Raw genomic sequence first — 72,089 nt, forward strand, 5'->3', positions numbered from 1 at the left:
GGTCCGAACTTATATACGTAGAATTTCGATGTCCAAAGTAAAAGAAGCTTTAAGGAGGATGAAACTCGGCAAGACACAAGGTCCTGATGAAATCCCAATTGATGTATGGAAGAGCTTAGTAACCCATGGACTAGTTTGGTTGACTAAGTTGTTTAATAAGATTATGAGCACAGGAAAAATGCCAGATGATTGGAGGAGAAGTGTTGTGGTTCCAATTTACAAAAATAAAGGAGATATTCAAAGTTGTAATAACTATAGGGGCATTAAATTGATGAGCCATACGATGAAATTATGGGAGAGAATAATTGAAACCCGTTTGAGACACTTAACTACAGTTACGGAGAACCAATTTGGGTTTATGCCAGGAAGATCTACAACGGAGGCTATTTACTTAATTAGGAGACTTATGGAAAGGTATAGAGAATGTAGGAAAGATCTTCATATGGTATTTATTGACCTAGAAAAAGCTTATGATAGAGTCCCTAGAGCGTTAATTTGGCAAGTACTAGAGAAAAGAAGTGTTGCAAGTAAATATATAGATATAGTTAAGGATATGTATGATGGTTTGGTGACTAGTGTTAGAACAGTAGGGGGACAAAGTAATGAATTCCCGATAACAGTTGGGCTACATCAAGGGTCAACTTTAAGCCCATATCTATTTGCACTGGTAATGGATGAATTAACCAAAGACATTCAAGATGAGGTCCCCTGGGGTATGCTTTTTGCGGATGATATTGTGTTGATTGATGAGACCCAAGTGGGGATTAATACCAAATTAGAATCATGGAGATTAGCTTTGGAATCAAAAGTCTTTAAACTTAGCAGATCGAAGACAGAATATTTAGTTTGTAACTTTAGTCATGATCGGCCAGATGATGAGGTGGTGATACTTGATGATAAAGAGATTTCTCAGAGTGATTGTTTTAGGTACCTAGGTTCAATCATAAGTAAAAGAGGTGATTTGCAAGATGAGGTTTCCCAAAGAATTAAAATAGGGTGGATGAAGTGGAGAGGTGCGTTCGGGGTCTTATGTGATCGGCGTATTCCATTAAAGCTTAAAGGAAAATTTTATAGGACCGTTGTTCGACCAGCTATGATGTACAGTGCAGAGTGTTGGGCTGTTAAAAAGAATCATATAGATAAACTCAATGTAGCAGAAATGAGGATGCTAAGATGGATGAGTGGCAAAACTAGGATGGATAAGATAAGAAACGATCATATTAGAGTTGGGCTGGGAGTTGCTCCCATAAGTGAGAAGCTTAGAGAAAGTCGTTTGAGGTGGCACGGCCACGTTCAACGGAGACCTATAAATGCTCCTGTACGGAGAAGTGATATAATCCATATTGAAGGAACTAGAAGAGCTAGGGGTAGACCTAAGATAACCTTAGGAGAAGTGGTGAGAAAGGATATGTATAGCTTAGGCCTTGTATCTAGCATGGCCTCGAACAGAACTGATTGGAGGGCAAGAATCCATGTAGCCGACCCCATTTAGTTGGGACAAGGCTTATTGTTGTTGTTGTTGTTGTTTTCAATCTTTATGAACTTTTCCAGAAGTTCATTCTTCTCTTTCTCAATATCTTTTGACCAGACAAAAGCTCTGGTTAACTTTTCCTTGAAATCCTCTCTCTCAGCAGTGGCAATCCTGGTCCTTTCAAGGGCATTATCCTTTAACATCTCGAGCTGGAGAAGCTCGTCCTTATGATTCAAAACAGCATCCCTTAACATGGAAACCTCTTCTTGCAAATCAGCACAATGATCAGAGCAGAGTTGATAATCAGTTTGCAAATCATCTAGATCATTCATCAAATCTATTTCTCTGAATTCAGCGGCTGTTAATTTTCTCTCTGAAGAGTTCAAATTCCTTCGAAGTTCTTGTACCTCATTAACCAGCTCAAAATTCCTCTTAATCAAGTGGTCATTTTCCTGAGATAAAGTTTTTTCCCTCTCCAACACTTCAGAAAATGCATTAAAAGCAACTCCAAAACACCTGTGGATTAATCAATAAAAACCAAACGGAATGAATATATATATAAATCAATAATAAATTAGTTTAAATAAAAAAGAGAATAAAAATATGTTTCTTACCCCCATCCATGATAGTAAAGCTCAGAGTCGGACATTCGAGCTGTTTCTCTCTTGTCGCGAGGAATCCTGCCTTTGGTTCCCCATTCTCTGGCAACCTCCCAATTGCGGCTGGCTGTATGATTTTCTTTCAAAATCCATTCAGGGTTTCCTGAGTCGGCAACACTCAAGGTATCATCAGGTTGACTAGGAATTGGTTGGAGATCAGCAACTTCAATCACATTTTGAAGATCTACATTTATGGCAGCATCATTTGAATTGGCTTGCATAACAATATTTTCTTGGTCTCCAAGACCAATCTGGGGATCAACTGCCATAGGGGCTTCAAGAAGAGCAGCATTATTTTTGGAGTGGTAACTTCAGGGATTTCTTCTGAAGGAGGAACATTCTGGTTATTTTCTTCAATAATAGGAGGTATATTGATGTCTGGAATGACATCATCCAACACAGGGTTTGACAAAGGCAAAACAAAAGTAGAGGGCTCATTCACATTTTCTTCAGCAACAGTTTCCAGGGGAGGATTGGACACATCAACATTCATATCACATAATTGATCAGCAATTTCCTCAATAATATTACTGCAGCATGAATTAATATATCTTCAGTGATTTTCTTCAGATGATCTAGAGGGTAGTCAAAAATTTCCTTACCTTGACCTTCATCATCAACCATCTTTTCTGGGAAGATTGAAGCGTCATGGGATAACTTAGCTGATATGTCTGGCAGTGTGTGTTCTCTGTTTTCTTCAACATAAGTTTCAATAATAGCAGGGATTTCTTCGGGAGGATTGTTTTCCTCATTGGGGGCTTCAATAGGAACAGAATTGGATTCTTTTCTTTTCTTTTTCTTGGAGCCAGATAGCCCCTGGCCAGAAGCTGGACCTGTAGACCGAAGTCTGCATCTCAGGGTGTTGGAAGTTCTGGAGGTCCTCATCTTGGGACCAGGTGTTTTACTGGCAACAGTCTTCACGATTTGAACATCAGGGTTTTCTTTGACGGAACCTTCTGGCATCTGGTCAACTTTCTTCTGACCAGGGGAAGTTTCCTTCTCAGTAGATTTCTTTTTGAGGAACGGAGGGCAATGTGCTTTCTTTTCTTGGAGGGCTTGAAAACCTTCGAATCAGATTTTTCTTCTTCTAAGACAACTCTTTGGAGATCAACGACACTATGAATTGGACGAGCAATAGTTTCTGTAGATGCATAAAATGAAGACAAGATTTAAAGGAAAAATAGTGGTAAAGAGAGGAAAGGTATATCATTATTATTATCCTTACCTGGGAAGAGACCGTGTTTGATTAGGCTTGCATCTGTTTTTAAGTCGGCCGCGTCAATCGAAGTTCCAGTAGGAATCAAACCCCAAGTTTCCCGGTCATATTCACTAAGTTCTGAACGCACTTTTAAAGGAGACAGGGAGTTCAGAGAGTGTAAGCACCATCGGGAGCGGAAATTTGGATTTGGAATGGCGCAGAAAAAATACTTTTCTCGCCACTATTTGTTATCATGGGGAATAGAAGAGTCAATGAAAATCTGGGATTCTTTACCTAGTTCATTTGAAATGCATGTTCTTCTGGCAAAGTGAAGGTATCCGCGTTCGCGGGATACTTTCAGAGTGTAATAGTTCCTGAAAAGATCGACAGAGGGGGTGCGTTTCATTCTGAGAATGAAGGCAAAAAAGCAGTAAATCAATCTCCAACTATTTGGAGTGAGTTGAGAGGGACAGACACAATAGTAATCTAACAAAGACTGAACTATTGGGATCAAAGAAATTCTGAAACCTGAATCGAGATGGTCAAGGTAAATGGTGATGACTCCTGAATCAACTGAATAAGGACGGTCAGAAGGTTCGGGAACCCATATTCTGGCGTCAGAAGGGAAATGGTAACTTTCCAAATAAGAAGCCAGGTGAGACTTCTTTATTTTGGTGGGATACCACTCAGGGCCTGCATATTTTGGGTCCATCTTCTCCTTGGACATGTCTATAGGAGTATAAACAGCGATGGTTTCATCGTGAGCATACGGAATGGGTTTCCAGTCTGAGGGATTCTGATGAGAAGAGGAGGCACCAGACATATCTTGCAGTCGATCGATGCTTAAAGGAATAATGGACTGAGTGGAGGTATTGGGTGCTAAAGGGTTGGAAGCAGGATCCATGGCGGAAGCAGGAAAGGAAGAAGAAGAAAACTTGAAGGATGAAATTTGAAGAAAAGTGATAGGAAGAAATGGCGGATAAGTGTATTTGATATTCTCGAAAGAGGAGGACAGAGTATGGAGGAGAGCAGGTGACAGATGACAGATAAATATATAAAGAATGAAGAGGGGCAAAAGGAGATTTCTTGAAAAATGGGGGGAATTACACGATGTTTCAAGATCAATGGTCATTACTTTTCATAACCGACGCGTGGATTCAATCGGTGAATTTAGGGAAATTGCGGTTGAGAATACGAGGATGATATATGAAAGGTAAGGGAGAACATGATGATTGTACATGGGGAAGAGACAAAATTCATGATCAAACGGCAATAACGTTAAGGAAGAAGAAAAGTTACATTTAAGAATTTGTGAAAAGTCTGACAAAAAAGAGATTTAAGCCGGTTTGCAGGATGATTTGGGGGCTGAGTACAGAAATGTAATAATCACGCAAGATGGTTCAACGATTACGAAAGTTATGATTTTATATGTGGGAGAGCTATAAGTCAATTTTCAAGTTAATGATGATATGATGGTTTGGCGTCATAGTTTTTTGGGAAACAAAAAGTACCTTGGGAAAAGACATAAGAGCTGAACAGGGTATGATGGATGATTTTGATGGACAGGTTCAAACTTGCTGGTCAGAGTCTCATGTAAGTTCAACCTGATCAGCAAGCTTGGGGGCTTGTGTTGCGGCTAAAATATCCACTTCCGGTTTATACCGGTCTAATTGGACTTAACCGAATTCGATTGATGAGACGAAAGAATTTATGGGTCCGTCCGAGAGAATAAAGAAGGGATGATCAACACCATTCAATGAGGAGCAATGATCCGATGGTCATGGTTGAAAGTATTATGAGCGGGAAAGTTTATATAAAAGGGAAAGGAGGATTCATAGGGAGGTAAGTCTCTGAGATCAACCAAAACACTGATTTACTCTTATTTTACTCCATTAGAACACCTTGGAAGCTCTTTGGAGCTCTGAAGCATCGTCTTCACCATTCTGACTAGGCCATCGGAGACGCGATGCTGATCAAGACGATCGGCTCCGTTTCTCACTGGTGTTCTATTTTTCAGGAATGGAAGGTTGATTGATTGAAGAGCAAACCAAATCGATCCAGATCTGAGGAGTTCGGTGCGAAGGTGACGGTTCAAGGCGATCGGCAATTTTAGCACCAACAACTGGTCTTGAGCACCCATGAGCCCAAGTCTACTATTTGCAACCCTACCAATAAATGGCCCCCACAATGTGATTCATGTCCTCTCACGGGTTGGTTACCGGTCTTGAGCACCCATGAATCCCCATTGCTGCCATGGGTCATTCAGTCTGAATACCCTTCCGAATCGGGTCTGATATAATAGAGATATTCCTAGCCAAACACTGCTAGACCAATCCTAGGTATGTCAACCAATAGTTAGGGAAAGAGTCAAGAGGCACCATAGGAAAGCGTCCCATACCACTTCCACTGATGTCCAAAGATAGAAACGCCAATAGCGAATTCCCCATTCCAATACTACAACCTAGGCATCCACATCACACCATGATTCCATACAAGTCATATTCACACTCATATCCACATCATAGTCCATATCACATTCTCATAATCAATAATCAATTTTAATATGTAATTAGGGTTTCATAAGAAGAAATTAGATCCATAAGAAGAATTAGGGTTTCAAAAGGGTCTTACAAGGATTAGGGTTGAGATCCCTATGCTGATCATAAACCCTTAAGAAAAGAATGAGATCATGGAAGAGATGGTTGCAAGGATGCAGCATCTTCTTCTCAATCTCGACCAAGAACAAGATCGAAAGATAATTCATGGCGCTGAAGAGATTACTAACCTTGAATTGGCAGATCGGAGATGAGAGACTTCAGATCTTGCGGAGAATTCTTCGAAATCACCAAAGAGAGTTTCGAACAAGTCTTCCCAAGTTCTCTGAGTGTTTTGGAGGTAGAGAATACTAAGAAACACAAAGTGTGCTTAAATAGAAAGTGAAAAACCCTAAAATTTGATTTTTCTCAGATTTAACACATTGTTGGTCGACTACTTGGTCGACTGGCCCAGTCGACCAATCAATCGACCAATCAGGTCAACAAGGCGCAAACAGGGAATTGGAGGATCAAATGAACACCAAAACTAAAGAGCTTTTACACACACATCAAGTGACATACCTAGGGTGTAGAAATGCCTTCGAACCAAGTCACATAATACTCCAAGTCCTTCAACTAATCTCATCTTCAGTCAGGTGCAGTTTCCTTTCTAGTTCAGAGCAAGTTTCCATAATTGGAACACCAACATCAACATCCATGGGTTCAGAGTCAAACTTCATATCTTCCACTAAGATGGCCCACAGTTGACTTCTTCCTTTGCTCCAGGTCATCGGACCTACAAAAAATAGGGTTTCCGAGTCAAGGTTAGGCTGGGTTTCACACTGTGGGTTGATTGGCTGGGCAGCCTTGCCCAGTCGACCCAAGCAGTCTACCCATTGAACAATGTTTGACAGCAATCACCAATTAGTCATAAATTCTTCGTTTGAAGTTCGATTGATCCCAAATTCAAAGGGGAACCTCACACAAACATACTAAGACTATCTAGCATAGATTAAACACCATCTATGATAATAATAATAAATAAATAAATCATACCTACAACAATACTTACTAATTTGGAAACATGACTTTCTAATTTGGAAACAACACGGTTTTCATTGCAAACACACCATGGATTCAAAGGAGGGATTAGAGTGAACAAGGTTTCACTGTAATGGAAAATTAGCAATAGATTAGAGATAAATACTAACATGAAAATGGATCTAACATGCTAGAGAATTAAGATTAAACATGCATGCATGAAGATATCAATGATCTCTTTTAGAAATTCAAATATGGAGATCATAGCATCATTGGAATGAATGGAGATTCATTCAAAGAGGAATATGTACAGTAGATCATGCTTAGAAATTGATAAGAAACAAGTCTACAATAGGTTAGGACAGCAACTTACAAGGATGATGAATCATGTTAACAAAACCAATAAAAAACATGGAGAATTGCCATATGGCTTCAAGGAATGCATAGAGTGATTGGGGATTCACTCTAAGACACAAGGAGATCAGAGAATAGGTAGTTACAATGGTGTAACACCTTCTCCAAAATCAAAACATTAAGCTAGACAGTAGAAGAGAAGAGATTAGAGAAGAAAGTGGTAGAATACCAACCTTGTTGAAGAAGAATCAAAATAGAAACTTGAGGCAAAGCTTGGGGATCTTCCTTGGCTTGAGGAAGAGGCTCTAGGGTGCTTCCCACGTTCTCCAAAGGCTTAGGAACATAATGGGGCTGATTACACGAAGTTCCAATATATAGAGCACCAAAAACCCAAAAAAAGACAAAGTTTTACGCATAAGCCCCTCTCTAGGTAGCCTGGCTGAGTTGATTGGCCCAATCGACCTAGGCTGACTGCAAGCCCAAAAATAGGGATTTCAAGCTCTAAACCTCAATATTTTTTATGGGGCTTCTCCCAACTCAACAAGCAACTTACGTAGCATTGAGGAATGCCTTCAAACTATGTCCAACTAGGCTTTAGGTTCATCAACTAAGCTCTTCAACATCAAGGTGCATTTCATCTCCAAATCAGACAAGGTTTTCAAATAGAGAAATCCATCATCAATTTTCTATGGGTTGGGGTTCAAACACCATGTCTTCAATTGAGATGGCCCACAAGCCTTCTTCCTTCACTTCGGGTCTTCAGATCTACACTAAGGTAGAGGTCCGACTTGACTTCCTAGGACCTTCCAAGGATATCAACACTGCACTCAAGGTCCAACTTCAAGGTCAAACATCAAACAAACTCTTCTTCATCCAAAACAAATAGGGTGTCCAAGCTAGGTTTTGGGCTGGATTTCACACCAATGGTGATGTGAGAGAGCGGTGACCTAAACCTCAGCCAAGGAATGTCCGAGAGGGATGCAGGACTCAATTACCACTGAAGAACCCAAGATACCGGAATGATTGAGGGAAGAGTGATTTGAGACCTACCCAAAGAAGTATGGTGCTATGACTTAAAGCTTGTCTGCCAATAGAGACCAGCATACGTAGAGTTAGATTCATACATGCATTGTCTATTTCATATCATCTTGCATCATGTTATGTTGTGCTATCATGTTTTACTAAGTTGCTATGGGATAACTTGCCTTGCTGAGTTCTTTTGAACTCAGTCCTTTTTTTGCAATTATCTTTGTTAGACTATCCTGCAGGTTCTGACTAGTAAGAAGGCCAGTACTATGAAGCGCAAGCCGATGATGCATACTACTCTCAAGGTGCTAGCTGTTATGAAGATAACGGTGAAGATTCCTTGTGTGATCATGCTGCATATCAAGATTAACCCTATCTTGGAGTGGAAGCGGCCGTGTTTGGTTTCTAAAGTTTATGTTTATGAAGATATTCTTTATAAGTCAAAAGAGACCTTAGCTTAGTTTGATTATTTCTTTCTTTCCTTCCTTTTGGGAATCAGTTGTAATCTTTTCTTTTTAGTTCGAGCTACATTCCGATGTGTTATGTGGAGTGATTTTCCGCACACTCTACATTTTGATTATTATATTGGTATCATTCTTTCTGCACTTTGATTATATTGTCATCCTCTGTATCTTATCTTGATCTTTTTGTTTATATAATGTTACATTAATTGTCTTGTTCGTGATTATGTTATTGTGAATGTGAGAGGATGATTTCCTCGAATACTGGATCTTCATGGCAGTGGATCACACACTCAAGTATGCTAGGTAGGGTACTAGCTGGGTGGATGTGACAAAAGTTATGACCATTTAGTGTAGTCTATCCATATAGTGTGTACTTGGTCGATCCCATCAACCAAGGCCCATCGACCAAAGGGTTGCTGACAACATATTTTCCCTGTTTTGTCTCCGTTTCGACTCCTATCTTTTGGATTTATTTCTTATGGTCTATACATGTTTCCCAAGCTTGTTTAGGTGATTTTGGAATTGTTCTCTGATCTCTTACTTGAAGATTATAATTTTGGAATACGAGGTGTGTATTCCACTCACAATTTGCATATTTAAATACCTTGTTATGATATGATTCGAATGCGTGAGTTAGCTACTGTTGTTTTACTTTCTTTACATTATATTACTTCTGTAACTACAATAGCATGTTCATATTGAGAATTACATATTAGAATTGATTATTGAGAAATGTGAATATGACTTGGACTATGAAGTGATGTGAATGTGAATGTGAATGTGATAAGTATGGAATCATGATATGATGTGAATGCCTAGGTTGTAGTTGTGGAATGGGGAATGCCCTTTTGGCATTTCTATCTTTGGACACCAGTGGAGGTGGTATGGGACGCTTTCCTGTGGTGCCCTTTGGCGCTTTCCCTGACTACTAATTGATATACCTAGGGCATGTCAAGAAGTGTTTGGCTAGGAAACCCTTGTCATATCTGACCCTATAGGAAGGGGAATTGAGACCGAGTGTCCCATGGCAGCAATGGGGATTTGTGGGCACACAAGACCGGTAACCAACCCGTGAGAGGACATAAATCACATTGTGGGTGTAACAACCCCCGTATTTCTAACCCGAGATCCGTATTGCAGGTCCGAGAACCCGAAGGTCTAGTCGGGTAAATTTGTGGAGTGTTTGGATAGAAGTCCATGATCCATACCCTGAACCCATGGATCTGGATCCTTTGTCTGAAGAGCCTGCCTTGCTTGGTAGTTGGTCTTCTAGAAGGCAAGTGATGTCTGAAGATGTCCGGAATGAAGGTAAGATCTCCCCCATCTCTTCTTTAGGGCTAGGTTGTACTTGGATATCAACCCCTAGCAAAAGCACCCTTGTATGGCAAATTACATGGGGGCGGTTGCTAGTGGCGGTCAATTAAACCAAGCGACCGCCCGGTCTGTTTTCGGGGTTTTGCCCTATTTTGCCCCCTAACTTCTATAAAAGGTAACCTTCGTCCAACTTACGAATATTTTATTCGTGGTTACCATTTTTGGAGGTCAGATAGCTGCGGAGAAGTGCCGAAAGTGGATCTGAAGTGCTAGCAGTGATCTGGAGATCAATCCTTCCCTTTATGGTGTTCTGAAGTAAGGTAATGGATTCACCCTTCATCCTTTATCTCCTTTGTCTTTAAATTTCGTGGTAACCCATCCCCTCATCATGGTGATTACCCTTTCGATCAATTGTAACTCTCTTTCCAATCTACTTGAGGTGATTCATTCTAAAACGAAACCCTGCTTTCGTGAAAAGGATAATCCAGTCAAGGGGAGAATTCTGGGTAATCCAATGATGGTAATTGTTAGGATTCCTTTACCCTTTGGCTATAGGAGTGTAAGATTCGAGACTTAGGCCATGATCACTCAAAATCCGGATTGAAAACGGGTGATCAAAAGCCTGAGTTTCGGATTGAAACTCTCTGTTTTTGGGGCGGTCGCTCAACCTAAGCGACCGGCCCAAGCGACCTGCTGGTAAACAGTGACCAAATGACTTTTGGTTTTGATCCACCTTGATTCAATTAACTTATACATTATTGTAACCCTGTGTTTAGGTATACTCTGTTTGAAAAGAAAGTCTTGTAATAGTTTACGGATCTCTTTTTACGGACAGTTTACTTATATGCAGGTAAGGACATTCAATCCTATCTTTATGAATAGACTTAAACATGCTAGTCCAGTGTCTGTTAGCATTAGTCTTTCTTTATATATGCTGCTCTATGTCTTATATATTAATCTTGTTATATTACTGTTGTTTGTCTTGTTTATATATATACTTTGTTGGTTATGAATGTGATATACTGATGATGCATAGTATAAGGTTCTGATGGATGAGGTATTCCTTTGGGATATCTTAGCTTGAGATATCAGAAGGCTATGGAATGGGACACATGCCTGCTGATGTCTCCAGCACTGTCATGACTGTCGGATGACATTCTTCGGTAGAGTCTAGAATTTGCATGGCTAGGTACCCCACATGCTACTACCCTTTCGGTAGGGGGATTGAAACCGAATGACCCGTGATGACAGTGATGTGATGTTGGTCCATTGTTAGTCATATAAATGGTAGGGTTGCATATGTTAGGGTTGGGCTCATGGACGTCCAAGGAACGGACCGGGTGTCGTGAGGAGTCATGAGAGCTTCCGCCCCAATAATACGTGGATGACCATAGGGTAAAGGAGTGGAGTCCAACAGCGGTAGTCAATCCGTGAGGATTCTCATTCCTAGTGTGAAATCCAACCCAAAACTAGCCAGGAGCACCCTATCTGTTTTGGGTAAAGAAGGGTTAGTTTAAGTGTTACACCTTAAAGTTGGACCTTGATTTGATCTTAGCTTGTTGCTTGTAGATCCTTTTGGTTGATGATTTAGTGTCGGAGCCCAAGCCAATGGACATTGTCGATGATGCCCCTCACTTGAGAGCATTGTCAGTGTTAGTTTTGAATCTGCGCACCGAAGAGGGGTGAATTAGTTGAAATACCTAGTGAACTCCTGTGCCCAATCTGAATATATTTCCCGAAACTAGACTTCTTGATGGACTTGTAGAAGAAAACCCCACTCAATTTGACCCCATATAACCTTCCAAATCCCTGTCCAAAGTTGTTGAACTATGTCTGGCAAATCCTGCTTGCGCATCAAAGAAGGTGAGCCTATTTGGTGGACCTAATGAACTCCAATTCTTGATTTGACTCGTAGAAGAAAACCTCACTCAATTTGACCCTGTATAGCCCTCCGAATCCCTATTTGAACCTTGCTGTCTTGATTGGTCAACTCATTGGTCGATTGGACCAGTAGACCAATCAATCAACCAATGAGTTCTGTTTTTGCTAATTAGGTCGTGGCTGCTCTATTTAAGCCCAAATCTCGGGATTACTTCACCTCCTATGCCTCCTAAGCCTCTGGAACGAGTTAGAACCCTAATCTAATCAATTCCCTTGCATTCCTTGGTAATCTCTCACAAGACTTGAAGTAATCTTCTTCCTCTCGCATCAAAGGTATGTCTACTCTCTTTTCTTTCTTCTCCATCTCTGATTTTCTTTCTTTAATTTGTTCTTGGCTGAGATCAGGAAGAAGATGATGCACTCTTGCAACCATCCACTCCATATCTCATTCCATCCTTTGAGATCTATGATCATCGTCATGATCTCAAACCTAGCCAAAAGGGAGAGATTTTGAGGGGAAATTCTTGGGTAACCCTCATGAGAGGTTAACCAATTTGGGAACCCTTTTATTTCTGTTAATTCATTGGATCCTCCCCAAAACCATTCTTGATTGTAAATTCTTTTCCCTAGAGTGAATCTTTATTCTCCCTAGTCTTTCCGTGGGATACACGGATCCTTGTTAGTAAATCCCTAATCGTATTATTAGAATTTGTTTCCTTTCACTTTAATTGAGAACCTTATTTTCTCTCATTGGTAGACCCTTCCTAATTCCATTCTTGATTTTGAAATACTAATGAGATGTTCCTTTATCTATCTTGGGTTGTTTTTGTGAGAGTTAATTATGGGTAACTCTCATGGGAAGTAACCAACTCTTATGAGAAGTAACCATATCTGAGACCCTAATGTTCTTTTATCTATTGGAAACTTCCCAACACATTTTTAGATTGTGCATTCTTTGTTTCTCTTGCCCTAGGGTGAATCTTGATTCTCCCTAACCTTTTCATGGGAGCCATAAAGGTTGAAACCCTAATTTCTTGGGTCAAATCAAGAACCCATATTTTTACCATGACTTGATGATTTTATCTTCCCATATGATTCTAATACATCCTAGGAAGTTCCCCTTCGAATTTCGGATCAATCTGACTTCAAACGAAGAAGTTATGGCCAAAACAGTTTTCACTATCCCGTACTGACTCGATTGGTCGACTGATTGGTTGACTGGGTCAGTAGACCAATCAATCGACCAATGAAGTCAGTAGCTTCAATTTTCACTCTGTTTGATTTGTTTGCTCTCTGATCTTTTAGGTATCTTTCCTAATGTTGTATTTATGTTTGTTAGGGGTTTATTTGCCATGTTTGGTGTCTCTCTCTTTGATCTTTGGATTATCTTCGGCGATAATCAAGGTAAGGACAGTTAATTCCTTAACTACATAGATTGCTTGTTCTCTGGTTTCTACTTTATGAAACTATGAGATTACCTACTGTTGTTGTACTTTAATTCTGATCTCCTACTGTGGGAACAGTAGCACTTGTTTATATTGTCTTTTTATTATTCATGATATATGAATTACTTATTATTGCCTAATCTGATTTTTGCTTTTACATTCTCTTGTATATGATGAACTGCTGGTTGTGTATGTCATGACTGTTCTGAGAATGTGTTTGCTTAAGTTTGGTTTGGGATTGGGGAGTATCCTTTTGATGCTTCTGTCCTTGGACATCGGAGGGAATAGTATGGGATGTTCTCCGAAGATGCCCATCGACGCTTTCCCGAATCAATGGTTGTCATACCTAGGGATGTCTAGCAGTATTTGGCTAGGATATACCCCTGTTATATCAGACCCGATTCAGAAGGGCATTGAGACCGAACGACCCATGGTAGCAATGGGGATTCGTGGGCGCTCAAGACCGGTAACCAACTCGTGAGAGGACGGGAATCACATTGTGGGGGCCATTTATTGGAGGGTTGCATATGGCTAGACTTGGGCTCATGGGTGCACAAGACCGGTGAAATGATCCGTAGGGGACATGAGAGCTTCCCGTTTACCATATGTGGATAACCAATAGGGTTGATGAGTCCGTAGTCCGGGACTATTAGGACTCTAGTGGAAAGGATACCGGAAAGGATCGCCCGGGGCGAGGAATGGAAGTATCTGGACCTGAGTTGATGTAACTGACTAGATGACTTGCATTGGGCTAGGCTTTTCCCTGACATGCGCCGGTACTTATGCCAAATGGTTGTGAGAGAGTGTGTTGACTTAACCCCTTGCCATGGTTTGTCCTGAGGGATGCAGGACCCATTACCAACCGGCTGCCCAAGATATCTTAAATGGTTGAGGGAACCTAAGATATCTTATATGGTTGAGGGTGTGAGCGGACCTTCCCAAAGAAGTACGGTGCTATGACTTAAAGCATGTCTGCCATAGAGACCAGCATACATAGAGTTTAGATGCATACATACATTATTTGTTTCATATTGCATTGCATCTTGTTATGGTTTGCTTCCATGATTGTTTATGTTGTTATGGATTAACTTGCCTTACTGAGTTTCTTTCGAAACTCATTCCTTTTTTTGTACAATCTGTTGTTAGACTTCTCTATAGGTTCGGATTTCTTTGACGATACGTATGAGGACGCACAAGGTGAAGAAGATGAAGACTGAAGAGCAAGAAGAGCTGACTGAAGATGTGGATTAGATTTCTTTTGTTTCTTCTAGACTTATCTTTTACTTTACTTGTATTAGCTTAGAGCTTTACTTGGATTTCGATCTACCTTCCGCATGTGTTTGTGGGGTATATTTCTGCTATACTCTACAGTTGTCTTTTGATTTGGTATCTTGTTATTCCGCACTCTGATATTCTATAGTGATCCTTCTGAGATCCTTTCTTGACTTTTATCATAAATTACTTGAACATTATGATTTGTTCTTGCTTTTGATTATGTTATTGTGTGAAATGGATATGATCGTTCCTAAACTTGATCCTTTGGGCTGTGGATCACTCCCTCGGGTATGCCAGTTAGGGTACCGGCTGGGGGGATGTGACACCTAGGTTGCGAAGGATACTGAACCGAGTTGGTTGGTGCCATAGGGGATGTATCTGGACTTCATGTAGACATGTTACCTGTATGACCTTGCATTGGATTAGAAACCCTGACATGCGCCAGTACTCATTACCAATGGTCGTGGTGAGAGAGTGTTGACTTAACCCCAGCCATGGTTTGAGAGCCAGGTGTGAACCTTCCATTTTTTCCAGGATCCCTATAGAGGTATCCAGTCCTTGCCTGATCAGAGTGACTAGACCTACCTAGAGGAGGGTTGGTGTATATCTTAAAGCATGTCAGCTGTTAGAGACTTGCATAGTTAGAAATCATAGTATCATTCATACTTTGCACTCATTCATATCATTTATGCATTTCTGATTTGTTGGATAATTGGTGGGAATTGTAATTGTTCTTACTGAGTTCTCTAGAACTCACTCCTTTATTTTGTATATGTTTATTAGCCTGCACAGATGGAGGAAATATGCCGGAAGATGGACTGGTTTCCTATGAAGGAACCTTCCCTTATGAAGAGGATGTGGTACCGGCAGTGGGAAATGGAGATAGCTTGTGCGGGAGCTCCTGCGAGTGCATGGAGTGCACTTATCGCACCTATTGATGGACAGAGACAGAAAGTGGTTAGACAGTTCACTCAGCGAATGGAGAAGAACTGGAGGACGCCCTTTTTAGAGATTCATGAAAAACACTATTTAGCCTTAGAAAAGGAAACTGGAAAGAAACTGATATAATTCTTTTGATTGCTTCCGCTGAACTCGTATTCGTTTTATTCATTATTCTTTCATTTATTACTGTTATTGGAGTATTTGGACTCCTGTAATTCTTTAATTCATTTATTGAACATTTATTGCTCTTGATTGTCTATATTTGTATTTATTATTGTTGATAGACTAAAACCATGGATCCTGTGACAGATCACTCCCACGGGTTGTCAGGCGAGTAACTGAGAATGGCGGGTGGGGTGTGACAGTGGGGGCCATTCATTGGTAGGGTTGCAGTAGTAGACTTGGGCTTATGGGCGCTCAAGACCGGTATCCAACCCGTGAGAGGACATGAGAGCATCCCGTTTACTATTTGTGGATGACCAATAGGATTAAGAGTCTATGTAGATGGGAAGGAGACGATGACTCTAGTGAAAAAGGTACCTAAAAGGATTGTGGGAAGTGAGGACTGGACATATCTAACCCTAAGTAGATGTGATTCAGTAGATGACTTGCATTGGGCTAAGATTAACCCTGTACATGCTCCAATACTCAGACCAATGGTGATTTGAGAGAGTGGTGACTTCAACCCCAGCCACGGAATGTCCGGGAAGGATGCATGTGACATCCAACCCAAACCTAACCAGGACACCCTATTTGTTTTGGGTGAAGAAAGACTTGTTTGATATTAGACCTTAAATTTGGACCTTGATTTCAGTGTTATTATCTTTGAAAGCCTTAAGAAGTCATGCCAGACCTTTCCTTTAGGGTAGACCTGTAATATTTGGCCTTATCTTAACCTTGGCCCGGTCCGGAATCTGTTATGTTTATAGGTCCAAAGACCCAAAGTGGGGGAAAAGAGACTTGTGGACCCTTTTGGTTGATGATTTGGTGTCGGAACCCAAGCCCTTGGACATTAACAATGATGCCCCTCACTTGAGAGCATTGTCAGTGTTAGTTTTGAATCTACGCACCAAAGAGGGGTGAATTAGTTGAAATACCTAATGAACTCCCATACTCAATCCGAATATATTTCCTGAAACTAGACTTCTTGATGGACTTGTAGGAGAAAATCCCACTCAATTTGACCCCATATAGCCCTCCAAATCCCTGTCCGAAGTTGCTAAACTATGTCTGGCAAATCCTGGTTGCGCATCAAAGAAGGTGAGCTTATTTGGTGGACCTAATGAACTCCCATGCTTGATCCAAAGGTATTTCTGGAAACTATACTTCTTGATTGACTTGTAGGAGAAAACCTCACTCAATTTGACCCCGTATAGCCCTCCGAATCCCTGTTCGAAGTTCCTGAACTATTTCTGGATTTTCTGCTGAAACCCTGTTACTGATTTGGTCGATCCTTTTGGTCGATGCAATCAACCAAGACCATCGACCAAAGTTACCCAGAATCAAGAAAAAGATGCTTTTTGGATATTCCTTCATCTATTTAAGTGAAACCTTGAACCTACAAACATATTTCACTCATTTCAACACCTGAGAACGTGGGAAGGCTCCTCTTAGGCTCCTCCTTGGCTTGGGTGATGATCTTCTATAAGAATCATTGTCTCTCTTCTCTAATCTCTTCTCCAAGGTATGTAATCTCTCACTCTCTGTCTAATCTACTTCTACCTCATCTTGTTCTTGCTACTGAGTTCGTGAAGAAGGTGCTGCAACCTTGCAACCACCTCTTCTACAAGCTCTTTTGCTTTGATTAAACTTCTCTTCACCCTTTCCATGCTATGATTCTCATACATGATGTTCTTGCTTTCTTATTTGGATTTTTCTCTTCTTTACAACATGAATTCATCTCTTAATCTGATTTTCTCTTTCAATTAGGTCTAATTATATGTTAGTATGTATCTCTAATCTACTGCCCATCATTCCCTTAATTGAATTCCTAAGTTCTCTTGCAATTGCAATTGATTCCATTGAAGAACATGATTCTTGCAAGTTTGAACCTAAGGCTTCAAATTGGGGGTTTGTCAATTTGACCATTGGATCATGTCAATTATTGCTACATAGTCTCCTGCTACTGTTCCTAACCTATTCCCCAACTAATTCTCTAGCTTCCCTTTCAATTACATCAATTTCTCATGAATGCTAGGATTCTTGTCTTTAGAACATAGGACCTCAATTTGGGGATTTTCATTTGGACCATTGGATTGTGATAATACTTGCTAGGTAGTGTTCTTACATTGTTATGAATCATCCCTCCAAGTTTCAGATCGATCCGAGCCCCGGAAGACCTATTTCGGACCACCTTCTTTATCGTATTTCCTACAGTATATGACTGTTATAAGTACTTCAAGTATAGTAGTGCCATGTTTACATATTCTTTTGTTATTATGATTATGTATTCTTAATAAATTCATATGTAACTGATCATGTTATGGTATGTATCTTTCTATATGATGAAATGTCATTTATGTATGATATGATGGAATTGAGAATATGATTGAATAGGTATGATTTGGGATTGGGGAATGTCCTATTGACATTTCTGTCCTTGGACATCGGAGAGAATAGTATGGGATGTTCTCCAAAGATGCCCATCGACGCTTTTCCGAAGTATTGGATGACATATATAGGACTTGTCTAGATGTATGGCTAGGATGTCCCTGTCGTATCAGACCCGAATCGGAAGGGCATTGAGACCGAACGACCCGTGGTAGTGTATGGTTTGATGGGCGCTCTAGGCCGGTAACCAATCCGGTAGGGGACATAAACCATGCTACGGATATCCGAAAGGGGCCATTTATTGGTAGGGTTGCAAATGGCTAGACTTGGGCTCACGGGCTCTCAAGATCGGTAACCAACCCGTGAGAGGACGTGAGAGCTTCCCGTTTACTATTTGTGGATGACCAATAGGGTTGATGAGTCCGTAATCTGGGATTACACTGACTCTAGTGTGAAGGATACCGGAAAGGATCCCGGGATGGGAGGAATGGACCTATCTGGATCTGAGTTGATACGACTGAGTAGATGACTTGCATTGGGCTAGGCTTTACTGTGACATGCGCCAGTACTTATACCAAACGATGATGTGAGAGAGCGATGACCGATTCCCCTACCATGGTTTTTGAGATGACTTTACCGAACTTCCCTGGCAGACCCAAGATATCTTGTATGATTGAGGGGGAGTGACTGACCACCCAAAGAAGTATGGTGCTATGACTTAAAGCATGTCTACCATAGAGACTAGCATACATAGAGTTAGAATCATAATTGCATCATGTGTTTCATATCATATTGCATCATGCTATGTTTTCTATCATGTATCTATGTTATTGTGGAATAACCTGCCTTGCTGAGTTCTTTTGAACTCACTCCCTTTTGCAACATTTTATTAGACTCTACTGTAGGTACCACCACTGTTGACTATGATGGTCAACACTCTGAAGACCAAGTTGATGACCCGTACCCCACTAGTCACTGTGTACAAGTTGATAAAGACCAGTAGTCCGAGATTGGGACTTATCTGAAGCAGTTCGGCCTTTGCACTTGTGTGCTAGTGTTGGGATATCGTCCCATTTTCTTTTTAACATTTTAGTTAATTTGTTGAGACCGTAGTTTAGTCTGTTCCCTTGTCATGTTGGGAGCCGGTTGTAACCCTTAATTTTAGTCGATCTACCTTCCGCTATTATTATAGGACAGGTTTTCCCCTCCTTTTCACACTTTGACTATTTGTCCTATTTGTATCATTTCCGCACTCTGATATTATTTGTGAAACCTTCTGAGATCTTTTCTAGACTTTTATTATTAAATTATTTGAATACAAGGAATTGTTCTTGCTTTTGATTATATTATTGTGCTAAGTGGCTATGATCGCTCCTAAACATGATCGGCGGGACCGTGATTCACTCCCCGAGTAATCTAGATAGGGTACCCCCCTTGGTGGATTTAGGGCGGGATGTGACAATGCATGACCCAATTACCAACGAAGAACCCAAAAGACTGGGAATGTTGAGGGAGAGTGATTTGCGACCTACCCATAAGAGTATGGTGCTATGACTTAAAGCATGTTTGCCAATAGAGACCAGCATAGATATATAGAGTTAGAAGCATACTTGAATTTATTGTTTCATATCATTGCATTTATGTTTGCCTTGCATTGTGTGTGAAGATGTTTATTGTGATTGAACTACTTGCTAAGTTCTTTTTGAGCTTAGCCTTCAGGGGATATGTTTTTAGATGCTTTTGTAGGATCGGAAGAGAACTCGTGCTACGGTACGGAAGACCCGAATTACATGGTTCAACTTTAGAAGTCATTGGAGAAGGTCATGACCAATGGTGTGACCAGTACTCAGGTTTGGACTATGCTGACAGCTCCTATTAATGGTATCCGGCATCGTTATATTCGCTGATGGGATCGTGAGCTTGATGCTAACCTAAAGCTACAAGAGCACAACCCTAAGGTGAAAATGATGAAGACTAAAGAAGAAGAAGAGCCGATGGAACATTTTGACTAGATTTCTCTTATTCTTCTAGACTTTATTTTGAATTGTAATAGCTTAGACCTTGCTTTAGATTTCGATCTACCTTCTGCGTTTGTTTGGGGGGTATATTTCTGCTATACTCTACAGTTATCTTTTGATTGGTATCTTATTATCTTCACTCTGATATTTCTTATGATCCTTCTGAGATCCTTTCTTGATTTTTATTATTAATTTACTTGAGTACAATGATTTGTTCTTGTTTTTTATTATGTTATTGTGCTAAGTGGATATGATCATTCCTAAACTAGATCTTCGGGGTTGTGGATCACACCTTCAGGTATTCCAGATAGGGTACTGGCTGGAGGGATGTGACAATTGTAAATGTGGGAAGTTGCCTCAACTGATCTTTGGGGCTGTGAATCACACACTCGGGTATGCCAGATAGGGTACCGGCTGGTAGATGTGACATTGGCGATCACGAATATCATGGTGAAGAATGTTTGTGTGTTGACTGTGCGTACCAGGATTAGTCTAACTCTGTAGTTGGTCTACCCCGTACTGGATACAGAGATTTTTTAATTTAGACGTTACCTTTTATAAGGAAGCATACTATTTGTAGCACTTAAAACAATTTCGATCTTTCTTTATTCTTTTAGTTGTAGTACTTTAGTTTTAACTATTCTTCAGCACTTTGATTATTTGAGCTTACTTCCGCACACTACTCTGATTATTTTGACATCACTTTCGTACTCTGATAAGGTTTTGAGATCCTTTTGAGATCCATACTTTGATTATTCTTTTAATTATATTAATACAATGATTTATTTTTGCTCATAATTGCACTATTTTGTTATGTGGGAGGATGATTGTTGAGACTTGATCTTTGGGGCTATGGATCACATCTCCGGATATTACAATTAGGGTAACGGCTAGGGGAATAAGACAGCTTGAATCGAGAAACTAAAGAATGAATAAAAAAACAACAAATGAAGTAATTACTAGGAAAATCAAAATCGCAAAACTTTCAATCACGAACTAATTTCAGTATTGATTCCTTCAATTGATCATTGACTCAAAGATAAAAACTTTAACTTTAGGTAAGTCGATTATTGTCATTGAGGATTAGTCCTCTAACCAACCATCATTTCCCTACTTTCTTGATAACTTTTGAATCCATCCTACTAATAACCAATAAACAAAACTTTCGGATCAACCCTATGAGTTATGCTTATCAATTGCATTAAACATTAAAGAACCAATCACTGACCAATAAACCCGAAAACGCTTTATTTATTTAACTAAGATATACATGTTCATAGCAAACTTTATAGTGCATTGATTACCCTTCGACGATGCTATCCGTCACTTATATTAGAATAATCAATAAATAACTATACTGGTTGACTAACTATTAAAATTAACCATCAAACAATAGGCCTCTTGTCAATGTCTTGATCTAGTTTGGAAAATACATAAATACTCGAGAGTTAAAGAAGTAAACTAATTAGCCGAAGTCTCGTAATTGTCGGTAATCAAACTTCTATTAATTTTGATTGAAAGACAAAGTTAGAAATATATGGAAAAGAAAAATAAAGAAATGAAAAATGAAGAAAACATCATGCCCTCTCTTCCTCCCTTAAAAGAGTGATTTCTTCTTGTTGTGGTGTTTGATGTCCACTTTTTAGAAATGCCTTCCTTCTTATGGAGGTTTCCAATTCTGCTTCCTTTCTAATTTTATCTTTCCATTATTCTCCTTACTAATGCAATTCTTCCCAATTTATTTGTTTTCATCCTTCCTCCTTATCTTTGCAATTATTCCCCCAATTTAGTTGCTTTTCAATTAAGCACCTTTCTAAGATGTTCAATTGCAAGAGAGAAAGAAATCTTCTGCAATTCAAATCCTCAAGCTTTGGGTATGGTTCTTTGATTTGATTTAACCTTCATTTGATCCAAAAATTTTACACTAGGCTCAAAATCACTCTTTTTATGATTTTATCAAAACGCTATAATCTGTCCATAAAGTACAAAAATAATAAAAATCTAAATAAACAAGCAATCAATCTCATTAAAATACAAAAAAAATTAATATAATTAAGGGATAATTACTGTTGCCCCCTTGTACTTTGATTTTATTATTACTTTATCCCTTGTACTTTTTAAAATTACTATTCCAACATTTAACTTTGTCAACAATTACTAATGCCCCCTTACCGTTAAGCTCCGTCAGTTTACTAATGATGTGGCATCTATATATTTTTTCAAAATTCCAACAATAACCTTACAATTATCTTTTTACTTATTTGCTCTTTTTTCAAGTTATAATACTACCATTAATAGAAGAAAAAAAATTAACTTTAATTTCACTTTTCTTTTTTAAAATGAAACTACCAAATAAAGGAAAGATGTGATTTTTTTTCTCTAAAAATAAATCACCAAATAAAGGAAAGATGTAATTAAATAGAAACTAAAATATTTAGAAATATCAAATTTAATTCAAAGCTGAAAAATTGAAACTCACCTAATATATGTTGACCATTATGTATGTTAACCAAATTTTTTATCAATTAGATCTTATATGCTAATTTGTTTATAAAACTTCCATCATGGTGATTATGAAAAATTTAAGTGAAATGTAAAAGTTTCAACAATCATAAGTATGTAGTCCCACTAAATCCAAAACTAATTCTAAAATATAAGATTTTATGGATATAATTGACATGCAATATAGTTTCTATAAATGAGGATAATGCCATATTTTTTTACTTCTTAATTTTAAGGGCAAAATAGACATTTCATATTTGATGTTAACAGCCACTTAACACCTTTAGAAGTGAGGGGGGCAATAGTAATTTCACAAAAAAGGGGATTTGATTAGTAATAAAACCAAAGTATAAGGGGGCAATAGTAATTATCCCTATAATTAAACGACCTATCGAATTATCCCACAATTAAATCGTGGCTTGTCCTCCAGAAACTTTTGTAAAAAAGGAACTCTTCTCTTTTGAGAAATACTTGTGGCTGACATGACTTCAAAGGAATTGATATACTTACACCGTTGCTTTCTGTTTGGAGGGGTGCACCGCTTTTGATTTGGAACCGAGAAAAGCACCAAAGTAAAAAAATTTGAACGATTTTGCTACTACACAACCATAGTCAAAAGCGTATTGTTTACCAAAATAAACTAACACGTCGTTATGAACGTGAAGAGAGAAAGATTGGATTCCTAAAATCTCAAACAAATCTCAAACTAATCCCACTTAACAATTCTTACTAAACAAAAAAAATCCCACTTATATAAAGCGATCATCACTTATCCCATCAAAATCCACTTTGATTAAAAGAACATTCCGTGTTTCTGAATCGCTAATGGGGAAACCAAAGAGCCTGGTTTTGTTCTTCAACCTCTTCTGCCTCTTCAATCTTCTTGCCGGTAAGACAACAATAATGCACATATATGCTTCGTTCTGTTTGCTTTTCTCTTAAATCTTGATAATGTCTTACCAAAAAAAAAAAAAACCTGATAATGGATTGATGGAGATTAATGTATTTTCAGCTCATCAACATCTCCATCTGAATATTCCCCAGCCCAAGGGGCTTTCAAAGCTGTTTGTCTTCGGAGATTCTTATGCGGACACAGGGAATACGGATTTGTCAAAATCAAAATCTTGGAAACAACCATACGGAAACACTTTTCCTGGTAAACCCACAGGCCGTTTCTCCGATGGCCGTGTTTTGACAGATTATATTGGTACGTCTCTCTCTCGCACTCTGGTTCAACTTCAGTGCTGCGCATTTAATGCGCAACATTCAAGTCACGGCCCTCTCTCTTAATATTTTTATCTCTTATCAATTCTTTTTTCATTCAAACAAAAACTTATATTAGACTCTCCATACTAATCCGTCTAGAATGCAAGATAAGAGTTTGCTACAATAAAGAGTAGGGGAAGAATTCCTCCACACCATAAAAAGAGAGATGCTTAACACCACACGCTAAGTAGTCCCCATAAACATTATTATTAAAGTAAGACTAAGCTTCTTAATCTCCCACACTAAGCTGCAACCAGCCCAATCAATTGAAGGAGCTTGCCCATTAGAGATGTAATAGCTTGCATTAGCTTTGTGCTTTACTCTGCTCTTCTTTCTCTCATCGGTTTTTTTTCTGTAGAACCCTGGTGCGTTCTCACTTACCCTTTTCAATTGTTTTAATTTGAATTTTTATATTCAAATCAAATTCTAAAAGTAGAATAGCTCTATTTTAGTTTTGGAGAAATTTCCAATGCCACCCCAAGTCCCCAAGTTAACCCCTAAAATTGATGCCACCCCTTGAATTATCCAATTTATCAGTCAAACACCCTATGGGAGAAAAAAAACATCGATGACACCCCTTGCTGTTAGGAAGTCATAGTTAAGTGCTAATGTAAGCAAATTAAACTTTTCAAAAAGACGAGTGCTCTTAAACGAAAACCCCTATGCTAAACTCCTCTTCCTCTACCATATGTAACTATTACTCTTTTCTTTCATTTTCAGATTTTCTACATGATTTCTATTTATGCCATAAACATTATTTTTCCCCCTCTCCTCCATCTTCTTTCTTTAGGATGTGGAGGTAATATTGAAAATAGATAAATCAAAACTAAGATTGAAGATATTAGTAATAGGGGGTTTGACTGATATATTGGATAACTCAAGGGGTGACTTTAATTTTAGGGGATAACTCAATGGGTGGCGCAAAAAAACTGCCTTATTTTCTAGTGCCTCTCATCCACTACCACCCACTAATGGCATGAAGGACGTTATAGTGGAGTCTAGATCCCCTACCTATTAAGTAGAGATTGGTGCTCTCCTTCACATTTCACCGTAAATTAGGAGTGGGTTTCATCTTTAAGTGCGAACAAAATAGTCATAGGTTGACCCAAAGAAAAACAAAATAGTCACAGGTGAGACCCCTGGATGGCCCCATGTAGGCTCCCTACTAATATGTGATGGAAATGTGTGCGGAGAGCACAAATTACCTAAATACCCTTAACTTGCTAAATCATTAAAAATTTTAAATTAAAATTACGTAAATGGCCTTTGGTTGAGAAATTAGAAAAATACCCTAATCTCTCTCTTTCTCTCTCCTTCTCCGACCTCTCTCTCTCTCTCTCTTTGCAACCCATCTTCTCCAATCACTCACTCTCCAGATTTCCTTTTTCTTTTTTTCCTTTTCTTTTCTTTCTTTTCTTCTAAGTATTTACATGGTTTAACGCATGGTATCAGCCTATATTGAAATCAATGTAATATTATACTGGCAAAGGATCGATGGTCTCAAATGGAGTTGGTGTTGATTTCATTAAATAAGCAGATCTTTTAATTCTTTATCTCTTGTGTATGGCATTAATATGGTAAGAGATTGGTATTGATACCGAAGTTCTCATAAGGACAAATAATTTATGCTTTCAAAGGTGATTGATAATGTAGATTTTCCGTTTCTTTTGTCTATTCATGCAATCAATATGAAAATTTCGTTTCAGTATTAAAGATCTCAAAGGATAAATACTTTCAAAGGTGATTGATATCATAGATTTTATATTTCTCTCGCGCAGCTTTCGAAAAGTCATATGTAGATCTATACAATTACTCCAATGGTTGTGATTATAAGAGCAGAAAACTCACAGTAGTTCGATCCATATAGATCCACGATTTAGCATCTGAAAGCTGCATGAGAGACACCACACAAAAACAAACAAGGGCCGGTAATCATATCAAGAATATAATACTGACAAAATGTTAATCTGTAGAAAGAGAATCATATATCATAAGAAAACATAGACGAATGTTATAAAAATGACCAGATTGCATCCTCCCATATTGGTTTCTGCACTATCCTAAATCTATGGCAGTTCATTTTTTAACCTTTTTTTTGTTAGGATAGCAGTTCAGCTGTTTTGATAATTTCACATTGGATTTCGATTTTTTTTTTTTTTTTTTTTTTTGGTAGAACACATTGGATTTCGATTTACCTTCTCTAATCCGAGGTTTGCTAATTTTTTTTTGCTAGATTTTAATTTTCTGTGTTTTAAAAGCTTTGGTTTGATGTATATGATAGGACAAAGAAAATCTAGAACTTCCATCCTAACAATACAATGTTGACTTATTCCTAGAAATTAATGGTTTGGGAATTCCAGTCTCATTTGGCAATTGATCCAGCAATCTCTGAACAAAATTAAGTTTTTAATTAAGAGAATCGACCTCTTTTCAAGGGCTGTTGATTCAGTTGAGCAGAAAAATGAAAAAAAAGTTGAAAAGGATTGAGATTATAGAAAGAAACTGGTTCATGGGTGAGTGAACATTTTTTCTAGTGTTCTCCGAAGTGGTCTCGTCTAGCTCGAATCTACCATGCATAAAAGTACCATCTGGTAAATACACACCTGTAAGCGAATCACTTAATTTTTTTTTTTTTTTTTTTTTTTTTTTACTTCTTAAAAATGCTTGACACGCTCGTAGGTGAAAAGAAGAAAGATACATGCTCAATCTTGTATGTCCTTGTACAATGACCTACAGAAAACTCAAGGAATCAACCACATGAAATGTATACCATGAGACACATCACAAAACGGTTTTTGTTCCTGACAGAGTCGATTCCATATGATTGGTTAAGTTAGGATGGAGGTCTTCTCCAAAACAAGTGAAGAGAGGAGGACTCATGCAGAATCTTCTCCCATATTTCCTTGCTTTTCATATATTCGTTTAAAGTTTCATTTATGTGATTGTCAAAAACAGCATCTTTTATGGGAATAGAGTCTCCGATACCATACGAAGGGAGGAAGACAGGGACGGAAGCAGCGAGAAATGGGATGAACTTCGCTTATGGAGGCACAGGTGTGTTCCAGACACAGTTTCCAGAGCCAAACATGACCACCCAAATCCTCTTCTTCCAACGCATCCTTCAGAATGAAGGTCTCTACACCACTGCTGATGTCGCCTCCTCTCTCGCTCTCGTCTCTTGCGCTGGCAATGACTACGGTGCTTATATTGCCCGTGGTGATAATGCCCTGGTATGTTATTTTAAGAGTCCAGGTCGATATGCTTCAATGACATTTAACTAGCTACTAGTATCCTTCTAAGCGCCATTTTCATTCTCTTTTTTTCCTTTGAGAGTGCTGCTTGCCAAATGCGTCGTTAACTAAATGATCATTTAGAAGGGTTAAAAGAAGACTTGGAACTAATAAACAAACTACTATAATGATAGGGTTTGGCGGCTTTTATTCCAAAGGTGGTTAATCAACTGGCGTTGAATTTAAAAAGTATTCATGACATGGGAGTGAAAAAAATAGCCGTTATAGCTCTGGAGCCCTTGGGTTGTCTACCTCGGACCACGAAGACTTCATCATACATGCGATGCAATACAGTCCAGAACATAGCTGTCCAACTCCACAACATATTGCTGCAACAAGCTGTTGCAAAGTTGAATAAAGGGACTAACGATTCTGCTTTCCACATTCTTGATCTCTATGGTGCTTTCATGTCCATAATCAAGAAACAAGGAGGTGACTCTCTCTCTCTCTCTCTCTCTCTCTCTCTCTCTCTCTCTCTCTCTCTCTCTCTCTCTCTCTCTCTCTCTCTCTCTCTTGTCGGGGTTGTGTGTGTTAATTTGTTTGGGTTCTTCTCCGTGGTTCATGTGAGATTTTATTTGTTGTTTAGGAAACATATTGGAGCCTTGTTGCATGGGTTTGGGGGAGTTCTCGTGTGGAGGTGTGGATGCGACAGGCGCAAAGAAATACACAGTTTGCAAGAACCCTGAGTCTTCATTCTTTTGGGACAATGTTCATCCTTCACAGTCGGGTTGGCATTCTGTTTTTTCAGCTTTGCAGCCTTCTCTATACCAACTGCATCAATAACTTCACTGAGCTTTTGACGCAGTTTTTGTGTAAAGAAATACGAATGGAGTTTCATTTTGTGAGAAATAAAAAAGATTAGCTGGATTGCTATAACGTTAATACAATTAAGTTATACAAATTTTACTCTGTTTCAAGTTTCAAATAAATTTTACTCTATTTCCAGTTTCAAATACTTCACATCCCTTTCGTATTCCCTACCAACCAAGCCAAGCTATGATACTTACTTAAGCTCGACACCTGGGGGAAATTGAATTTAAATTGACCTTGAACCTAAAAATTAAGAGCTCAGTCACACTGTTACTGTTAAATCCAACTTTCTTTATGAAAAATAATTCCATACTTAGCATATTAATATCATGCCAAGGAATTCTGCTTTTTCTTTTTCTTTTTTTTGGGGGGAGGGTGCAGCGGGGTGTGTGTGGGGGGGGGGGGGGGTTAATAAATAAGGTTCCAACCGATTCACCTGGCAAAGGCTGTAGCATAGTATGATCGAAAGAGCTGAAAACACTTACCATGTGTATGAAGGTGCCCGAAGTCTGAAGCATATTATCACCAAGATAGAACCACGAAGAATTCAATTCAGGGCAGAGCAGAGCCTGGACTTGGCCAAATCACACTTTTCCAATAGGTGTTCTTTTTGGTCCATTTTGTCAGGTTGGCAGCTCTAGGGAGGATAAAGACTTGCCATGTCCAAGTGCTCAAAACTATTCATGGAGTAATCAGTTTCTCCTTCCGAAACAGAATTTGATTAACATCTATCAACATTAAAAGCAAGTCCATCCCTCTATCATATATACATATCTAAGATCATAGATAATTGTTGGTTGCCACTTGGGCAATCAAAATATAAAACCATCCCCACCAAATTCATATTCCAGATTTCCAACACATTTTCACATCAAAGGGGTTCAACCTTGGAAGGTAAAAAATAGTCACCACTATATTCAACAAACTCATTACTGTAAGGATGTTTGGGTGATCCTTTACTTTGCACTTCGTAAGTTCCCGAAGTGGATGTAGATTCTGCAATTGGGTTTAGACCAGCCAACTGCATTATGCTCTCAATTTCTTTCACAACTTGGTTCATTGTTGGCCGGTTGGCTGTATATTCTTCTACACACTTCATTGCCAGATCCACAAACTTCTCAAATCCCTGGAGGGTGTCTGACACAATTGCTGGGTCAATAAGCTTATGAAGGCCATAGAGATCCTTCATCTTGTCCATTGCCACTTTAACTTCTCTCACAATGTAAGTATTTCGCTCTATTGGCTTCCTTGCAGTTATCAGCTCCAACATTACTACTCCAAAACTATAAACATCACTCTTCTCAGTTAATTGCTGGGTCATATAATATTCTGGATCTAGGTAGCCCTGCATAAAAACAAGATTCATCTTAATTAAAAATGAAACAATTATATTGCAGTCAACCCCGCTTAAAACTCGACAAATATCTAGGTTATATATCAATAACTTTATTTTATTGTTTACATGTAGATATGCTATGTGAAATTAAGATTTAATTCATCCCCCCCAAAAAAAAAGAAATTAAGATTTACATACAAGGTTTTCAAATAATTCTTGAAATTGATTGAATGTATAATTTCTAATTGAAGTTTCAACATGAATTCCCTTTAATGCCCATAGAAAAAGAATAGAGCATTCTGTTAGTTTTGCACTATTAAAATTTGCAAATGCTAGTTATTCTACAAACTTGTATGCATAATACAAAATTATTTGGTTCATCAGCCCCTGTTCCCTCTTTTCTCTTCAAGAACTGAAATAGGGTTCATTTATAATAGCATTAAGTGTTGGAAGTATGATTGAGGTTTCCTAATTGGAATAGAATCCTCTTTTAGTTATATCTTTTGTCTTCTCATATTCTTTATATTAGTTTCATATTTTGTGTTAGACTAGGTCTCCTAATATCTAGATCTAGGATTGGTTTTTCTATTCTATTTGCTTTTTATATCCTTATCCTACTCAGTGTAGTAGGATTTACACAAGTTGTAACTATAAATACCTCCATTGGGGCCTATGAATGAAAAATACCTTCTGATCAATAATTTCTTCAAATTCCAACGTGCTATCAAAGCCTAATTTTGATTAGGGAAGAAAGAGGGAACTAAAGGAATCAAGTCCCTCTCTTTTCCCTCACGTAGGTGCTGCCACTCCATCCCTACCACTGCTACTACTTCACAATCACCATCCCCAGATAGAGAATTTTATTCTCTCTCTCTCCCTCTAAATCCACCACCACCACTATCGCTGCTCCCTGAACCCACCACTGTCACCTGCAAGCAGTCTTTCTTCCACTGCCAAGACCTGCAACTACCCATTCCAGGCACTGCCACTGCGGCTGCACTTCCTCCACCACTACTACTCTTCCTCCATTGCAGCAACTAGAGAAAGAAAAAAAACAATTTCCTCTTCCACCTTCACCATCGTCTCACTGCAATCAATCCTCTGCACCCATCGCCTCAAGATCTGCAACTACAACCCTCTACACCCTTCACCTTTTTCCAAAACCCAGCAACCATCACCCAAATCTGTCTCCATCGACCACCATACCCCATCGAACCCCAGAAGCCATCACCCAAGCTTGATGCTCATAGGTAGTCGAAGGAAGAAGAGGTTATTTAAGAACCCAGAGAGGTATTTTATGAAACCATTCAACCCAACCATTAAACCAAAACAGACCAAACTTGAACCACTGAACTGATGAACCCATTGCCCCAACCCAACCTGAACCTTTAAGTAGTATGATTTCTATTTTTTGCCTTATAAGCCCTTCTGTGAACCTAAAATAAAACATTCGCCCCTCAAATTCTGTTTTTTGCCTTCCAAGGAGTCATTTTGTAAATTCTAATATTTCTAGGGGGTTTTATTGAGAATTCGAATATTTATCGGGAGATCATCGTGAATTTCATATTTCCATGGTTCTAATTGTGAATTTTTATATTTTCAAGGGACTAATTGTGAATTCTATATTTTGGGGGTATATTCAGGGGATTTGTCTGTGTTTCTCATATATCCAGGGGACTCTTTCGTAAATTAAAAAAATTTCATAAAAAAATTTAAAAAAAAAAAGATGTGAGTGTTAGTCGGACCTTTTAGATTTTGTCATTTTTTCTAGATTTGTTCCACTATGCTTTATTTCATCCTATTTACCCACTATTTTTTGCTTTATTTTTTTTTCTTGCCTTGATTTCTATCTATATCTTTTCATGTTACTTTCATCTTATCATTACAATTTCTTCCTTTCCAAGGTTTCCCATTTGCTTGAATTTTGACTTCTAAGAATTCTCCTAATTATATTTGGGCCATTATCTTACCTTTGTAGACTATGGACCATATCATTTAGGGATTTTCTTTGTCATTATTTTACCCACATGTAAAGCTACGCGTGAGGGAGAGATTGAAGATGTCTACAATTCAATGTTTACTTCAAAAGTGTTGTCTGCATGCTTCAGGTCATTGTTCGAATGCCTTTCTTTCAAACTTTGTTGCGTAGAATTTGATCTCTATCACTTTAAGACTTCTTTATGTAGAATTTGATCTATGTTACCTTCAAAAATTTGTCCCCCCTTACCTTGGCAATCTTTCACTTTGGATATCTAACATTGCTACATATCTGACTTTTTAACCTGTGCAGAACCTGATCTCTGTTACCCCTGGCGATTTGCAGGCCCTTACCTTGACATCTTCCCTTTGGAGATTTAACCTTGTAGAAGATTTGGCGTTTGACCTATGCAAAACTTGATCTCTATATTACCTTTGAAGATGGTCACATATCTTGGTAATTTTTCCCTTTTCTTTAGAGATTGTCTCTTTCCTTGGAAAAATTTTCCTTTAGAGATTTAACATTGCTACAAATCTAAAGTTTCACTTTCCTACTGTACCCTAGCAGTTGTTACCCCAAAAATATATCTTCCCTCAGATTTACACAGAAATTGGTAATCTCAACATTTGAAGATTCTACCTTTTTCTTGGGCATTCTTCCTTAGAAACCTGAAGTTACAATAGAGATAAGGACAAAGCAAATGGAAGTCTATAAGATAGACATAATCTATAAGCTATTAATGAAGTTTGAAGATCAAGTTACAGATGTTTACCTAGACAGATGTTTATACTATTCTAGCCAAGTTGGGCATGTGTGATATCCATGCCTCAACTTGAGGGAGAGTGTCGGAAGTATAATTGAGGTTTCCTAATTGGAGTAAACTCTTCTTTTAGTTATATCTTTTGTTTTCTTATATTATTTATATTAGTTTCATATTTTGTGTTGGACTAGGTTTCCTAATATCTTGAATTGGTTTTTCTAATCAATTTGCTTTGTATATCCTTATCCTACTCAAAGTAGGATTTACTTAAGTTGTAACTATAAATACCGCATTGGGACCTATGAATGAAAAATAACTTATGATCAATAATTTCTTCAAATTCCAACAATAAGAGAATAGTAGATTTAGAACTCACCATTGTCCCCTTCACTTGTGTACTAACATGACTCTTTTCATTATCATTCATGAGCTTGGAGAGACCAAAATCAGAAACTTTTGCATTTAATCGGTCATCAAGAAGGATGTTGTTTGATTTGATGTCCCTATGTATTATAGGAGGGTCAGCAAGTTCATGCAGATAAGTCAGACCTCTGGCTGATCCTACTGCCACCTGAAGCCTCCTCATCCAATCCAATTGTATACCTGATTTCCCTACACATATATATACATTGATGAACAACCCATTCTTTTTTTGAGTTTCCCCAATAAATCAGCAAATCCTTAAATTAGAAACTTGGGAATGCAAGGGGAATAAATGACAGATGCAAACGATGAAACTACTACTAACGTTCAAATAGAAAATTATCAGCTGAAGTACCTGCAAGACTTTCCCTTAGAGTACCATTTGGGATAAATTCATACACCAAAATTTGTTCCCCTTGTTCGAAAGAGAAGCCTACAAGGTTTACAAGGTTCTTATGATGAACCCTGGAAAGCATTTCAATCTCAGTTTTGAACTCAACAGCACCCTGCATGGATCCTTGTTGGGCCCTTTTGATGGCAACCAGTTGCCCTGGGGCAATTATCCCTCTATAAACCTGTACCAAAATCATTATCACTGTTATCTTAAGTGCAAACCACAAATAAATTCATTGTAAAGGATAAAGAAAACTGTGGTTTACCTTCCCATAGCCACCCTCTCCAATCTCACTGGCCTCAGAGAAATCACTGGTGTATTTCTTCAGTTCCTCAAAAGAGAACCATCTGGCTCCTTTTAACTGAGGAATGCTACCACTGCTTTTACTAGGGTCCCATAGTGCTGCATTTGCATGGGATGGCAGATAAGATAATAACAATAAGCATCAGAAAAATGGGGGTAAAAAGACACAGAAAGAAAGTACAGGACACTATAGCTCCAAATAGTAAATAGGAAGAGATCATTTAGCCTTTGAATTGGTAAGAGACATACCGAAAGGATTGTTTTGTATGGTAACTCTATCTGCCCTTCTCTTCTGACGATACACATAAAATCCTCCACAGATAAGAAGTACAACTAGAAATCCTCCGATTGATGCTCCAATAATAATTCCAAGGCTTGTTGACTTCGTTGTAGAAGATTCTACAGAACAAGGATAGAGACATGAACATCAATAGTGGACCAATTAGAATTTCCATTTTAAATAGTTCAGTGATTACCTCGAAAAGTCCCATAGTATAAAGGAATGAAATAATATGGTCGAAAGCCATATGGAGGTTCAAAGCTTTGGTTGCTCAGAATTAAACCAATTTTGATTATCTCTGACTGACTGAAACGATCATTTCCAGATGGGAAGACCTCTAGGGTTATTTGAAGGATAGCATTTGAGTCCTTTCTTGGGTTGCTCAAAGAAACAGAATCAACAGGTAGTTGATAGTTCTGAAATGTAAGCATAAGTGAACTTTCAAGTTCCACATAATATGAAAAGTTTCCCAAGTTTGAGAAGGAAGGAGCACTGAAAAATAGGGTTCCCTTGTATGGATATGAACATTTACAGTTAGGGCTGGAGTTCTGGCCTGAAGTACAAACAGGTCGTACACAGTTCCTTGAGGAAGTTGAATATGAAGAATTTGATTGATTTAGCTGCATGCAGTAGTAGACTGTGGTTGCCGTTCCTTCACAAACTGGATTATCCAGGAGACTGAAATAAAACAAGAAAAAAGTGAGATGGTGAAATCAGAAAATAGTCTAGATAAGACTGTAGGTTCTTAGGTATAAAAAGCACCATTGCTTCTAAACTTTGGACTTCAAACAAACAACCAAATGGAAATTCTTCATTAAGAAAATGAAACCAAAACAAAATAGATTGTCACTTACATTAAGTCTTTACTGTATGTTCCTCTTTCCACAGCAGCAATTGAATTATTTTGTAAATCAATTAGTTGCAGTTCACTGCTAAAATCAGCACCAATGTCTAATGTACCATTGAGCCGATTGTTTTTTAGACTCCTGCAGTCATATTTCAACAATTAGATTCAAAATGTCCCTTTCTATATCAGAAATTATAAAGACATTTTACAGTTCGTTTGAAGTTTCAACTAGAAAGCATGCATGACTTTTCTATTCATTTCAGTTGGTTGTAAATATACTCATCTGATACTCACACGGTCTGTAATTGAGGATTGTTGAACAGAGCAGCAGGTATTTCTCCTTGAATTTGGGTGCCATCCATCATTCTACAGGAAAAAAAAAGTTGTGGAAAACCACCTAAACATTCTTGTGTGTTTGTGAGTGAGTGAGTGAGAGAGAGAGAGAGAGAGAGAGAGAGAGAGAGAGAGAGAGATTGAAATTACAGTGTGGTCAAGGACTCTACAGTTGAAAACCATGATGGAACATCAGTTGTATCAAAACTATTATTGCTCAGGTCCCTACAAGACAAACATCCTTGGTTAATGAGTACCATTAAAGAAGCATTGCTAGTGATTATGGAGCATTGGTGTCAGATATCTCTTAGAATTTAATCTATTGGGATGTGCATTTAATTCTGGCTGATTAGACCACAAAAATAGGACATGAAGTATCTTGAAAAAGGATTCAACAGTAACAATGTGCTATCTTCTTCCATTTATATATTAGAATTGATTACATTCTTCCACTTACACATAATTGAGGATATTCATCCCAGTCAGATCTGGCATGGGTCCTGTCAGAAAATTGTTTGATAAATGCCTGAAAATGGAAAACCAAACTCTACATGTTCAGAAACAATAAAACTGAAACAAGAAATGCATATGCCTATTAGGAAACAAAAGTGACAGCCCATAGAAAGTAAGTCTGGGGGTACTCACAGCTCACCAATATTTGTAAGGTTGTTAAGATTTGAAGGGACTGTGCCACTTAGAGCATTCCTATCCATCCGTCTGTCACCAGCGAACAACAAGACATCAGAAGAAATCAAAGTCAACCCACTTTAAAAGTATCCCAGCACTAAGGTAATAAATTAACTCATGTAGATGGCTACTCACATAACCTCCAACGTTTTGACAAGTCCTAGGGTAGAAGGAATGCCTCCAGTAAGTGAGTTACTGTCGAAAAGCCTGTTCATCATTATTTATTAGTATTGTAGAGAATAATATCTTAAAACACTTCAGTTGCATGATGGTCATTGGGATATACACATGCATTCTAGTACATACAGAAATATGAAATGATAAAAAATGTTTCCTTTATAATTATATAAAACTACAATTGTATGTTAGACATAACCAATGTACTGCCAACCTAGACAATGCTAGGAGGGTACCTAGTTGCCTAGGAGCCCCTCCAATAAATCATGACAACTCAATGGAAAATATAAAAATTTAGACTAACAAAATACATATTCTATATTGTTAGGAAGGGCAATTTGGAAAAGGAAAGTTCCATCGAGAGTTAGCGCAAGGTGCTAACTCTCGATAGGAAAAGGAGGTGGTAAATTAGGTGTTCTATACCAATCAAACTTGTTTGATGCTCTCCTATTTTGGTTCTACTTTGTTTCCTATATAGAATCAACTTGTAAATTAGCCTATAAATAGTAAGTTATTTTGAGGAGTGCTCAGTAGTTCTATCTGAATCTCCACAGCAAAATCATCACTTCTATCTTCTCCTCTCCCTCATTCTTCACCTTATTCTTTCTCAAAACTACAAGGTATCAGAGCTCTAGGTCTTCCCTTTCCTTTCCTTCGATACTCAAATTACTTGTAGAAAGGATTCTAAAGAGAGGAAAAGAGATCGTACCTGGTTTAAAGGTCATATTCAAAAAGAATTAAGGGAAGGCAGCATCTTATGCTGCACTCTTGTTGATGTTTCAATCGAAGAACTGAAGCAGCATCTCACGCTGCAACTATATGGAATTTCTGGTTGAAGGTATGTTCTAGAGTTTGATCGTTGGTGAACTAGGGCAACTCCTGGCTGGTATCGATAGAGGTTAATACCCCTTTTTGTGTTTTTCTTTAGTGGAGGAGTACCCGATTGTTGTTTGCCTTGGTGGTTGCTAGAGTTGCGCCGGAATTTGTTTTCTTTTCCGGTGGAGAAATTCTGCGATTTGGCGAAGTCACAAAAGTCTACAATTTGGAGAAGACGATTTGATAAGGTTGGTTCATTTTTGGTTCAGCTGGTTCACTTATTGGTTCTATTGGTTTGATTGGTTTTGAGTTAAATTGTTGGTTCAATCTGGTTTTCTTTGGTTTGACTGGTTTTGAGTTAGTTTGCTGCTTCAATCTGGTTCTTTTTCTGGGATTAATATTCTGATTTCTGAAACCAATCTGGATATGATTTCTGAGATTAATCTAATTTGGTTTTAATTATGTTTGGATATGGGAGAAACTTAAGTAAAAATACTATGACTGAAATTATTTCTTCATCCTCTCATCGGTTAACAGAGAGAGATTGGAGGGTGTATCAAACTTCCACCAATGGAGGGCTATTGTTAGAATTGTTCTTATTGGATAGGGAAAAATAGATCATTTGACTAGGACTGTACCTAAAGATGATGATACTTGGGCAATTGTTGATGCTAAAATACTTGGGCAGATGTTTAATTCCATGGCCGATAATATTGTTGATTTGGTTACTCACAAACTATGAAGGAATTATAGAAGTATTTGAATCTATTGTATTCTAGTTAGAATAATTTGGTAGAATCTACGAATTGTCCCAAGAATTTTATCGAGTAGATAGGAAAGGTAGATATTTACTCATTATTTTGCAGATTTTAAAAGAATGTATAAAGAACTAAACTATATTCTACTTATCTCATTTGATGTCAAAACTATGCAAAATCAAAGAGAGCAATTAGCTGTTATGGGTTTCTTAGGAGGCCTTGGAAAGGAGTTTGAGGTAGTTAGAGCACAGATTCTTGGTAGTGATCATGTACCCATGTTAGCTGACACATTTTCAAGAGTTCTTCATTTTGCAAGGGAGAGTACCAATAACTCTACAGAAAATTCAGCTTTGGCATAAGTTTTCCACAGTACTTCAGAGGACAAACCCCTGGTGGACAAAATATAGGACGAACTCAAGGAAATAATATTGGAAAAAATTCGGGTTCACACAACTCTACTGATAGTATAGGACAAGTTAAGACTTGTCATCATTGTGGTCCTTCAGAACATATTCAACGATATTGTTGGAAGCTTCATTGGAAGCCCCCACATATGACTAATGCAGTCACCACCTCTGAACTAGCCTTTACAACTACTAAAGTTCATCTTGAAGGTAAGACTGTAAAGATGACCGAGGAAGATTATATTCATTTCACTCAGTTTCAAGCTACTCAACCACAATCTGCCACTGCCACTGCCACCCTTGTTCAAACAGGTAATGCTACCGCTTGCCTTTCAACCACATCTCTCCCTTGGATCATTGATTCAGGAGCTTCTGATCATATGACAGGGCTACAGATATATTTTCCTCTTTTGTTCCATCATCCTCTTTGGTTACACTTGCTGATGGTTCTCATATTAATGTTAAAGGGATGGGTATAGTTCAACTCACTACATCCATTACCCTACCCTTAGTTCTTTACATACCTAATTTGCCTTTTAACTTATTATTTGTTTCTAAAATTACTTCCACTAATAACTGTTTGGTGAAATTATTCCCTGGATACTGTTTATTTCAGGATCTTACGACGAAGAAGACACTTGGTGGAGGCCGTATGTCAAGGAGGTTGTATTTGTTCAAGGAGATATCCTCTACTGCTTGTTCTAGTGTCACATCCCCCCATAAAATAACACTGTTGATTAGGGCATCCCTCTTTGAAAAACTTAAAATTGGTAGATAAAAGTGTTCATTCTCTTTCTAAGTTGGACTGTGAGTCTTGTCAGTTTGGAAAACTTCATCATGTGAGTTTTCCCCCTCGTACAAATAAAATATTAGACCACCCTTTCTCTTTAGTTCATTCTGATGTGTGGGGACCTTGTCCTATTACTTCTATTTCAAGTTACAAATACCTTATTACATCTGTGGATGACTTTTTAAGAGTCCCTTGGCTTTATTTAATGAAAAATCATTCAAATGATTTAACATATTCTACAATTTTGTTATTGAAATTCGTACTAAATTTAGTGTTTCTATTTGTACTTTTCATAGTGATAATGCTAAAGAATATTTCTCTAATCCCTTTTGTAAATTGATGGCTTCTAACGGAATTCTTCACCAATCCTCCTATGTTGATACTCCTCAACAAAATGGGGTTGCAAAAAGAAAAAATACAAACTTATTGGAGGTCACCTGTTTTCTCTTATTTGAGATGAAGGTTCCTAAATCCTTTCGGGTTGATGCAGTTTTAACTGCCTATTTTCTTATTAACAGGATACCTTCATCTGTATTAAAAGGTGGCATTCCTTATTCTTTGTTACTTCCTTCATTTCCCTTATTTGTCTTCCCCTCCCCCCAACATATTTGGTTGTGTATGTTACATTCGTAATCACTTGATCCTCATGCGCTTAAGTATATGTTTGTGGGGTACTCTCGAACCCAAAAGGGATATCGTTGTTATTCTTTCGACTTACAAAAATATTTTGTTACTACAGATGTGTCATTTTTTAAGTCCACTCATTTTTCTACTGAATCTGTTAATTTAACTGACCTAAATGATCTATGTATTATTTAAAGTGTTTTTCCACAGGGCACAGTTCCTTCACCTCCATCTCCTCCAGGCATCACCAAAGTATACATACACTGTCCAAAACCACTTGCTCCCCCCTCTGCACCTACAGTTTCTACCTCTGTGCCGACTTCATCTACTGATCCTGAGAACGTTCCTGACACATCTGACCTTAATATTCCCATTGCTCTTTGGAAAGGTACTCGCCATTGTGTTCAATATCCCATCCCTAACTTTATTTCATATTTTGCTTCATCACCTAGGTTTTCTACTGCTCTATCTGCTATAGTGACTTATCCTATTCCTAAGAATGTTCTTGAAGCCTTGTCTGATCTTGGGTGGGTCAGTGCAATGAACGAAGAATTACAAGCCTTAGAAGACAATCAGATTTGGGATCTTATGCTTTTACCCTCAAGAAAGATTGCTATTGGTTGTTAGCAGATGTTCACTGTGAAAGTTAATCCTGATGGTTCTTTAGCCTGCCTAAAAGCTCCTCTCGTTGCAAAGGGAAATGCTCAAGTTTATGGAGTTTATTATGTAGATACTTTTACGTCTGTTGCCAAGCTTACTTCCATCTACATTTTAATCTTTCTTACCGCTATCTACCAGTGGCCCTTGTTTCAGTTGGATGTGAAGAATGCATTCCTTCATGGAGATCTGCATAAGGAAGTGTATATGGAGCAACCACTTGGGTTTGTTGCTCAGGGGGAGAAGAGTAAGGTTTTTCACCTCCGCAAATCATTATATGGTCTCAAGCAGTCACCTCGAGCATGGTTTGGACGATTCACTACTGGTGTAATAGAATTTGGGATGACTAGCTATGAAAGTGATCACTCTGTATTCTTCAAAACTCTGATGCAGACATAATCTTTCTTGTAGTTTATGTTGATGATATTGTCATTACAGAAGAGAAATTTCAAACCAAACACTTGGGCAAGTTAAAGTATTTTCTAGGAGTTGAAGTTGCCTAATCAACAAAGGGCATCTTCTTGTCTCAACGGAAATATGTATTGGATTTGCTCTCTGAGTATCGTGCTATAGCACAGGCCACATACGAGATTGTATGGATAAAAAAATTACTTCAGGAATTAAGATTTGTTGATGACACACCAATGAAGTTATGGTGTGATAATCAAGTTGTGGTTCATATAGCACCAAATCCAGTCTTTCATGAATATACCAAGCATATTGAAGTTGATTGCCATGTTGTTCGTGAGAAGTTACTACAAGGCATAATATCCCCCAGGCATGTGAGGACTTCAGAACAACTGGCAGATTTGTTCACCAAAGCTCTAGGGGGTACAAGGGTTACCTATATTTGTAACAAGCTGGGCATGAGTAATATATATGCTCCAACTTGAGGGGGAGTATTACGAAGAGCAATTTGGGAAAGGAAAGTTCCATTGAGAGTTAGCGTCTCAATAGGAAAAGGAGGTGGTAATTAGGTGTTCTATACCAATCGAATTTGGTTGATGCTCTACTATTTTGGTTCTACTTTGTTTCCTATATAGAATCAACTAGTAAATTAGCCTATAAATAGTGAAGTTATTTTGAGTGCTTGGTAGTTCTATCTAAGCCCTCCATAGCAAAATCATCACTTTCATCTTCTCCTCTCCCTTGTTCTTCACCTTATTCTTTCTCAAAATTACAAATATGATTAAATGCAGGATGTGATTATTTGAATACCTACATATTATTTTATGACCTCCCAAAAGGATGGTTTTCTATTTAAAATCATTATTTGGATTGGCCACTGGGGATCCTTACATAAGAGGTATCTTCACTAGCCAGATCCTTAGCAAACCTGACACAGCAGGGAAGCAACGATTTGATTTATTCTTAGCAGCTACTAGAATCCAATCTATACATTCAGTTGTTGACATAGCATAGGAAAATTGCCCCCACCTGGACTCTGGTTTTGTTGAACCCTTCCTTCAGCACCGGGTTCGCCAATTTGTTGGGAGCTGTCTAATTCAGAATATAAACTATGAGCAATTTAGTCCCAAAAATACACCTGCCCGCTCCCCCTTAAAAAATAATAATAAATAAATAAAACTAGACACTAAGGGTATTGTTGAGATTCGTGGTAGTCAAGGGGTATTTCTGATAGTGTATTTATGTAATTACCCTTTTTTGTGAAGGCTTCTTTTAGAGTAAGTTTTGAGAGTTTTGATTTTAGATATTGTATTTTGAGAGAGGACGATTCTGTTCAAATTTTTTTCTTTTAATCTTGGTAATAAATATAACAGCCTAGAAATCTCATTAGCTTGTCTAGAAACTCAAGAAGCTCTTTTCTCCTAAGCTGGTGCAATCTCTGCACTTCTTTCTTCTTTCTTCTTAGCTCTACCTAATACTAAACGATTATTTTTTGTTCTCTGCAGAAAAAATCAATTTCTCCTTCTTTTGCCAAACACTCAGCATCTAATGACTGTCTGTTCACTTGCCTCCTACTGCTTAATAAAATGTATTGCCCTTGGCAAACAAGGGAAATACATGTACTGAGTAACTGAGTAATGAACTTCGATAAAAACAGAGCTCACCACGAATGTCCACAAAGCAAATTAGAAAAGCTCCAAATTAGTCAGTGTTGTGTGTTTTGCATTGTGTGTGCACTTGTCTTGGAAAGAGAGTAGTCCTACAACCAAGAAGAAGAGTAAACTCAAACACACCTATCCACTCAGTTCTTATATTAAAAGATGAATGATGGTACATTTTGGAGGAATACTCGAGCAGAGATCCCAAAATTTTGGAACTGGGAAACCATAATTTTCTATTACTGTTTTTGTAATGTTCTGCTCCTGAATTACAGTTGGAGTTGGATTATCCTCCAATTGAACAATTCAGGTCACCAAAAAGGAATTGAAAAACAACTGTGTAAAAAATTAGCTTTTCAAAGAAACTTACACATGTATAAGACTCATGTGTGAACTGAAAAGTTGAGGTGGGATGGCACCAGAGAGTTGATTATTTCCAAAATGACTGCAAACCAAAATCAATTTTTTCCATCATTCATAATTGAAATTAAATACAGAATATAAAATAAATAGTTCCAGGGAAAAAATGAAGGAAAATTGCATACAAATGCAGGGTATTGACAAGCATATCAAGACCAGGTGTACTTCCGCTGGAGACTGGTATAGGTCCTGTGAGCTTGTTGTCAGATATATCCAAAAAATAAAGCCTAGATAAATTACCAATCGAAGATGGTATTTTTCCAATGAAGCCGTTAGCATTTAGGGCTCTGCAGAAAATAAAAGTGAAGAATTTCAGGACTGAACAAGAGGCAATATTGATCAAAATATCAATTTGTTTGCATATGTTTCCACTGCCATGCATTAATAGTCGTACACTTGTAGGGACATTGTCAGGAACCCCTGAGGTCCAAGGAGAATGGTTGCTTCATGTGGCAAGGCCCAAAACCTAACCAGATGAACTTCATGTCAAAATATTTTAAATTAAAATCATTTCTCACCCCCCACCCCCTAAGGGTTATGTGCTACATTTTGATCCTGATGACAGTAAACTAAAAATATGGCCTCAGACATGGCTCTGTCCCTTCCGGTTCCTTGGCCTTATTATTGCATCACCTAAGAGTTGAGGTGGCCGGTCACCATGCCTTGCTTCAGAACAATGAAAACTATATATGCCCTTCTTCTGGTAGGCTTACCAAATATTACAGGATAATAGAACATTTCCATGTCTCTAGGCTTACCAAATATTACAGGATAATAGAACATTACCGTGTCTTCTAACATTTTCTATTGCTATGGTACTGTGGGTTCCTTGGCCGTATAATTACGTTACCTAAAACTCTTAGGCTAAGAGTCAAGGTGGCTGAAAGTGAGGCTATCATCACCAATGAGATTCTTAACAGCCTCAAATAAAAATTCAGTAAAAGCATTTATTTTTTTTAACCTTTTATTACAAGACTATTGTCTCAAGCTGTTTTTACCAACTTTCTTTAATCAGGGAATGAGAACCCACAAGCAAACCAAATACATAAAACCTTCAACTGAAATTGGAAAATAAAAAATTTTAATTGTCCAGAAACTTACAAAAAGGTCAGCTCTTGTAGAGAGCCTATTGTGTCAGGGATCTGCCCAGAGAAACTGCAACCAATCAGGCTCCTAAATAAGCAGAAAATCCTTTTGTTAGTCAGGGAATCAACAGAATTTATCACATTAGTTGTCACTTTTTCAGCCCATATGTTCTTACAAAGAGGTCAACTTCTTCATATTCCCAATTGATGACGGAATGGATCCAGACAGGTTCTTGTTGTAAGACAGATCCCTACAAAGACCAACTAAAAATCAGGGAGAGATCTCCATTTCATAATGATAATACACAAACAACAGAAGCAGCAGAAAAATATCCAATCATCCAATTCTGTGAGTCTACCTGGGAAGGCATACATAGGTATCCTAAATATTTGTCTCAAGGTAGATAGGTGGAGACTGTTGGAGTCATGTATTACGGGTACTCTTGGAACTAGTTTATCTAGTAATTGTCTTACATTGTATTTGTCCTTATTTACTTTTCATCTCCTAGGAAGTCGTATGTAGTTCCACAAATTATGTTAGCAAACAATTTAGGTGTGGTAGAGGACATTCTCTAATACAGAAAATTCTACAATTTCTCCACTTTATCAATCTCTTTTTCCACTCTTTCCCTCCTTCAACCTTCTACCCACATCTTTCTCTATTGCTCTCTTGTGCTCTAGGTACCAGAGCTCACACTATGGGTCTGAGAGTCTTCTTTGAGTTCTGCGCTCCCATTTCTTCTTTTGGAAATCCTAGTTTACAAAAGAGTTCTAAGGAAGAGAATAATATATAAAAGATAGAACCCAAGGGGAAGAAAGAAAAAAAAAAAGAAGAAGAAGAAAAAAAAGAGCATGTATTGAACTTGTTTCAAGACCAGTGGAACATCAAGAGGAGGTGTCACATGAAGAAACATATCTTATGATCTCAAGCCAAAAGTGAGGCAGATTTTCAATACAGAGATGGAGCTTAGGATATCAGACTATTATTTATGTAACTAGTTGGGACAAATGTATTTTTGGCAGTTTGACACGTAGTCACTTCCTTTTCTCTTCCGATTCATTTTGACAGTTGGATATTTCCTTTCCTTTTTCATTAATTAATATAACCCGCCAATGTTTTGCTGCCAGTCCTAAGCCCAAGTAAAGGAGGAGGGTTGGTGCGTCAGGTCGGCAGCCGGCACCAGAAAAAATCTAGCCAAATTCTTTTCATGGATTCGACCTTATATAATCAAAGCTATGCTAGGGCGTTCCCCGACAAAAGAAGCGACGCGCTACACTATGGCCTGAGTGTAGTGATAAGTAGGCAATGGTTAGCTAGGGCGTCCCCTGTAAGCGACGTGTCGCATCGGTGCCCAGATGCAGTGATAAGTAGGCAAGGGTTCCCGTGCCGTGGACAAGTGCGGGTAAAGAAGTTAGTCCAAAAAAGTAGGATTAGATTGGCATCTTGGAACATAGGATCTTTAACTGGTAAGAGCTTAGAATTGATAAATGTTATGAGTAAAAGAAGGATTAATATAGCTTGCAAGAGACTAGATGGAAGGGTAAAAAAGCCAAAGAGTTGGATGACTTTAAACTTTGGTATACTAGGGATAAAACAAATAAAAATGGAGTAGGTATAATAGTAGATAAAGATATAAAAAAGGATGCGGTGGATGTTAAAATAGTGAGTGATATGATTATTGTTATCAAGCTTGTAATGGAGAAAGAGTTTATAAATATAATTTGTGCATATGCACCTCAAGTAGGATTGGATGAAAGTCTAAAGCTAGAATTTTGGGAAAATATGGATGGATTAATGTAAGGAATTCGTCAAGGGGAAAAGATTATCATATAAGGTGATCTAAATGGAAAAAGATCAAAGAGGTTATGAGAGTGTACATGGAGGGTATGGTTTTGGAGAGAGGAATGAGGAAGGGATTTCAATTTTAGATTTTGCTATTACTTTTGATCTATCTATTATAAATACTTACTTCAAAAAGAGAGATGAACATTTAATTACCTTCAAAAGTGGACATCATAGAAGCCAAATAGATTTCTTCCTAACTAGAAGGACTGATAGATTGTTGTGCAAGGATTGCAAGGTGATACCAGGGTAAAGCTTAACTACATAACTTAGACTTGTGGTCTTGGATATGTGCTTAACCCCAAAAACACATAAAAGGTCCAAGGTTAACTATCCCATGATAAGATGGTGGAAATTGAAAGGAGAGTGCTCGAAATCCTTCGTTAAAGAAGTAGTCAAACAAGGAAAGTGGGATTTTAAGGGGGATACTAATGCGATGTGGAATGAGATGGCTATGTGTATCAAGAAGGTGGCTAAAGATGTCCTAGATGAATCAAAAGGAAAGCTCCATTCTTATAGAGAGACTTGGTGGTGGGATAGTGAGGTTCAAGCTGCCATTAGGAATAAAAAAGCAAGTTTTAAGACATGGCAAAGAACTAAGGATGTTGAGGATCTTCAAAGGTATAGATTGGATAGTTATCCAATAAGTTGGGCATGAAGGAAGGGGAAAAATCTATTTATAAGATAGCTAAGATGAGGGATAGGAAGAGTAGAGATCTTGACCATGTTAGATGTATTAAAAATGGAGATGGTAAAGTATTAGTATATGATGAGAACATTAAGAAAAGATGGGAAATCTATTTCTCTAGTCTACTAAATGAGCATACTTCAAACACTTATGATTCGAACGATTACACTTTTCACCAAGGCGCCAATTTTGGAACTTATATACGTAGAATTTCGATGTCCAAAGTAAGAGAAGCATTAAGGAGGATGAAACTCGGCAAGACTCAAGGTTCTGATGAAATCCTAATAGAAGTATGGAAGAGCTTGGGAACCCATGGGACTAGTTTGGTTGACTAAGTTGTTTAATAAGATTATGAGCACAAGGAAAATGCCAGATGAATGGAGGAGAAGCGTTGTAGTTCCAATTTACAAAAATAAAGGAGATATTCAAAGCTGTAATAACTATAGGGGCATTAAATTAATGTGCCATACTATGAAATTATGGGAGAGAATAATTGAAACTCGTTTGAGACACTTAACTACAATTACGGAGAACCAATTTGGGTTTATGCCGGGAAGATCTACAACGGAGGCTATTAACCTAATTAGGAGACTTATGGAAAGGTATAAAGAATGTAGGAAAAACCTTCATATGGTATTTATTGACCTAGAAAAAGCTTATGATAGAGTCCCTAAAGCGTTAATTTGGCAAGTACTAGAGAAAAGAAGTGTTGCAAGTAAATATGTAGATATAGTTAAGGATATGTATGATGGTTCGGTGACAAGTGTAAGAACAATGGGGGGAGAAAGTAATGAATTCCTAATTACAGTTGGGCTACATCAAGGATCAACTTTAAGCCCATATCTATCGCACTTGTAATGGATGAACTAACCAAAGACATTCAAGATGAGGTCCCCTGGTGTATGCTTTTTGCTGATGATATTGTGTTGATTGATGAGACTCAAGTGGGGATTAATACCAAATTAGAATCATGGAGAGTAGCTTTGGAATCAAAAGGCTTTAAACTAAGTAGATCAAAGACAGAATATCTGATTTGTAACTTTAGTTATGATCGAGCAGACGATGAGGTGGTGATATTGGATGATAAGGAGATTCCTCAGAGTGATTGTTTTAGGTACCTAGGTTCAATCATAAATAAAAGAGGTGATTTAGAGGATGAGGTTTCCCATAGAATTAAAATAGGGTGGATGAAGTGGAGAGGTGCGTCCGGGGTCTTGTGTGATCGGCGTATCCCATTGAAGCTTAAAGGAAAATTTTATAGGACCGTTGTTCGACCAGCTATAATGTACAGTGCAGAGTGTTGGGCTGTTAAAAAGAATCATATAAATAAACTCAATGTAGCAGAAATGAGGATGCTAAGATGGATAAGTGGCAAAACTAGGATGGATAAGATAAGAAATTATCATATTAGAGTTGGTTTGGAGTTGCTCTCGTAAGTGATAAGCTTCGAGAAGGTCGTTTGAGGTGGCACGGCCACATTCAACGGAGACCTATAAATGCCCCTGTACGGAGAAGTGATATAATCCAGATTGAAGAAAGTAGAAGAGCTAGGGGTAGACCTAAGATAACCTTAAGAGAAGTGGTGAGAAAGGATATGTATAGCTTAAGCCTTTTTTCTAACATGGCCTCGAATAGAACTGATTGGAAGGCAAGAATCCATGTAGCCGACCCCATTTAGTTGGGACAAGGCTTATTATTGTTGTTGTTGTTATTATCATTAATTAATATATGACACTAGATCTTTTGCTCTTAATTATGATATTGTGTATGATATTTGTGACTATGGCTGTAACTTGATCTTGTGACTGTGGATCCACGAGTATTTGGGTAGGTCCAATACCATCTAGGTGGGGGGGTGACAATGGGAGTTTGAGGATCAGACCTGCACACCATCCAAAACTCAATAAACGGCAGAATCCCAACCGTCCATAGGCACAACACTTAAGCCAAGGGTTTTGATTGGTAGAAGGCACTTTTAGAGCCCTCTGCCTGCTTCAATTAGGAATTCATTCTGCAACCCGGGAGAAGTGGGTTGGGATTGGGTTTGGACTTTGGTGAAGGCAAGATAGTTTGTCCCTATTGCAGCCCCAGGTATGTCCCACTTTTTATTAGGGGCCTCCCCTTTCTCTCATCAAGTCTTTTCTGAAGGGGTTCTAGGTAGCTGCCTATGATTTGTATAGTCAATTTTTTTCCCTTTTCATTTCAATATAATTACTAGTCAAAGAAAAAGAGACAGTACAGTTAGTTAATTAAGTACATATTGTATCATATCAGCCAACCACCGATGCGTGTGTGTTGCGTCTTTTTCTTTTTCTTTTCTTTTTTTTTAAATGTCCTATGTTGGACAGTATCAAAATATATCGGCATATACAATATGATATGACTAATAGATATCGATTCCATTGATACATTTAATAAAGGGATCCTACAGGGTTGTGGGTGCATGAATACACATTGTATCGATATGTATTGGCTAATATGGCCAATCAGTATAGTACAACAAATACTTTATCGATAATTCAGTAAGGGTTCTATGGGTGCATTATAACAATCTGTCGATACAGCTGATTAATACACTACAACAAAAACATATCAGAACATTCAGGAAAGGGTTATGTGTGTATCAATGCGTGTTGGTCAATATGGAATTATTCATACCGATTCCATTAATACATACCAAAAATAAACAAATACGTAAAATATAATTAAAAGCACCAACTCAATGCAACTAATGTAATAGAAAAATGAATGAAAACACTCAACCAAGAGTCTAAAATCTCTTATATTCAACCTTGGTTCTTTACACCAAGGTTGTCAAGGCGGCAAGGCGACCAAAGCGGTTGGATCAAATTTTTTCAATACGACTACTTTTAAGCTGGTAAATTTCTATTATAAGCTAAACAATATTCACGAATCACATTCATCTAAAAAAAAAAACAAGAATTCAAGAATTATAATTATGAAAGATTATTTAAAAAAGAACACAAGTATAAGTTAATCTCATCAAGCATCATAACATATGAATATAAACTATATCAAATTATAAGTATGAAAATGGAAGTAGTAGTTTTACATGTTTACTTACCTCTATGATAGTGTGATGCCAAATAAGTGCCTTATCCATTTAATGATTCATTGATACCCGATTCAGAAATGACAAACTATTAAGTTCGTACACGGCTTTGTAGAATAAAATTTGATTTTTAAGAATATCAAGAAAAATATTATTATGTACAAAATGTCAAAGAGGCAACCATTTTGGCGTCTAGGCGGCAAAAACCGCCTTGTTAACATACAATTTTTTTGCCGCTTTTTCAGTTATACATATTCTTTGACAACCATGCTTGTCACTTTTGGACTAAAATTTAATTAACGAATGCAAGAACATCATCCTTTGCATCATCTTATTGTCTTTATGGCTGTAAACTATCACAACATGTAATAAACATCATCTTTTATAACAATATTTAATGCAGTCGTTCAGTTATACATATTCTACATTTTAGTATTGATGCATGATACCTGTTATATATACTTTATCTATATTGCCTTTTTCCAAAAATGTATTTCCATGTATATCTTAACCATTTCTATATCTATCTACATCTAATATGCGTTAGGGGTGCAAGTTTGGTCCTAGCAGCCCTGACCCGCCCTGAGCCCGAGTAAGGCTTGGGCTAAAGATTTTGGCCCTAAGGGCGGCCTGAATATTAGGGCCAAAATATTCTGGCCCTGAACTAGGGACAAAGGCAGGCCTGGGATTACCTCTCTGACCCGCCCGGCCCGTCCATGATTTTACCCTGACTGATTTTGGCCCTGATCTTGGCTCTGATTCCGGGCCTGGTTCTGGTCCTGATCTTGGCTTTGATTTTGGGCCTGGTTCTGGTCCTGATCTTGGCCCTGATTTGAGTCTGGATCCTCCACCCACATGGAGAGGAATTAACTTTAATCCACATGGCTGGATACTTGACATGTGTCAAATTTTTAAAACATGGTAATGTTTTATAGAAAATTAACAAAATAAATTATAACCTCATTACCAATATAGTAAGCATCCATCTAATTTTAGCCCTGATCCTGACCCTAATTTTGGCCTTAGTCTTAATGTTAATTTGACCCTAATCATGTACTATATTTTTACCCTGATCTTCATATTAACATTGATATAAATCTTGATTTTGACCTTCAGTCATTTTGATCATATTAAACTATGAGTTCACTTTTTATATTATTTTAAGGTAATTTTTATTTGTCGACCTAAGTCATTTTTAGTTCCCAAAAATATTGATTTTTTTTTTGGGGGGGGGAACCAAGGCAAGAGAATATATTATAAGTAATAAAAACTAGTATATAGAGAATTAATATCTAACAAATCTTCACCCCAACTTCTCATCATGTATATTGACATCTTTCTTTTGTCTCCAATGAGATATTTCAAAAAAAAACTTATTAAGGACAGATAGTTTTGTTTGTAACTAAAATATCATTTTCTTTAACTACGAAAAAATATTTTTTTTTTCATATAATACTAAATTATCGTTGATTTACTTGTTAACAAGGTTTTGAATATGGATTTTTTTGTTGATTAAGGATATCAATTTATCGAACAATTGTGAATGAAAACATACTAACCTACGGCTTAAGTGCTTGACTTTGAAGATAATCTTTTCATTTTATCAGATCCCTTTTGAATTCTAATGTTTCTAAGTTTACAAAAAGAGTTTGTGTAACCTTCTCTACAATTGACTTGGTTTTATGTCTAAATTTAATTACAATTCTTCTCTCTACCTATTCTCTTTCATGAATAATTTCAACTCTTTGCCCTAGAGAAAAACCGTAGAAGAAAACAGAACAAAAAAGAGAGGGAGAGAGAAACTTGGGGGAAAGACAGACTGAAGTGAAGTTTGACCACTGTCTTAGAAATTGAGAATCGAAAAAAGTCTTTTTCTTTTTCCCTTCGAGCTTACATATAATAACCCTAATTTTCATCAAATAGCAAATTAGAAAACCATAAAAAATATGGATTTCACTACTTCTCTAAAATCTAAATGGGTATAAATACAGATTGAATACAAGTTTTGAACTATTTGTTGACATCTTTATCATTTTATTTCCCTAAACTGTGTTTGGAATTTAAGAATGTAACAACTTCAATATTTATTTCAATAGAAAATCCAAAAAAAAATATTCACTTATCTTAAGTAAAAAGTTTATAAAACAATAAAAATTTTCAAATAAGTAATTTAATTAGATAATAATCAGTCTGAAGGGTATTACCATATCCACATTCTGTTAGTGATCAAACGGACTCGGATACCCTTAAACGGATGCGGATGCGGATGCGGATGCGGATGCGATTTGAAAGCGGATTTCAGTTATTCGTTTAGTCATTTACATACCGAGCAACATTCTATATTTTTATTAATAAAATTTATGTAAATAACTATGAGTTACTTATAAACAAATTTCTAATTCATTTAGGGTTCTTTAGAATCAAACTTATAAATAAATAGGGATATATTTTAAAGGCCATAAGTCTTTTGTCGTTTGAAAAATATTACGCTAGTAGGACCTAAAAGGGGTAAATTAAGAATTTTTATGAATTTACATTTGATATTTTAGGACCAAGGACAAGGCCAATCAAGACCAGGGCCAATAATATGGCCAATTAGGGTTAGGGCCAGGAGAGGGCCAATAAGAGCTAGGGACAGGGCCAAGATAGGGCAATTAGGGCCAGTCATAGTCAGGGCCAATTAAGGCCAATCAGGATCAGGGTCAGGGACAGGGCCAATCAAGGGTAATCAGGGCCAACCCATCCCGACCCGGCCCAATTAGGGCAGCAATGGGCTTGTCTTGGCCATGTAGGGCTTAGGGCTAAGGACAATAATCCTTGGCCCTGAACTAGGGTTAGGGCGAGAATGGGCTCAGATTAAAACAAATAGGGCTGGGCTTGCAATTGCAAAAACCCAGCTCAGCCTAGCCCCATTGCAGCCCTAATATGCATCTCAGTATGATACATCTCTTAACATACCTGACCGACATGATTCCTGATGCCTCTAGTTTAAACTCTGGGTATGATTTCAAAGATTGGGGATTGTGGTCTCTCTGGAAGAGTTCCCCTTGGTGACTACATAATCAAGTCTGCAACAAATTGATGTGGCTTGTAAGTCAAGGAATGTGCCAAATTAGGATCCTACTTTCTCAGCATCGATATGTGGAGTGCAAATATGTGCCAACGCAGGGAGCGGTTGATAAATCCAGGGCTCAGTTTCCCCTTTTATTGAACTGAATCACCGATTTGGCTGGTGACAGACAAAGGAATTTTTTCTTCCCAACACAAAACTCCAAGTGTTTCCACCATAATCTAGCCTAAGTTGCTATGATCCTTTTCCCAATGACGTCAAATTTCTCACAGGTGTCTTGTATGAATTATGGAGCCATGATATTTTACACCCTAACCTTATCTCTTTATGGTAGTGTCTGCCACTTTGCCTCATAAGATGTCCTGCCAATGGTAACCTGGTAGCTGTTGTTATAGGAAAACTCAATAAGTGGAATGTGCTGGACCCAGCAACCCTTCATTTGAATGATACAAGCCCTAAAGATGTCTTTTGTGGTCTGAACTATCCTTTTTGATTGCCCATAAGTCTGAAGGTAAAAAGTTATATCAAGGTAAACTCTCCAAGCATTGATATAATGCTAGCTAGATCTAACTAGAACTTCACGGAGGTGGATATGTTGTTCATATACAACTCTGCAAGCTCATCCATCGAATAAGTTACTTGCATAAGGATGAAGTGAACTGCCTTCATCAATCAATCTACAATCACTCAAATGGCATATTTTACACCCATGTCCAAAACCCAGATCTAATTTGAAGCTAGTATGTAGGCATTGTTCCAACAATTGCCAATACCTGTGATTTGTAGAACATAGCTGTCATGGGAGTAGGAAGAGATAGACTACCCTCCATGTACATGCTGCTACTGTAACGAAAGCTGGAAGAGATATCCTTGAATACTTTTGGACAATTAGTGTGAGTAACAATATCGTGTTGCTTTAGACTACTACATGGTGGGTCACATCATTTAACGGAATTAATCACCATAAAAACCCTTTAAGAATAATCCTAAGCAGTGTGATTCAAACCCGATTTTAGGGTTAGGGTTTCTTGGCTGAATTCACTAAAATTTAGGGTTTGCCCAGTATAATCTTTGTTTGATCCAGGCATCCAGCAAATAATACCATCAATGGGAAACAAATGGGGATTTAGGGAGGGATCTTGAGAATGATTAAAAACAAATTTTACCATAATCCAAGGCTCCAATGGGTGTAATTGAGATACCCATATATCTAAGGGTAAACTTAGTGGTTAATGGGTAGCTGGAATTGGGTCCTGGACGGCAAAGGAAGGGATTGGGATGTTTGTGGATTTCTCAAGAATTTATGGGAGGGTCTTAAGAAGGGTTAGGGTTTTAACAGTATTATTGGGAAGTGGTGGGAAGATTTGAATTTACCTAAAACTATCTGGAAAGGGAAGGGAAGTCTGCAGTTGGGTGTGGGAGGGGTTTGGGATAAATCTTTTGGATGAAACATTTGATAAAGAGAATGTTAAGCTTTTGGGAATGGGTCTTGGATGGGGGTTTGAAGATCTAGGGCAATCTTGCTAATCTTTCTTTTCTTTCTTTTCTTCTTCATTTTTTTTCTTTTCTTTCCATTCTTTTATGTTTCTGTTTTGCCACAAGCCAGAGAAGAGGGAGAGAAAGAGCCAAGAGGGAAAGGAGGGGGAAGGGGGTGCCTCAGAGTAGAAGGTGGGCGAGGGGTTCAGGTATGTCACAGGGCGTAGGGGAGGGGTTCTAAGATGTTGGCAGGGGTGGGGAAGGGGGAATTAGGGGCTAGGGTTTCCTCGCTAGCGCAAGAAAAAGAAATGGAAGGGGAGAGCTGCAATGGGGGCTGGAGGTGGGGGAAGGGTCTGGGGTTGTGGGTACTTACTTGCTATGCTGCGTTGAAGATGGAGGCTGCTGGTTCTTGAAGTTTGAATGCTGCAATTGAAGGCAAGAATAACTGAAATCCACCTGGCCCCCAAGAAGTCCATGACCTATTTTCCACAAGAGCTCTCAATTCTTTATTCGACTTAGACTGTCTTTACAATGAAAAGATGGCTTATTTATAGCCTTACATCAAGAAGAAACAATCTAACTCTAACTGGGAGTCTCAGCTAAGACTTAGAAGCTAACCCAACTAATTCCTTCATAAGCTAGGATACCCTTTACAATTAAATGACAACCACATCAAAAAAGAACTCCTCTTGAAATAAAATACCTAATTATCTATAAAAGTCCCACTTGAAAGAAAGACTCCTGACACAAGAACTCAACTACTAGCTCAATCTAAGACTTCAAAATATAACTAGACTCAGAATATAAAAATCAAAATTCAGAAAATAAATTCAGCAGCTGATTAGGGCTTAAAAGGACCGAATTGCCCCTTTTTAGGGTCCAGCCACCCCTTGGTGAGCCACCTAGGTGGGGCCTTGCGGCCCACACCAGGGTTTCGGCCGGGGGGGCCTTGTTCACATCATAGTGGAATACTGCAGTTCCTGAAATAGGCAAGAGGTCAATCAAGTGACTGACCATAAGGATTGAAATCCTGAAATTCACATCAATGGTTATGTGGCCTTGCATGTCTTGTTTAGGCTTTCCCTTGGGTAGCTCAACATACCTTAAGATCCATCCATGAATTTGTACACCGTATGAGGTCAAGGTGCCAGGCCCACATGGTCCAACAAGAGGATTAACTGGTTTAAGTCCTCAACACTGCACAGCCAAACAGACCTCAATAACCTCGCCCGTATAAAGAAACGAGCCTCTTGAAGGAACATTTGTTGCACACCAAGAAAGGAAGGAGAGCAAAAAGAAGAGGAAGAAGAATAAGAGTAAGTTAAGGGAAAGAACTCTGAATCCATTCCTACCATTGTCTAAAACCATTGATCCAAGGTAGGTCACTTAATCCCCATCCTCTCTCCATTTTGTGGATCTAGAATTCTAGGGTTTGGTGCCTTGACTAAGGTTTTTGCTAAAACCTATTGTTTGTCTCACTGAAACCCTAATTAATCAAGCTCGACTCGTAATGCTAATATAAAGTTTGCTCCTTGAAATATTTATGGAGTCAATCTATTACATCCCAAATTTGGGGATAGAAATTTTGAATATAGGTTCTAGCTAACGATCAATGAATCAGTCTAATACCAGTTACCTATGTGTGAAACTAGGTAGTTTAGGTCAAAATATAAGGTGGACTGATCCCATAATCTTCCTATGAAATCAATTTCGCATTAGCAAACAACCAGACCAAGTCTGAAACCAAAAAACAGACCTTGTACCCAGTAAATGCAGAGGTCAATCAGGCTGATCATCCACTTAGATCAATCAGTGGACAACCTAAGTACATCTGTTCATTGACTGCGGGCCAGACGATCATCCATAGGGTTATCTGAATAGCTCAAAGTGAGAGGTTTCTGACATCATTGGCGAATCTTTTGGGGGTTCTATTTCTGTACTCACCATGCATGATGGTACATATACTTGTATGTCCGATGTATGGACCTAATGTATACCTCATGTAGATAACACCTGAGTAGTATGAATAACCTTGTACTACATCCCTTGCCAGCTAGAGGTTACATGATGAATAACCCACAATGGTAACTCCAATAAGATTTTCTGGAATACAACTTTCACTCTATGATGCGATTGTAGGAACCAAGCCCAGGTGAACAATGGATGACCTGGATGTGGCATCAGGAAGTGTTCTTGGGGCTTGCTGGGTGATCAATGGTACATTCTGGGACCGGCATGTTCCCATTTGACAGCTGGGGTTTGTATCACTAAACGACCACTGTCAACCCCAGGACCACAGATATTGCTTATTGTGGTTGTAGTACATTTGAACTCCCATTTAGAGCGGCTTCTATGGATAATGAAATGAAATCATGCATCACTTCATAGCCTATTGGTGCAATACTTGCATGCCCCATCCAGTAATTGACCTAGCTAATCTCACCCTACGTGGATTTCCCCCTTTTAGCTATTGATGCACATTATGATTTACTGGCAAGTGATGCTGCTCTTGGAGAGTGGGGTATGCTAGAGCCTGAGGAGCATGGCCCAGTTTGCACCCATGATGATTGTGCTTATGAAACACGTTGCTCTTTATGCCTTCCACTTTCTATTCATTTTTAAGTATATCTTTATGATTTAAATGTTTATATGATGTTTTGATACAACTGTACAGAATAAACTTGTTATCATACAGGCAGTGTAATACAATGATGTCAACTCCATAAGTCTTCCAGAGCTCTGATTTGTTATTGGTGCTATTGATTGTAAATTGTGAGGTAAAGCTACTGCATTTGAGATTCTAGCAAGTTAACAGGATGATGGTAAGGGTCCTAGTCACATCCTACCCAACATTTGACTTGAAAGAACACAGAAGACTACATCAAAGAAATCCACAAGATGAGTGGAGAGTGGATATATGGCTGAAATGCACTGTGAAAATTGACATGCAAACTATTCAGGGGATGTTCTATATAGTATGTACTCTACTTCCCTATTAAGAAAAACATATATCTGATCTGTATTTTATGATGGAAATTTTTCGATCAAGAACTAGTTAAGAGTTAAGACAGCGGACTTACAGTGTCTGTAACTCAGAGAAGGACGATATGTCTCCAGACAACTCACCTCTCAGTCCAACACTTGATAAGGTTCTGATATAGAAATTGAAGGAGCATAAAGTATTAGGAATTTTTACAGGTTAAAACCATTGTGTAACTGATAGAAAATAATGATGACTCACATGGAGGTCACTCGAGAACCAGAGCAGCTAATTCCATCCCAACCATCACCACAAGGATCTGAGTTCACCCAATTAGTTGGTGTATTCTGCCAAGCAAGCTTGAGCGAATTCAGAGCAGAAGCTGCACCAGGGAAAGATAACAGATATAACATCACATAACTACTATCTTTTGTCTCCTGCTGCCAAGAACTTGGTCTTCGCAGAGAAATAAAATAAAGAATGCAAAGCCAAAGAATAAATCAGTTTAACGATCATTATTTTTCAGGAAAAGAAATGCCCAGGGCTTGTTAAGAGTTAGGACCAGAAGCAAAAACAACATAGAGAAGCCATGTTCTTCAGACTCTCCTTTATGCTAAGAAATTTTATTGAGCTGGGTCATATTTGAAAGTCATATCTTTTTATTAATTTCACACAACTTTCATGTTTGTCCTCCTACAGATTCATACACCTTTATTTAAGTACCGAAGTTTTCATGCTTTTCTTTTCTCGGTTAACATGTTTAAAGTTGGAAATTTGAAAGACTGAGCTACACTTCAAACCAAAGCTGTGGGCCAGTTAATAGAAGTGTTTGATCCAAATGGATTCTGGCAGTAGATCAACACACTTGTATTTTATTTTATTTTTTCCAGTAAATCAACACAGTTGTATCAATTTATGCTGAATGAGAACTTTTATCAAATACCTGAAATGGTACCAATAAAATTGGCCTATCTAGCTTTCCCATGAACATGAAGCACAGTGTAGTTTCGTGATACTAAATTAGTACGATGCACCAATCTCAATATAAACAATGTGATGAAACAGGTAGAACAAGATCTCTGATCTTTTCATCTAAATATAAACTACACAAAATATGATTCTTCCTGCCCTCTGACCTTTCCATAGAATTATCTTTATTAAGATGAAGCAGATAGAACAAGATCCTACCATCCACAGGATTTGTCGAGGCTGTGGTAGACGTAATTTGCAAGAGAGCAACCATTAACCAGGCATAGATTCTTGGAGCCATTGCTGAGAAACGATCCAGCTCTGTAGCAGATGAAGCTCTTGACCAAAAGAATCGAGATCCAGAACTCTACTCAATTCATGCTGGATGAAAATGAAAACCCATTACGAATTCACGACAGTGATCAAAATTAATATTTTGAAGACAAGTTATTAAGTAAATAAATAAATTACCTGCAATATCTCAGAGGATGATAGCATATTCGGAGCAAATGGGGGTTGCATCATCTCTATCACTCTCGCTTCAACGAATGCATTAATTTTGTCACGAGTCAATGAATTGAAGATAAGTTATCGGATAGAAAAATCAATCCAGACTTGGTCAACTCTGTCAGGAAGAAGCATTCAAAGTTCAAAAACAGCTTTGCCTTCTTCCATTTCCCAATTATTTATTTCTCCACTGCTACTAACATCCGAGACTAAGTTCAAAAGCAAGCTTATTAGTTTCAGGTAGCTTCTGAGACCAAATAATTAACTAGGGTCGTATTCAGTGCTGTGCAATAAATTGTGTTGTTTACGGTAGACATCGGAGACTTGATCAAGATTTTGATCTCATGGTCCATTTTATACAAATGAATTTCTACCGTTTTTTTTTTAAACGAACGGCGGCTTTAATTCGCACCAACCAAAAAAAAAAGTTCTTTTGTATTCACGGGTCCACCACGTGGGTCAACTTAACTGTGCAGTTGCAATATGTCAGCAAACACCAACGTTGTGAATTAACTTTTTTTTTTCTTTTTTTTTTTTTTCTGGTTACCGGAAATTTAAATAAATAAATAAAACCTAACTTTTTCAGGAACGTGGGTCAGTGGGTGAGTGGATGACTTAGATTCACGACCTAAGGAGGGAAATTTTACATAGAAAGATTGTGTCAGCGCATAAAGCTTTTGATTTAGCAAGGATGTAGGGAGGGGAATTTTTTTAAGAAAAAAAGGGAGGGAAAATTAGACAAAGTTTAACGGTTCTTTAGTTGCGTCATTACTGCACGATCCCTCCATTATCATGACACATGGACAAAAAAATCCAAGCATCTACATTTTGGGAGTATTTAAGGAATATCCTTCTCTCTCTGTTTAAATCATCTCTTTTAATTCTGGGTTATAAAAATATCCACCAAATAGAACAATCAGCAAATAAGAAAAATAAGAACATAAGAATTTAGGTAAAGGGAAAAAATCACGGGGCAAGAGAAAAAACTCCATTATAGATAAATAAATATACAAGAGGGAGGATTTTGGGATGAATTACATGTGGAGGGGGATGCGTCATTTTATAGCATCTCCCCATCCTACCTTCTCCTACATCTACTCGAACTGGGACTAAAACTCTCAACAAACTCCCACTTCTTTGTTATATGGGATAACAACTCTTGCTTCTACTAGATGTGGGATTAAGACTGTACAACAATCTCCCACTTGGAGATTAGATTGAGAACCAATTAATCTCCACATCATTTTCTATCTTGCCACCACCATGCTGTTTACGTTTTTGTCAAGCCATACAAGGATCTGCACCAAATGAACTTATCAGTGTTGATTGCCTTTGTCAATACATCTGCTAGGTTCTCTTTCGTGTGGATTTTCTGCATATCCACACCTCCGTCTTCCACCACTTCACGAACAAAATGATATTGTACTTCTATGTGTTTTGTCTTGAAATGAAAAACTGGATTCCTTGCAATGTGCAAGGCACTCTGACTGTCACAATACAAGAGAATCTTCTCGTGTTTGTGCCCAAGTTCTTCCATGAATCTTCTTATCCAGATTGCTTCTTTACAAGCTTGTGTAGCTACCATATACTCAACTTCTGTTGTAGACAGTGCTACAACTGTCTATAGTTTAGATACCCAGCTCACAACTCCTCCTGTAATTATAAACACATAATCAGTAGTGAATCTCATTTTATCAAGATCACCTGCAAAATCAAAATCAACATATGCTCGACCAGTAAATTCAGATCCTTCATAACATAGAGCAGCATCCGAGATTCCTTTAACATATCTTAGGATCCTCTTCATAGTAATCCAATGCTCTCGTCCTGGATTCGTCATGTGACGACTAACCACTCCCACTACATGTGCAATGTTTGGTCTTGTACATATCATAGCGAACATCAAACTCCCCACTGCTGATGCATACAGTTCTCGAGACATCTCCATCATGTCTGCTTCATTGCTAGGACACATACTTGAAGATAACTTGAAATTAACAGGAAGCGGGATAGAAATTGGCTTACAGTCTTGCATATTGAAGCGGCGCAAGATTTTCTTTAAGTAACTCTTCTGAGATAGCCAAATTTTCTTATTATTTCTGTCTTGGTGAATTTGCATCCCTAGAATCTTGTTTGCGGACCCCAGATCCTTCATTTCAAATTCCCTAGCCAACTGAGCCTTTAATTCTACGATCCGATCTTTGTTGGGGCCTAACACCAACATATCATCGACATACAACAGTAAAATGATGAAATCATCATCACCAAACCTCTTGTAATACGCACAAGGGTCTGAAGCAAGTCTGTTGTATCCAAGGCTCAATATGAAGGAATCAAATCTCTTCTACCAACATTTTGGCGCCTATTTTAAGCCGTATAGAGATTTGTTCAACCTGCAAACCAAATTCCCCTTTTCTAGTTCTTGAAAACTTTCTGGTTGAAGCATATAGATTTCTTCTTCAAGATCTCCATGAAGAAATGCAGTTTTTACATCTAACTACTCAAGATGTAGATCAACCGTAGCACAAAGTGCCAGAACTATCCGGACAATAGTAAGTCGAACCACTGAAGAAAAGATTTCTGTGAAATCGACACCTTCTTTCTGAGCATATCCTTTGATCACCAATCTTGCACGATACCGCTTTACTTAATCATCACTGTTTCGTTTGATCTTGTAAACCCATTTGTTACCAATGCGCTTCCTTCCGTGCGGTAAAGATACAAGCTCCCACGTCTTATTCTTATGAAGAGTTTATAGTTGTTCCTGCATTGCTGCCATCCAAAGTGACGCTTCTGAACTATCAATCGCTTCTTTGAATGTTGATGGCTCCCCATCTTCTGTTAGAAGACAATATGCAACATTGTTCTCCATAATATAATCAGACTGCCAGGTTGGTGCATCTCTTTCGCGAGTTGACCGTCGAACTTCTACAATTGTAGACTCAACTGGTACTTGTTCCTCGTTTTCTGATTCTGCTCCAGAAGAATTTTCTGGATTGGACTTCTCTTCTTCCTGAACTGTTGTACTCTCTGGAATTTCTATTGAAGTGCTACTCACATCTTCCTTTTGCAGCTTATCTTCTGAAAAAATAACATCTCTGCTGATGACGACTTTGTGGGCAGTGGGATCCCACAATCGATACCCCTTGACTCCATCAGCATATTCCAAGAATCTGCATTTTTTGGATTTTGGATTTGCTTGTAACACAATGCTCACAAAAGAGTAATGAAACCTTTGTGAGACCCGGGAGAAATTTCTGATCTGCGAGAACCTTCAACCCTTGCTCTGACATGTGGGCCAATTTTCGATGCCACACTTTTGTCATCTCTTCTGCAATACCGATTGATGCAACTGATACTTCTGCCTCCAGACACGTTTCTCCCATTAGTTTGTACAAATTTGCAGCGTTTCTTTCAGCCTTCATTTAAACTAGTGCTCATTTGACGATCCTCATCATTCCATTTTGGATGCGTGTCTTGCACCCAATTTCATCTAATTGTCCTAAAGACAATAGATTTTTCTTTAAGCCCTTCACATGCCGCACATTTGAATAGTGCGTACTATACCATCGTACATCTTCAACTTGATAGTGCCAATTCCAGCAATCTCCAAGGCATGATGATTTCCCATGTACACAGACCCTGTAGAGATAGGTTCATAAGTGTGAAACTAATCTCTGCGAGATGTCATGTGCCATGTTGCTCCCGAATCCAAAATCCAAGCATCAGTGAGCTCCAATCTATCCTTGGATACCGTTGCTGCTTCACTGTAAATAATCTCTCCTTCAGCAACACACCCTTGAGATGTTTCTGCCTTATCTACACCCTTTTTGAATCGACACTACTTTTTGAAGTGTCCCCTTCTACCACAGTTATAGCACTTGAAATTCTTCTTACCCCTGGATTTTGATCACCTTTGATTGTGATTCCCACTGGAATCATATTCCGTTGACCTTCCTCGAGTCATAGACAGAGCTTCTGCTTGAGCTTGCCTGTCTATCTTCCCTGCCTTTTCTTCTACTTTCTTCTTCAAGAATTGTAGCAGTGACATCATCAAATACCAAATAATCAGAGAGAATATTACTGGTTAAATTGATGATGACTGGGTCATATGAATCTGGAAGACTTTGGAGTAGAATTTCAAGTATGTTCTGTGGTGAAACATTATGTCCCAACGTTGAAAGTTGAAAACATAATGAAATCAGAGTATGTATGTGCTCTGTAACTGATGTAGATTCTGTCATCCGTAAGGTATACAACTTTCTCTTCAAGAAAATTTTGTTGTGAAGTGATTTGGCTTCATACAATTTGATGAGGTGATCCCTAACCTCCTTAGCAGTTTTCTTCTCTTCTACGCCTGCTAAAATATCATCAGATAATGCCAAATGCAAATTGGAAAGGGCCATTGCATCTATTCTGTTCCACTTTTCGTTATCTGTGATCTCCGCCGGTCGAACACTGATGGCTTCCAGGCAGTTTATCTTTTTATTAATAATGCATTCATCTTCATTTTCCATAATGAGAATTTCATGCTGTCAAACTTGCCGATGTCGATCCTGTCATTGCTTCTATCACGAATTGTTGTTGACTACAGAATATAAACTCCCACTATTTCACATGAAAAGTATTTCCTCAGGTTACTGGTATATTGTTGAACCAAAGTACACCAGGAAAATTTTCAAGAAAGACTGGAGGGATACAACCGGTCCGCTTAAATACCTGACTCCTTAGACAAAACTTTCCTAAACATGCACTTAATCACCCAATATACCTTTCCAGGATACCCGAAAAGAAAACAAACACGTGAATAATGACTTCAAAAAATTTCTGCAGCATCTCCGTAGGATGAAAACAAAACCTTGCTCTGATACCACTGCTGGGTTATGAAAAACCCATCGAATAGACTAATCAGCAAATAAGAAAAAGAAGAACATAAGAATTTACATGGAAAACTCTTAAAAGGAAAAAACCACGGGCAAGAGAGAAAACTCCACCATAGATAAATAAATATACAAGAGGGGGATTTGGGGATGAATTACATGTGGAGAAGGAAGCATCCTTTTATAGCCTCTTCCCATCCTACTTTCTCCCACATCTACTCGAACTGGGACTAAAATTCTAAACAAACTCCCACTTCTTTTTTATGTGGGATAATAACTCCTACTTCTACTAGATGTGGGACTAAGACTATACAACATCAATCTCTATAGAATCTTTCTCTATAACCAAGGACATCAACTAGGATGACAATCCGAAAGCACAACACCACCAAAGGCTCTTTTTTTTTTTGTTCTTTATTCTTTGCAATTACACGATTCTGTTGTTATTAACATTCAATGATGAAAAGCAGGGATGTATATATATATAATTTTTATTTTATTTTACATTCTAGTACTTTTATTTTTTAAATGTACAATTTCAAGATCCTCACTAAAATCTCTTCCCATCCCAAGAGAACCCTAGCTTGAAACTCCTTTCATGCTTGATTCCTCTTTCTCCTTCATTTCCTCTTAACAAAGAAAAGCAATACATGCATACAAGCTAGTACAACAATGCCTATGAGTTTTGTTCTTTTAAATACTCGACTTAGAAAATATGCACTTGAAACTAAACAACCTTAAACCTATTGGGTCGAATAAAGCTAATAGGCAAACCGCTGATAGTCTTAACTGATTTGTTTGTTTTTTGGTTGAATCAGACTAAGTCCAAGAGTCTTGATTTCAAAGGGCGATTGAGTTTGTTTTCTCTTTATAAAATAAGATTTTGTCGGATCGAAACTCTATGTTGTAAGATGATTAGAAAACTACTGACAAAAAAAAAAAAAAAAAATGATTAGAAAACTCAATCGGATAGTAAAGAATGAATAAGTATTTTGAAAATGGAGTACAAAAATAAAGAATACTCTTGATCTTAGCTAAAAGGCTGAGGAAGGTATAAAACAAAACAAACAATACTCAATTTAAATGTTTTGATTTTTCTTGTATGGAACTTTAAAAAAACATGAACAACAAAATATATCAATAATTTACTTAAAAACAATATAAAATAAGCTGGGAGTTATTCGAGGCGTGTTTAAAATTCAGCCAAAGCAATGGTGACTTGACATCGAGTACTTCTTCAAATGGTGATTGATTATCATGTTACCTTATATAATTGAAAAAAATTGTGCATAGTCATGGAAGATTCAATTAAACTTTGCGGCCGAAATACAAATTGTATAAAATTATATAAAATTGTAAGAAAGGCAAGAAGTCAAACCATATTTGTTTCGAATTTTATTTTTTAATTTTTTTGGGAAAAGGTTTATATTAAGACAAAAAAAAAAAAAAAAAAATCTATAGTAGGTCCTTCCATTGGCGTCGTCCTTTACAATATGATCGAGAGCGTCTCAAGTAAGAACTCAGGAGTAAAGAAAATTTCAAGTACAGAAGGGGGTAATTTTTTCTTGTTGCTAATCTCAAATTGTAAAATTTGTCTTTTTTCAAATTCAACAACTGTAATCTCTATTGTACTTGTAATCAAGGTTTAAAGTATCGGTATTGAATATCGTATCGGTTAGGTGATTTTAAGAGACGTATCGTCTTGTATCGAGTATTGTATCGCTCTGACTAATGTATTTTAGTGTAATTTAATAGAGAGACGTATCGAGACGTATCGAGATGTATCGTATCGATTGGGTCAAATAAAGATACGTATCGGCTAATATCGTATGGTATCGTGGATACTTTAAACCTTGCTTGTAATCACAATTGTTAAAGTTAAAAAGGTCATGTATCACAATCTTGGAGCTATGCAAGAGATACTTGCACGGAAGCAAACAAAGGCTTGTTACTCTATCAAGAAAAAAATAATCATTTTTTGCATTCAAGTAATTTGATATATTGAGTGATACTTTACGATTAAAAAAACAAATAGAAGAAAATTTTATTTGGTCTAGTAGAAGGCGGATATTACAACATCATCATTTTGACTTCCTATTCTAAATATACAGTTAACTTCTTTTTCAAATTTAATTAAGATAATTTAACAACAATTGTATATTTGAATAAGAATCCTACAATTATATTCGATTGCACCCTAAAATTTCATCATATAAGATTTAATTAATTAGAATAAGTTTTTCGTCGGAGAATTCAGTTTATTGGAAAGTATTAGTCATAGCTCTTAAGGATTTTTTTTTATATACATAAAGGATCAGACTTCTATTAGAAATTAGAAATTAAAATAATACAAACTCAATAAACAATACAGACTCATTCCTACAACAACAATTGCCCCACATACACCAAAACTCACTAGTTTCGCAAATTTATCAAAAAAATCAATATGCAAAAACATCTAAACAATGTAACTAAGACGTGAACCTTGGGAGCTCAAGCTCTCATCCCAACGCAACTCCTTCTTGAGTTGTTCAAGCCATTCCCCTAAAGGAGAAGAAGTATGATCCTTTGCCGTTGATTTTGCAAGAAAGTTAGCAATTGTACTTGCCTCCTTGTAATAGTGGGAAAACCTCCACTCTATCTGCTCTATATAAGCTCTCAACCCATACCAAAGCTGCAACACAGTTCAAAGAATTCGAAACTCTTTCATTGCCAACACCACTTACTAAGAATCCATTTCAATCAAACGCTTCTCAATGCCAAGGGACTTGGCGAAAGCCAACCCTATCATCAAGCCCATAAATTCTGTCTCCAAGCTTGTCTTGAAACCCAAATACAAATGAAAAGAAGACACTGAATCAGCCCTTTACTCTTGCATGCCTAGGAAGTCTGAGAGAAGAACCATCTATCCCACCTTAGGATGTTTCCAAACCACTTCCTTTGGGACAACAACTTGGCTTCACATTCACATGTATTGCAGCCCTTGAAAGCACCTCTAGGTCTTCTCCTCCCAATCCCCCATCCACCATATAGGTCTCCAACTAGAGCTCAAAGAGGACCGATTTAAACACACAGCCCTCCCCTTTACCTACACCACAATTAGGGGCGAGCCAGGATTGAACATTGGAGGCCGAATAATGAGTGTGGATCGCATCTCTGTGGAATGAGCATTATTGTCTTTTCACCATACATATTACGTGGGCCAAAGTGGGTCCCATCTCAGAATATTAATATATTAAAATAAAACATAGGGGCTAAAATTGTGGGAGAAAAATTTAAAAAATCATGAAAGAAAAATGTAGGTAAGAAATTGTGGGAGAAATTATAGGAAAAAAGATATATTTGAATTCTATTAATTAAATATAGGATAAACACTCAATTTATCATAAATTAACTAAAAAAATTCAATGATTATGATTAAATATAATAATATTAATGGTAGAAATTTAAACATCCAACTAATAAAACTTAGCCAACATAGAGCTGTTCTAGTGGTTGAAACCAACACCTATTAGTGAAGAGGTTGTGGGTTCGCTGAGGCATATTAATATCTCCATCCCCTGGCTTAATAAAGCCCCTTTGTACAAAAAAAAAAAAACTAATAAAACTTAAAATTTAAATTGCTATTAGTAGGAATCGAAAATATTTAAATTTCCATTAATAGGAAATGAAATTTTAGCAGAAAGTTTAAGGGTAGAATCAAATTTTAGGAGAAGGAAAGAACAATGAAATAAAAATAAAATAAAAAATTAATTATGCTTTATGAAAAGAATACTAGAAAAAATCGTGAGTGTGAGAAAGAGATGAATAATTTGAGAAATAGAAAGTGAATATCTGATAACTATAGAGAAAGTTTTAGGAAAAATAGGGAATAAAATAGGAGATTCATGAGACAATAAATAGGAATAAAAATATGAGAGAATAAATAGGGAGAAATTCATGGATCGTGAGTTAGTTTTTAATTAGAATTTAACATTTTATTCCTTAAAACTAGTAGGGATTCAATGATAACCATTAGATAATGATTAAGAATAAAATCTGTACCCATCCTCTTTATCTTAAATTATTATCATTTCACATGTAAAGTGAGAAAAATAAGGGAAAAATATAGGGGGTATTTCAAATTTTAAAAAATCCGGGGGGGGGGGGGGGCATGGCTCGGCCACTAACCACAATGCCGTTTGCTATTTCTCTCCATCCAAGGAGGTGGTTGTGGCCTTCCTACGCCACCAATCCCACACCTCCTCCAGATTTTTTCATGGCTCCCATCTAAAGATACAAAGATCACAGAATTTTTTCTAGAGCACCCAAATAAAACCACCATGCACAAAAAGATGGTCCATGCACTCCACATATGATCCACAAAAATACACTTGCATGCCAAAGCAATGTCACATCCTTGCACCTTCAATCCATCGGGAGTTTTTCCCAATGACATTTTCCACCTGAACACACTCTCATAGGGTCGCAAGTTGACACTCCAAATAGCCTTATGCCACTCCACTTTCGTGTACTTGTGTCTTAAGGCAATTCCATACTAACTTGATGGAGAAAATACCATTAGATTCCAACTCCTAATGACACCTATCCACTGAGCTAAAATCACCCAATTCAATCGCTGAAGCAGATTGAAGAACAAATCTTAGAGGGTCCAACCAAACTACAGGGAAGTCCCAACCCCCCTCATGATTATAGTATGCTACTTTTTGAGGCAAACCTTGAAGCCCTATCTAACAAACCCTTTCCGCCACTATGAACTACTTGAAATTTACCTTCTCACACCATTTCCAGCAGTCCATTGTTCCTTTGCACCAACAAAGTCCCACACTATGATATCCCCTAAAATCCTAACCAGGAACTTTACTTGTAGGTCCAAGAACTCGAAGTGAAGATAGATGTTTGTCATCTAGATAGAGACTATTGGATTTGTCACATCCACCCAGCCGGTACCCTGTCTGGCATACCTGAGTGTGTGATCCACAACCCCAAATATCAGTTCGAGGAAACCAACCTCTCACATTTACAATAATACAATCAAGAACACGACTAAATCAATGTTTAACTATTATAATTGAATAATCAAGAAAAGATTCAAAGAGAGTTTACAATATTTCAGAGTGCGAAAAATGATACAAATAGAATAAATCAAATGTAAAGTGTAGCGGAAAATCACTCTACAATAGCAACGGAAAGGTAGCTCAACTGAAAAGGAGATTACAACCGCTTCCCAAAAAAAAGTAAGGAAAAGAAGTAAACGAAATCTAAACTAATATCACATCGAACTTAAAAAGAATTCTTCTAAAAGTAAAAGTCTCAATGTCCAAGTGCCTTGTACTAGCACATGAGTACAACTAATCCTGATACGCTCCTCCGTCACCTTGGTAGTCTTCACAGTCATAGTCATAACCGTTAGCACCATGGGAGTAGTATGAGTCATCCGGGGCAATCTTATATGCTTGTCCTTTATAGTCATTAGTACCTATAGATAGATCTAACAAAGTTGTTTGCAAAAATGAGTGAATTCAAAAGAACTTAGCAAGGCAGTTCATTTCACAATAACTCATATAACATGATAGCAAAACATAAAGGATGCAATATGATATATGAGACAGACATTCAAGTATGCTTCTCACTCTATGTATGTTGGTCTCTAGTGTCACATCCCGTAAAATCCACCCAGCCAGTACCCTATCTGGAATACCCGAGTGTGTGATCCACAGCCCCGAAGATCAAGTTTAGGAACGATTATATCCATTTAGCACAATAACATAATCAAAAAGCAAGAACAAATCATTATATTCCAATAAATTAATAATAGAAGTCAAGAAAGGATCTCAGAAGGATCACAAAAGAATATCAGAGTGCAGAATAACAAGATACCAAATCAAAAGACAACTGTAGAGTATAGCGGAAATATACTTCACTACATATGCAGACGGTAGATCGCAATCTAAGGTTAAACTCTAAACTAATACAAGTAAAGTAAAAGTCTAGACGAAATAAGAGAATCTAATCCACATCTTTAGTCGGCTCTTCTTCTTCTTCAGTTTTCATCTTCTTCACCTTTGAGTTATGCTCTTGAAGCTTCAGATCAGCATCTAGTGCACGATCCCATCGGTGAATAAGACGATGTCGGCTGCCGTCAATGGGAGCCATCAACGCAGTCCAAATCTAAGTGTTGGCTGCCTCGCTGTTCATTACCCTGTCCAAGGACATCTGGAGCTGTACCATGTATGGAAATGTCCTTCGTGCTGGGGCACGAGTTCTCTTTCGGTCCTGCAATATCATCTAAAAACAAGTCCCCCGAAGGGTAAGCTCAAAAGAACTTAGCAAGTAATCCAAACACAATAAGCATCTTCACATGCATTCACAAGCAACCATATATGCAATGATATGAAACAATAAATGCAAATATGCTTCTAACTCTATGTATGTATGCTGGTCTTTATTGGCAAACATGCTTTAAGTCATATCACCATACTTCTTTGGGTAGGTCTCAAATCACTCATCCTCGGTTGGCAATGGGTCCTTCATCCCTCTCGGACAATCCATGGTTGGGGTATAGGTCACCGCTCTCTCACATCACCATTTGGTTTAAGTATTGGTGTATGCCAAGGTAAAGCCTAGCCAAATGCAAGTCTTCTACTTAGTTATGTCAACTCAGGTCCAAATATGTCCATTCCTCCCCTCTCTGGATCCTTTCCGGTATCCTTCTCACTAGAGTCAGCGTATTCCCTTTTGGACTACGGACTCATCAACCCTATTGGTCATCCACAAATAATAGACGGGAAGCTCTCATGTCCTCTCACGGATATAACTCACCGACCTCCAGCGCCCATTAGCCCAAGTCTACTATTTGCAACCCTACCAATAAATGGCCCCCACAATGTGATTCATGTCCTCTCACGGGTTAGTTACCGCTCTTGAGCGCCCATAAATCCCCATTGCTACCACGGTTCTGTCACACCCCACCCGCCGGTCTCAGTATCCGCCCGACAACCCGTGGGAGTGAACCGTCACAGGATCCACGGTCTTACCCATCAATAATAATAAACACAAGTATAGACAATCAAGAGCAAGAATAAGTGCAATAATTAATAAAAAGGCTACAATAGTCCAAATACTCCAATAAATATCCAAGAAAGAATTAAAGGAAAGAATTAAGAATCAAATATAATATCGAGTTCAGTGGAAGCAAAATAAATAAAATAAATAATCTTCTCTCTGGTTTTCTTTTCTAAATCTAAAAACTGGTTTTCTAAATTAGCAAGTAAAGGGGTACTCCAATCTTTCTCCATACGATCATCAAAATCCTGGCACTCTGTCTTCGTTGGCCATCAATGGGTGCTAAAAGCGCACACCAAGCATCTTCAGGAGGCTTCATGCTTGCAAGTTCATGAACCACTGTCTGTGCCACATCAGCTTCATACAAGAAGGCTCTTTCATATGAATCATCTCCAACTTCCGACGTTGTGCCACCATCTGTACAACTCATATAATATATACAATGAAAGGAATGAGTTCTGACGAACTCAGTAAGGAACAGACAATTCTTATATATATGTCAAGACAATCCACGAATGCATACATTAAATGATATGGATGATAAGCAGAAATATGAATGCTACTAAGATCTAACTATGCAAGTCTCTATCAGCTGACATGCTTTAAGATATACACCAGCCCTCCTCTAGGTAGGTCTAATCACTCTGATCTGGCAAGGACTGGTTACCTCTGTAGGGATCCTGGGCAAAGGGGTAAGTCCACACTGGCTCTCAAACCATAGCTGGGGATAAGTCAACACTTTCTCACCACGACCATTGGCAATGAGTACTGGCGCATGTCAGGGTTTCTAATCCAATGCAAGTCATAATGGTAACATACTATATGAAGTCCAGATACTTCCCCTATGGCACCAACCAACTCGGTTCAGTATCCTTCGCAACCTAGGAGTGAGAACCCTCACGGACTGGCTACCGCTGTTGGACTCCACTCCTTAACCCTATGGTCATCCACATATTATTGGGGCGGATGCTCTCATGACTCCTCAAGACACCCGGTCCTCTCCTTGGACGTCCATGAGCCCTACCCTAACATATGCAACCCTACCATTGCATGACCAATAGTGGACCACTGAGTCTCCGCACGGACTGGTTACCGCTGTAAGATGAAATAGAGTCACGTCACCATTGTCACGGGTCACTCGGCTTCAATTCCCTTGCCGAAAGGGTAATAGTATGTGGGGTACCTAGCCATGCAATTCTAGACTCTCCTAGGTATGTCATCTAGTAATCATGATAGTGCTAGAGGCATCAGTGAGCATGTGTCCCATACCACAGCCCTCTGATATCTCCAGCCAAGATATCCCAATGAAATACCCCTTCCATCACAACTACACTACATCACTCTTTATCATACCATGAACAGTTGTGCAATATTATAAAAGATGAAGTACATCAAGGAACACCACAAACAGCAAGTGTACAATAAGATTCACATGCTTTATACAATTATAGCAAGTTACATGATCAAAGAATAGTAAATAGAACAACTGAATCATTATGTATATGTAAATAAGAATGCATTTCCTTACCTGTAATTTAGTAGAAGTCCTTCAAATTGCAATCCAAATACAATTATAAAACTTTAAGTAGAAACAGAGGACACCTATATACAGGGTTACAAGAATGTATAAGAGTCAAGAGTCAAAACAAATCCAAAATCAAACCTACACAGTTACTGGAAACCAGCCGGTCACTAGTGGCGGTTGCTTAGGTTAAGCGACCTCCACAAGCGACCACCCCTGTTTCAGGCAGTTTCCAACTCCGAAAATCAGACTTTTTATCATCCGATTTCAATCCGTTTTGGGATGATCTTATTCCGAATTTCAATCTTAAAAGCTCTAGAACAAAGGGGTAACAAGAAACCCTAAAATTAACAAAGATTTAATACCCAAATCATTCCCCTTGATTAGATCCATCCATTAACCAATGCAGGGATTCGTTTCTGGACAGGATCTCATCAAGAACATTGAAAAGGGAGATACAACTAATAAATTGGGTAACCACTAGCAAAATGGGGATGGGTTCATATCAATTAGAGGTTAAAAAGAAGAGAATTGCAGATGGAGATTCATTACCTTAACCAGAATCACCAAGAATAGAAGAGAAAAGGCTCCATATCATTAATAGCACTTCGCCCACCTTCTAGCACATTTCCACTGCTGCCTAATCGACCAAAATAGCAATCCTGAACATAATAATACGTTAATAGGGCGAGAGATGCTATTTATAACGAACAGGGGGCAAAATAGGGCATTTTCCTGCAAGCAGAACCAGGCGGTCGCCTGGTTTAATCAACCGTCACTAGCAACCACCCCCAAGTATATTGCTATACAAGGGTGCTTTGCTCAGGGGGTTGAAACC

General features: G+C 37.9%; 2 protein-coding genes across 2 annotated transcripts; one reads left to right on the forward strand and one right to left on the reverse strand.

Moving 5' to 3' along the window:
- The first annotated feature begins 23,499 nt into the window (after positions 1-23,499).
- Positions 23,500-28,013, forward strand: LOC149024252 (GDSL esterase/lipase At5g03610-like). The gene is made up of 5 exons (XM_089142917.1): positions 23,500-23,599; positions 23,687-23,881; positions 26,896-27,170; positions 27,365-27,662; positions 27,799-28,013. The coding sequence occupies exons 1-5, from the start codon at positions 23,500-23,502 to the stop codon at positions 28,011-28,013; spliced, it is 1,083 nt and encodes a 360-aa protein (XP_088999043.1).
- A 481-nt stretch (positions 28,014-28,494) lies between these two features.
- Positions 28,495-58,087, reverse strand: LOC149024253 (leucine-rich repeat receptor protein kinase HPCA1-like). Its single transcript, XM_089144562.1, has 20 exons — positions 57,749-58,087; positions 57,497-57,658; positions 56,570-56,690; positions 56,409-56,480; positions 43,355-43,429; positions 43,195-43,266; positions 42,219-42,380; positions 42,044-42,118; positions 35,517-35,588; positions 35,340-35,411; positions 35,152-35,220; positions 34,845-34,919; positions 34,656-34,727; positions 34,369-34,500; positions 33,711-34,192; positions 33,484-33,633; positions 33,197-33,333; positions 32,893-33,112; positions 32,491-32,726; positions 28,495-29,385 (listed from the first exon to the last, which is right to left on the reverse strand). Exons 2-20 carry the CDS (start codon positions 57,576-57,578, stop codon positions 28,912-28,914), a joined length of 2,850 nt encoding a protein of 949 aa, XP_089000688.1. The 5' UTR covers positions 57,579-57,658; positions 57,749-58,087; the 3' UTR covers positions 28,495-28,911.
- Between the last annotated feature and the right edge of the window lie 14,002 nt (positions 58,088-72,089).

This window comes from Hakea prostrata, chromosome 2 (assembly GCF_041222555.1).
Source record: "Hakea prostrata isolate BN-2017 chromosome 2, UWA_Hpros_2, whole genome shotgun sequence".
Taxonomy (NCBI): Eukaryota; Viridiplantae; Streptophyta; class Magnoliopsida; order Proteales; family Proteaceae; genus Hakea; species Hakea prostrata.

Bases quoted from the DNA above. Each gene is read 5' to 3' on its own strand.
- LOC149024252 (XM_089142917.1), top strand. From the start codon at position 23,500: ATGGGGAAACCAAAGAGCCTGGTTTTGTTCTTCAACCTCTTCTGCCTC. The intron at 23,882-26,895 runs GTACGTCTCTCT...TGTCAAAAACAG, and splicing joins TGTTTTGACAGATTATATTG to CATCTTTTATGGGAATAGAG. The intron at 27,171-27,364 runs GTATGTTATTTT...CTATAATGATAG, and splicing joins CCCGTGGTGATAATGCCCTG to GGTTTGGCGGCTTTTATTCC.
- LOC149024253 (XM_089144562.1), bottom strand. From the start codon at position 57,578: ATGGCTCCAAGAATCTATGCCTGGTTAATGGTTGCTCTCTTGCAAATT. The intron at 43,430-56,408 runs GTAAGTCCGCTG...TGGTCTTTGTAG, and splicing joins TTCTCTGAGTTACAGACACT to GGATCTGTCTTACAACAAGA. The intron at 34,920-35,151 runs GTAAGTGGAAGA...TTTGTCTTGTAG, and splicing joins ATGAATATCCTCAATTATGT to GGACCTGAGCAATAATAGTT.